General features: G+C 36.6%; 3 protein-coding genes across 5 annotated transcripts; 2 read left to right on the top strand and 1 right to left on the bottom strand.

Moving 5' to 3' along the window:
• Positions 1 to 9,969: 9,969 nt before the first annotated feature.
• Positions 9,970 to 18,951, top strand: LOC149008719 (cellulose synthase A catalytic subunit 2 [UDP-forming]-like). The gene is made up of 14 exons (XM_089161482.1): positions 9,970 to 10,969; positions 11,692 to 11,887; positions 11,982 to 12,199; positions 12,300 to 12,402; positions 12,496 to 12,691; positions 13,985 to 14,251; positions 14,336 to 14,681; positions 15,318 to 15,455; positions 15,828 to 15,953; positions 16,084 to 16,296; positions 16,384 to 16,666; positions 16,751 to 16,947; positions 17,045 to 17,395; positions 17,729 to 18,951. The coding sequence occupies exons 1-14, from the start codon at positions 10,880 to 10,882 to the stop codon at positions 18,314 to 18,316; spliced, it is 3,312 nt and encodes a 1,103-aa protein (XP_089017608.1). The 5' UTR covers positions 9,970 to 10,879; the 3' UTR covers positions 18,317 to 18,951.
• A 97-nt stretch (positions 18,952 to 19,048) lies between these two features.
• On the bottom strand, positions 19,049 to 37,325 carry MAA3 (P-loop containing nucleoside triphosphate hydrolases superfamily protein). Of its 3 annotated transcripts, none has more exons than XM_089161485.1 (21): positions 37,113 to 37,324; positions 36,978 to 37,010; positions 36,746 to 36,887; positions 36,506 to 36,645; positions 33,998 to 34,195; positions 31,933 to 32,124; positions 31,704 to 31,739; positions 30,536 to 30,621; positions 30,226 to 30,276; positions 28,846 to 28,957; positions 28,658 to 28,763; positions 26,213 to 26,310; positions 26,017 to 26,130; positions 25,841 to 25,933; positions 24,327 to 24,380; positions 21,991 to 22,049; positions 21,814 to 21,898; positions 21,464 to 21,694; positions 20,395 to 20,517; positions 20,203 to 20,292; positions 19,049 to 20,126 (listed from the first exon to the last, which is right to left on the bottom strand). In XM_089161485.1, the coding sequence occupies exons 1-21, from the start codon at positions 37,212 to 37,214 to the stop codon at positions 19,917 to 19,919; spliced, it is 2,355 nt and encodes a 784-aa protein (XP_089017611.1). In that variant the 5' UTR covers positions 37,215 to 37,324; the 3' UTR covers positions 19,049 to 19,916. The 3 variants fall into 3 exon arrangements, with proteins under 3 accessions (XP_089017611.1, XP_089017610.1, XP_089017609.1); XM_089161483.1 differs by having other exon boundaries at positions 19,050 to 20,126; positions 21,326 to 21,694; XM_089161484.1 differs by lacking the exon at positions 36,978 to 37,010 and having other exon boundaries at positions 21,326 to 21,694; positions 37,113 to 37,325.
• A 2,129-nt stretch (positions 37,326 to 39,454) lies between these two features.
• Positions 39,455 to 45,348, top strand: LOC149008717 (uncharacterized). The gene is made up of 3 exons (XM_089163477.1): positions 39,455 to 39,644; positions 44,398 to 44,527; positions 44,980 to 45,348. Exons 2-3 carry the CDS (start codon positions 44,405 to 44,407, stop codon positions 45,043 to 45,045), a joined length of 189 nt encoding a protein of 62 aa, XP_089019603.1. The 5' UTR covers positions 39,455 to 39,644; positions 44,398 to 44,404; the 3' UTR covers positions 45,046 to 45,348.
• The last annotated feature ends 16,103 nt before the right edge of the window (positions 45,349 to 61,451 follow it).

Here is a 61,451-nt window from a genome sequence, read left to right as displayed (position 1 = left end):
ACACATCTCCGTAATCATCGATGATTTGTGTTCGTGCGCGCCCCATTGGTCGTGCTAATTATCACAAACTCATTAGTCAATGACATAAATATCATACAAGATAATCATAAACTCATATATAAATATAATAATTTATAAGATGAAATAGTAGATAGTTATCTTACTTGGATCCCCAATCAAACCACTCTGCGATGCAAACATGGATCCGAGGCCCACTTCTTATCTTGCATGTCGCTCAGGCGCGAAATTTGTCGCAAATCTTGTCGACCGTCGCACCAACTCACCTCCACATGATCTCCGCATCATTGCCAAAGCAACGTTATGATTGTAGATGAAGTTGGTTACCTGTCTTGCACTCTCAACGGTGTTGTGGACAATGCTGATTTTTCCAATGTCCTTCAAAGATTAGGTCAATTGAATGTGCAGCACAAGGTGTCCACATAAGGTTATAATCGTGTGAAGCCATCAACACTTCACCGGCCTTCTTATAGTTGGAGCCATTGTCAGGTGACAATTTGCACCACATTCTTCCTACCAACCCGGTCGATCACATCCTGCAGGAGACCCATGATATATCTCGTGGTCTTTCGTATGACCAAGAGCATCCACTCGATTTCAAGAAGACAGCTTCTCCAATCACAAGATACCATGAAGTTGATGATGGACTTTCTCGTCGGGCCGGTCCATCCATCGACATGATGGTGCATCCATAAGTATCCCAAAAGGGTTTCATACTATCAATATACTCCTGCAGCTCTTGCTTCTCCTCTTGAAGGAGGGTGGTCATCAACTCGTAGGGTTGGGACCACTATATCCGTGGCCTCGCCGCCGCAATAGTATCAATCATATTCGTATAGTATGGACCCCGTGGCCGTGTTTGCTCGGGATGTGATTGTAATAAATCCACTTTGACATTGCCTTCTTTACCTTCTTTGCCATACCTTTCCATGCACCGGATATCTTGGGCTGCTTGGCCCCTTTTCTCCCGAATGTATCGGGATCTTGCTCCATGGTCGGGTCCGGACGGCGTGGATAATCGATGGTTGCCGTGGTAGTGGCACCGAACGGTCCGAACCTCGATGTATGAGGGGCCCGCCGACTCGTGATCCGCCAAACATGCCAAATACACCACCCCTCCCCCGTAATCGAAGGTCTAGCCCCCGTAGGCCTAGATGGACCAGCTCCCGTAGCTCTAGCTCGGCCATATCCCGCTCCCCGATGGTGCAATCGTCGCTTCTCGCCATGGCCCGCCGCATATCCCTCTCCTCCCCGATCTCTCGTCCACATCAACAGGATCAACATCCCTATCATCATCCGAATCATCCACATATGATGACGGCCCCCGCACCGCATCATCTAGTGCTCTATTGACTTTCCTTCGATCATCTTTCTTCTTCCCCTTTTGTTTTTGTAAATCCCTCGAGTAACTTGATTACATCCGGATGGGCCTCGTGCATTTAGTCACATCCTTTGAACTCCCAGGGATGTGACCCTTGAACCTACCGATGCCACCCGAGTATATTCTTTTGTGACAAAAATTACACTCGCTTTTATTTTTGTCTCCATCAATAGCCGTACAATATTGCCATGCTGGTCGGGTCCTCCCCTCCTACCGCTCGATCTCTCAGGTTGTCCCCGACCCTCGTCCTTGACCCTGTCCCTGTCCCTCGTCCTCGTCCACCCGGGAAGACCCGCCTCCTCCCTCGACTCCCACCAGCGAGACATGATGATCGTTGCATTCAAATAACATTAACAAATAACAACATCATTATAATTGTTTATACTTTATACACATATAAACAATCATATATGAAATTATGAATATTGCATGTATGATATAATTATAAAAATAGCTGCCCATATCAAAACCGGCGATGAAGCCACATGGGCAACACAACCAACAGTTGAAAAATACTTATATAATTATTCCATAATTTTCAAAACATTTCCCCCCATTTTTCCCTATTTTTTGCATTTTTCATAATTATTGATATTTTTATTAATATCAGGATATTTTTTGAAAAATAAAATAACTTATTTTTCGGTCAAAAAATATTTCGACTCCGTGAGTCCATAGATCGGCTCACGGAGTTCCACATATGTTTTTTCTATCATCATACAACCACTGTATCACTTAAAAAGTAATCATACAAGATAATCAAAATATCATTTTTTACCCACAAAAATAAAAAAATTAAATACTTTGCGGAAAAAAATTCCGACTCCGTGAAATCGTAGATCGTCACATGGTATTCAACATATATTAATTTCAAAATCATCCAACATCATATAGCATGCATTTTGTGAAAATTTACTTGGATAAGAATGGTTACCTATTTGACGAAAAAACTCTCAGATCTGTGCGAAACGGCTACTGATCGACAGAAACAACGTGACTATCCGCAACAAGGAAGCAAGATGTACCCGTGATGTCGAAGATCGGACGAAAATATAGTGAAAAGTGCGAAAAATGAGAGAGAGAGCTCTGAGAAGAGAGAGAAGAGAGAGAAATTAAAAAAATTCGACGAATTCGGCTTCGCCCGATTCGCCCTTTATCGCGAAGTCGGCGATTTCGCCGACTTCTCGCGATGTCGGGCGCTGGGGGTGTCGACGCCCCCAGCGACATGGCGCATATCGGCGGGGGGGCCCCCCCCCGGTGGGCCCCTTCCTCTCCCTTTCTCCAAAGCACCGACACATAACGGTAACTGAGAGAGCCTTGCTTACTACCGTTACACCCTCACTTGCAACTTGCAAGTGGCCATTTTAGTCAAAGTGGGTAACATGAATCCATTTAGAAAATTAGGGTTGGAAAATGCAGACTTTAATTGCCGTGCTCCTCCGCTCTATCTCATGGTTTATTCTTCAACATCGATTATGTAACATAATAAATAATAGAGTCAACTCGAGTTGACTATTTAAGGGGTTAATTTTCTCCTAATTACTTGTTTCAAACCATAACCTCATTGTATAATACTTGTTTATGATCATCAGACGCGAGGGTAAAATAGTAAAAGTGTTATGAGAAAGAGCGTCCGATCGTTGGATGCCCTGCCTATAATGCCTAGCAGCCAATCTTGAATGCAAAAAATCTGCATGCGTTACTGTTTTGGGATCTCATGCATACGACATGCAATATTAAATCGCAATTAATTAATGACTGGTTATTATTAATCCGGACTAGTTAATTAAAGACCATTATAAAATAAAGCAATTAAAAGATGGCGAAGTTAGGCTAATAGGCTTTTAGCTATCTGCTTTGCCAACCCAGCTCATCAAATTTGACGCAGGCCCAATTACAGAATCAACACGATGGTCCAATTATTTGGTGGCCAACAGCTCATCAGTGAAACCTAATAATAGCTAAATATGACCCATTTTCGGACCGGAGTTGAACCAGAATGATGTTAACCGGGTTTGACTCGGCTTTTAATATTAGATTAAATCCATTTTCTAGCTGTATTTTGTTCTCTGTCCTGTCTCCCTCTTTTTTTATAAATTCTAGTTCCTATTTTATGTACATGTTTCGCTCCCCCACCCAATAAAGCAGCCTCCAGCTGTGTCCATCCCCAACTAATAAATGAATAAAAGCTGTTCAACGTAGGCCCCACCATTCACCAAGATCATATCTCTGCGGCCCTTACTCATCTACCCCCATCGGGCATGGCCCACCCAACTCCGATGACCTTATTGATTTATCGTGTCCCACACTATTTCCCACCACCGACACTCCAATTTTTAGTACTAAACTGTTTGATAAAAATATCAATATAATATTTTAATATGAGACGATATATTTCTTAAAATCACCGTGACCGACCGATACGAGACATGAAAGAATCCGTCACTTTGATTATCATGAAGGAAGTAACGACTAGAGAGAGTATTGGGTGGTGTTTGATTGGGAGTTCAATCATTTATCGTGTTGAAATATTATTTAATTTTGCCGTAACGGAACACCAAATAAAACCAGTCCTGTCTTTCTTTGGCATTCGGCATTCCTAATCGTGTTTCGCTTTCCGCCAAATAAAGCAGAACCTCTCCAGCTGTCTCCGGCCCCACTATATATTTTTGTTAACAAAACAATGAATACAAGGTGCCAAGGTAGGTACAGTGCTCCCCCGTACATGATAGACCCCTGACCCCACCCAGTTTCTATTTCTTTCTTTCTATCTAGAGGGTCCCATTTGTCCGTGGGGGCCCGGGTCCCACAGTTATCACGCACCGACACTCAAAGAGAGAGTGTTCCAAAACGCTAGCGCTAAAATCCAGCATTATCATCCCTATGGCGAAAGACATTTACACCCTTGCTTCTGTAGACAAATATCTAAAACTGTCGGCGAGATTGCTGAGTTCCACGTGGAGTGCTATTGCTTGTCTACGTGGCAAGCTTTTCGCATCAAATAGTCCTTTCTTGTACAAAGCATCAATCAATTAAGCACGTGCGCAACAGCAGCAGCAGCAGAGTAAATTACCGCTGTTTTCCTTTTGGTTTTTGGTAAAAAGTTAGTTATTACCAATCATAAGCCACCAGTAAAGCTAATTAATTAATTAACGCGTAGAAATTGAAAACCACTAAACCAGCCAATTAGACAAAAAAGCCCATGAAAAGGAATCAGGACCAGCTCGACCCAAACCTCAAGAGACACGTCTCCTTAACCACAAGGAAGATTCGTTGCTAATAATTAGATCTGACTGGAAGGGAAGACTGATTAATTACTTAATTAATATTTTAATTCTTTAAATTTTTTGGGGGTTGAATTTTTTAACAAATGTGTAAACCAAAAACGTGGATTTGGAAGGTGGCACGAATCTTGAGGGTAGAGTTAGTGTGTGTGTGCGTGTAGAATTGTGTTCGTACAACGCGAACTCGCCAAAGACGCTTTGGCTTTGGGTTTGCTTGGTGGTGAGGGTTTGAGTTTCACGGGTGATGATGGGAAAGATGCACAGCCCATGTGGGAAGACTGAAGAGATACTCTCTTCATCACGGGTTGGACTGAGTGATGCCAACAAACAAACTAAAATACCTTTTTTCTTTTTTATTTATCCTTTTCTTTTCCTTTTGTGATAGACAAGTGGCATGTAAAATCGAACATCAATGTGCTAGTGTTTTTTTTTTTTTTTTTTTTTAATTAATGTAAAATCGAACATCAATATTAAATCGCAATTAATTAATGACTTATATTTAATGGAATCCAAACTTTTGCCAGTGTTTATTTTTTAATCTTAAAATTGTACATTGTTTAGTTTATTTCACTTTCTTGGGGTGAAAAAATTAAGAAACAAGTTTCCTTAAATTGTTTGCTGATGTGGCAACTTAATTTTTTTTTTTGTACAAAGAGTTTTTTAATATATAAGGATATGGATATTACATATGCCGCCGGTAAGAGTTTAACCTATGACCTCTCCACTGAGAAACAGGTTCCTAACCATCCTACTACTCCTCCATTGGCACCAACTTAATTTTTCCATCTCAAACTTTTCAAAACCCCACAAATTATGTTGGACTTTGTTGAAAAATGTGGGACCCACAATTAACATTTTTTCACGCTTTCCTTTAATTTCATTTAATTATCCTTCACCCCACTATACATGGGGCACACATTTTGTTTTTCTTTCTCACCCCACATTTGCAAACAAACGCAACCTCATGTAGAATGGGAATCATCTCAGCTTTCCTACCACAAAAACCACTGGGTCCCACATGTGACAAAATAAGTTTTTTTACCAATGTGACACACTGGCTTTTCTTACCAAAAAAAAGGACACACTGGCTTTTTGTGGTTGAGAAGCTGTAAGAGTGCTCCTCCGACGGAGAGCTTATCCCAACTCTCTCATGTAATCTAAAAGCAATATGTCTTAATCAGTTTGACGCTCATAGCCCTCATTGGTCAACCTAATTTCCATTGTTTCACAGAGCCTCGAGGGGTTGCTCAATTGATAAAAAACCAACACTTATAAGTACGATATCAAGAGTCTCCTCATGACACCTTGTCTTATATTTTGAGTTGTATATAATAACTACTTATTATTGATGTAGTCGATGTTCATATCTGTTTTCCCCCCAAAAATAAATAAATAAATAAATAAATAATCAATGTGATTAAATGCATCTGTCTAAGATGTATATATGTTTTTGCTTGAGCTCCAATCAACCCTGTTAGAAAAGTAAATTACATTGGAAAGTGTATTTACCTCATTTCTCCACTCGTATGACATTAGTGTAATAATCTTTCAACATTGTACTCAATTAAAACTATGCAATCATTATTTAATCTCTTGACAACAAAAAAATAGTAATAATAGTTAGAAATAAAACTATCCAGTCATTATTATTATTATCCTTAAATCAAGGACATGGGTGTGCGTAAATTATCATTAGATCCTTCTTTTATATACGCACCGTCAAGGCTAGAAATAACTAATAATAAAAAATAAATAAAAAATAACACCAAGAAATACTTATAAGTGAAAGTAACACAATAAATTGGGTTTTTTTTCTCTCTTTTTTAATATCTTTTATTATGTTAATATGTCAATAATCTGCAATTCATGTTTTTAATTTATGCATTTTTTATATTATACAGTTTTTTTTTTTGTGGTGTGATTATACATATGCGTATCCAAATATATTTTTAATCATGATTATTTTTTAAAATGATAAAGTTGTTAAGTCCTTCAAATTATTTGGTTTTCATTTTATATTAAATACACTCGAATATATGTCATCTAAACATATAAATTCATCATTCAAAAAGTGTGACATCAATTTTGCTTGTCGCTGTGTCTAAAAATGTTGACAATGCATCACTGCCATCACATACTAAACGTGGACCATTAGAATCCCAAATGTAGCATCAAAGTGAAATCTTCATTTGAGGTTTGTTTCGATAGATTACTTAGTTTAATATAGTTAGTTGTTAACCAATATTAAATAATTATTTTATTAATTTGTTTGATGGTACAACCACTACATAATTTATTTTGTCAAGCAATAATAAAGCAATAAAATGCATTATGCACTGAATTAATTTAGTGCATCCAATGCAATGCAATGAACCCTTGATCCTAAAGTCAGTTAGAATCCTAATTTTATAATTGCACATAGCCAAACAAACAACTATTGGGAAATCTTTAAGCAAAATTATTTCAAAAATTTCCTGAACACATATTTAGAAATTAAAGAAACTTATGAGCACTTCGCTCTTAACCATCATTCACATACAAACCCTAAAAATGTAGACAACATTATTCCACGCAACCATAACAACGCAATAATAAATGCATACATGAACAAATGCAAAATTCATATTTAATCAAAATACTTCGAATGGTCATTATTTTTAGTTAGAGAGTTTCCTAACCCAAAATTATGTCACTTGCACGTAATTCTATTTAATCAACACAAATGAATCGATTATGACTTTGTCTGTCTCTCAATGTAACTATATCTTGTTTAAATGACTCTTTACCAACCCATAAGGCATGAGCTATCCCCTCCTATAATTGTTTAATGAGTTGGTTGAGAGTGATTTAAATTCTTATATTTTACATTTTATAGCTAAAGTTTCAGCTACTTTTGTCACTCTTAATTATTTTTAGAGCAAGTCATCAACTACCACTAATTCTTTTAGTATTAGATTCCATATGTTGTGTCTTATTTAACAACATCATAGAAAAATATTTTGAATTGACATTGCTTACAACCATGACATTGAGTGATTAGCCCATTCTAACTCACCATGGAATATCTATTAGTGTAAAATTATAATTATGGCTAACTAAATTAAAATATGTATTAATTTGACTACTTGGAAATGTGCCCTGAAGATGATTATGTTTGATAACTTTTTAATCGTTTATGGCACTACTGTGAGGATTTTCTTATTTTTTTATTGGTGTTGTTCGGTTAGTAAATGCCAAACATAAAAAAAAAAATTGTCACAATTTGAAGAGAAAGCAACTTTTAATCTATAGATTACAAGATCTCCAGAGTTCAAGAGCATAGACTACGAGATCTCTAGAGTTCTATAATCAAGCTACAACAAATATCTATAAGTTATATTACATGGACGTTAAGCTTGTCTTTAATCCTATAATGAACTAACGGGTTCGATCCCTAATTTCACTACCTTTATCACTTTTACGACACCAAGTAGTTATTCGTGTTTTGTTTATAAAATTCATAATACTCAATGATTCTATAAAAGATTTGAAAAATGCAATCATAGGCGAAAGAAACAAATGATACCATGAGTTGTTCAAAACGTGAAATCATATTATTGTCTCTCATGTCAACAAGAGTAACACAAAAGCAAAGTGTTAGATTAGCCAAATTTAGTAACTAACTCCTTTTTTTTTTGGGTAAAGTAACTCACTTTTGTTGTCTTAACCCATCTTGGAAAAATTTTAAGTAAAATTATCATCTAATTACATTTTCAAAACTTAACAAAATACATTTGATTTGGTGTGACTTTAAACCAAACCCAAAACCCCAAAATTGTATATAGCGTAAATTAGAAGATTTAGAGTGTGATTAATAAATAAACCAAGAAGAGAGACACCACCACTTATTTTTTATTATTATTTTTTATTTTTATTGTGGTTGTAAATTGATTTAAATGCACGTCACTAACGAAGTCTATAAGAAAAATGATTTTGGAAAAAATGCAGAAATGTCCTATCAAGTATTTCAAGTGTTTTACTTTAATAGGAAGCCAACTAAATTTTTCCTTCACGCATTTATATAACAAATTATTTCTCCAGCTTTTTGAAAGCTCAATGATTTTGTTTAATAATTCTCCACGACCAATTTTCTTTTCTGTTTCTGAAAACAAAAATTGGTTTATCTTGATCTATGATTGACAATTTGACTAGGTTTAAAGGTTGAATTAGATCTATAACTTTAATTTTATTGTTTGAGCATAAGTTTACGGGCGAAGATTCTCTTTCTTTAAGGAGTTGACGGACAAAGATCTCATTGTTTACGGGAATAAATCATGTAGAGTTTAAAGTTGAAATTTACGTTAATTGTTAATTGAACAATGGGCATTAATATATGAACCCTCTACAAGGTTACTCCAACTCATTTAGATGTAAGAGATCTAGAATGTTGGTCAATAGAAAACCATTGATATTTGAAATACACCAATTGAATTAGATTGTCTTACAAAAAAAAAAATAAAATAAAATTGAATTAAATTTTGTGTCATTGATTCTAATTACTAAATATTCAAATCTAACTAGTCTTTATCTATTGAGCTTACTTATAATCTAATGAAGTAGAGAAAAATAGTTGGATTAATGAATGAATAAATAAGATAACATAACCCCAAGGGGTGATTTAGTTGGCAAAAAGACTAACGCTTCCACATAGAAGGTCAGAATTCGAATCCCCTCGGGGCTAGGGGCGAAGCCCGCTTATATTAGTTGGCTCCCTGAGGATGTAGTCGCGGTGCGCGCAAGCTGGCCCAGAGGGATGATTTACATTTTCAAATTTTCACAATTTTTTTTTTTTTTTAATAATTTATATGAATCACGATTAATGGTCAATGCATCTGTTTCTGCTGGCATCACTACCTCCACCTAAAAAAACAAAATAAAAGGAGCTTAATAAAATGGTTCGATCATTATTTTCGATGGTTCAGAACGAACCGATATGGTAGACCGGGTTCGTAAAGTTCTCAAGTCAACGGATCAGAAATGGTCCAGTGACAGAGTTACTCCACTGAACCAGTCCTCCCCCTCTTTTCGGTTTTCTGATTATTTAATTTTCCAGCTGAAGGAGTTGATTGATTTCTCACGAGAAATGAGAGAAAACTATGGACGAGAAATTGTGACGTAAGAAAACGAAGAAGGAAAGAACGGAGGAAGCAAAGTGGGTTAGTAATAAAATGCCAAATGTTAATCCTTCCCATGGATCAGAAGACAAGAAAACTCTAATAACCCAACTCTGATGAGATTTATCAACAGCACGCGGAAGAGGATTTTTGGGAAGCATTTGAGCTGTTCTTAGTTGTTACCCATCTTTTGGTATTCAAAAAATTTGATTATATTCTCGTCGTGTTCGTCGGCCGTCTTCATCTCTACTTTCACTTTCAACCCTGATTGCTTCTCTTTCTCTCTCTCTTACCCTATTTTTTCTGAGACGACCGACACAACCACGTATTTAGCCCAGAAATCCACAGATCTTATATTTACCCAAGTACCCTTCTCTCTCTTTCTCTCTCTTTCTCTCTCTCACCCACCAACCAGGGCACAGATATCATCTGCATCTCAGCCACTCGGGTGGGGTCTTACATTTGCAGGAGAAATCGGGGTAGATAGATAGAACCCATAGATAGATAGATCTCTTCATTATCTCTGCACTTGCCCATTTTTTTCTCCTCTTTGATATTCAACGCCGGTTGGGTTATCTCTATCAGTCTCTCTCTCTGCCTCCATTGATCCCTTTTAAAAACTTGTGTCATCTACTTCACGGTTCAAATCACTCTCTCAACTGCTCTTCGATCGTGAGTAGCTTTCGACATCAGCCAGCCAGATCAGATAGAGACTCAAATACCCAATTGTGTAAAACACCAGTTCTTCAAGGAATCAAGACCCAATAAATTATTTTTTTTTGTATTTTATTTGGGGGTTTGTCTATTTTTTCTTCCTCTTCCTCTTCTGGTTGGGTTTGAGTTTATACTATTTATTTGGGGTGGGATTCCTTGTGATGGGTGTGTAAGACTTTAAAGAGTGTCGGCAGGACTGTTGAGACGCAGTTCACGCAGAGAAGCAGTAGAGAAGAAGAAAGGTGGTTGCTTTGTATGGACTGGTGAAATCTCGTTGTTGGGTTGTGATTGATTTCTAGTTTCAAGTCTACATCGGTGGCTGAGGATTGATGGCTGCCATGGATACTGGGGGCCGGCTTGTTGCAGGTTCTCATAACAGAAACGAGTTCGTTGTCATCAATGCTGATGATGCTTCTCGGGTAAGACCCAGAAGATGGAAAAATCCTAGCTTTTACAATCCCCACCTGGGTTCATTGCTTCCGTGTTTGAGTTTTGAGGATACACATTAGTCCATCTTGGTTTTCTGCTCTCTAGCTGGTTTCAGTAAGGAATTCCCAGTGACTTCTCTTGAAAAGCCTCTGTAGATCTTCTTCTCGGGGATACTCATTTCTGAGGCAGTAGACCTAGATCTTTCTCGTCCCAGCTTCCCTTCTGTGGTTTTAATGACAGAATGAGTTTTTAACCTATTTCAGATTTCAGATTCCTGATTTACTTTGTGTCTGTTTTGGTTTTGCTCGAGTCTTGTGATCTTTCTGGAAAATGTCATGTCTTTCCCCATCTTCTGTGATTGCCATTTCCTCCTTCTTAACTGAACTAGAGTTCTACAGATAAAGGAAACTTTTACCGAACTGAGTAACTATTTCGTTTCTAATTTGCTTGGTTGAAATTTGTAACTAGTCATAAGCGTGCATCCTTTCTTGTTCTTAGATATTTTATTTTTATATATTTTTTTTAAAGTTCTTTCAATTTGGTTTGGAATTTGAAGGAGTATGTCATGGTTTTGAAGATTATTCTTTTTCCTTTTTAGGGTGGTTACTCTTGTTTTTTCCTTCTTGTGTTTGCTGGGTTGGGGGCTGTTGCAAGTTATGATTTCAGGCTCATCGAAATTTGCCATTTTTTTTCTTCTTTTGGGCTGTTGCAGGTGAACTCTGTAAAAGAATTGAGTGGGGAGATCTGCCAGATATGTGGGGATGAGATCGAGATCACAGTAGATGGAGAGCCCTTCGTTGCCTGTAATGAATGTGCTTTCCCAGTCTGTCGATCTTGCTATGAGTACGAGAGAAGAGAGGGCAATCAATCTTGCCCTCAATGCAAAACCAGATACAAGCGTCTCAAAGGTGAGGCTTGCTTTACTTTCTTCCGTTCCGCATCTTCTGGAGCACCCCATGCCTGTATCTGGAGATATACTCATCTCTGTGGTGCATTTTGCAGGCAGTCCCAGGGTTGAAGGTGACGAAGAAGAGGAGGATGTCGATGATTTGGATAATGAATTTGACTTCGACCCACAGCATGTTGCAGAGGCAGCACTGTCGGCTCGCCTTAATGTCGGCCGTGGTCCTATGGTTGATGCTTCTGGGAACCCTGTACCACAAAATCTGTATTCTTCATCTCCTAATCCTGAAATCCCTCTGCTAACCTATGGCCAAGAGGTTATTTGACTGAACACAATCTGGTAGACTGTTTTATCATTTTGCCCCCCAATTCTCATTCCTTATCAACTCAAAATGTCTTGTTCGCTTTTGAATTTAGGATGCTGGAATTTCTCCTGATCAACATGCTCTGATAATTCCTCCCTTTATGGGTGGTGGGAAGCAAGTGCATCCAATGCCGTTCTCTGATTCATCCATGTCTTGTAAGTTGGCTGGATCTGTTGGTTAGGATTTGCACTTCTGGCTTATCCTGGTGTTATATGGCTTTTGATTAATTTATTCTACACTTTCTTTAGATGATGCAGTCCACCCCAGAGCAATGGATCCTAAGAAGGACTTAGCAGTATATGGGTATGGAAGTGTTGCATGGAAGGACCGTACGGAGGAGTGGAAGAAAAGGCAGAATGAAAAATTGCAGGTGGTGAAGCACCAAGTGGGAAATGGTGGTCGGAACTATGATGGAGATGATCTTGAAGATCCTGATTTGCCAAAGTAAGCATGTGTTTCAATGATGTTTTTCATTTTCGTTCTTTGAAAAATTAGTTCCTGTGGATTCTTAAGAAGCTTATTGTTCTTTTCCATAGTATAATTTTGCATTATGCAAATTGATTTCCATGGCTTTGAAACTTTCAATGCTTCAAAGTTGTTTCCAAGTAATTTAGGAGATCATTCACATGTTGGGTTATTATTGTTATTACAGCTTATTTGGTTTTAAAACAGTTCTATCCTGGGCTTTTATCTTTTCTATTTAACTGAAAGTTTATTAGTTTCGTTTGAAATCTCCCTTTTCTTTTTTTTTTTTTGAAAAATTATTTAGTGGTTTAGTTCTGGGCCTAGAAAACCTGGTGAACTCTGACTAAGCTAGCCAGTTGGTATTTAACATTAGTTCCTTCTTCTTAATGTACTTCTTCCTGGGCAAGTTATTTATGGAAGCATGAGAGGGGCTGTACTCAGTTGAAAAGAAGAATTTATAGTGGTTATGCTGTATGGTTTCAAGTCAATGGACTGGGTCTCTCTGAAAAACAGTTATCAAGTATTAAAATAACAGCCTTTGCTTGTGTTGATGTTTTTTTAATTACGATCCTCTACACAGTGTGGTTGTTGGATTACCTGAGAGTTATTTGTCTATGGGAGTAAAAGTTATCTGCTTAAGTATCTTGAGAGGAAGGAAAATATCTTTCTGGATGCCTTCTAATCTTGATACGTGACACACAAATGGACTAAAATTTTAAGGTTTACATATCAGGTCTGTAGTCTGTGCTAGGTTTTTGTTACTTCTAGTGTACTCTTAGACCCAGGATGTTTCTAATAATTACAATCCTTTACACAGGGTGGTTATTGGCATGACCCAAGAGTCATTTGTCTGTGTGAGTAGGTAATCTGCTTAAGTATCATAAGAGGAGAATATCTTTCTGGATGCCTTCTCACATTGATATTTGAAATGCATAAGATTTTCGAGTTAATATATCGAGTCTGTAGGCTGTGCTAGTCCATGATCTTGTAACTTGATGTTCTCTATTCGCTCCACGGTGTTGACATTTTGCTCATATTTTGTGCTAATGTAAAATTAATTTACTGGCTTTGCAAGGCTCTTTATCCTGTGCATTAGCCTGAAATTTATATTATACTTTCTGTTGGTTTTATTATTTATTTTTCCATCGTTTTAAGGGTAGCCACACAAGCATCAGCAAAGGATTATTTTTTTACTTTAGACATGGTTTATTACATGTTCTTTATTTTTATGTACTTCGAATTATTCTTTTAATGCCAAAATTTATGTTTCAGAATGGATGAAGGAAGACAGCCTCTTTCAAGAAAGTTACCGATTCCTTCCAGCAAGATCAGTCCATATAGACTCATAATAATGCTCAGGCTTGTGATTCTTGCATGTTTCTTCCAATATAGACTTCTCAACCCGGTCCCTAATGCATATGGTTTGTGGCTGACGTCAGTAATTTGTGAAATATGGTTCGGGCTGTCATGGATTTTAGATCAGTTCCCCAAATGGTCCCCTATTGAGCGGGAGACGTATCTTGATCGGTTGTCGCTGAGGTAGTTGAATTTGCTAATCTTGCTGTATCTATTGCGTCTTTTTCAGTGTATGTGGTCTAACGTCACCTGAAATTGTGTTTTCAGATATGAGAAAGAAGGGAAGCCTTCTGAGCTAGCTCCTGTTGATATATTTGTTAGTACAGTTGATCCTATGAAAGAACCTCCACTTATCACTGCAAATACTGTTCTATCCATTCTTGCTGTGGATTATCCAGTTGACAAAGTTGCATGCTATGTCTCGGATGATGGCGCTGCCATGCTTACTTTTGAAGCACTATCTGAGACATCTGAGTTTGCGAGGATATGGGTTCCATTCTGCAAAAAATATAATATCGAGCCCCGTGCTCCAGAATGGTATTTCTCTCAGAAGATGGATTATCTGAAAAACAAAGTCCATCCTGCATTTGTTAGGGAACGACGTGAAATAAAGGTTTGAGTCCATCACACATGAATGGTTTCTGGTTTTGTCTTCAATATATTTTTCATTGTCTTAGTGTGTTATTGAATAGGAAAACTTAGTTATTTACCATTTTCTGGCTTCTAGAATTATTTGAAGCAATTCAAAATTTATTTCAACTTCCTCCGATGAAAGATGTTGTTATATACTGATCTATTTCTAGAGGTAGCAATTTTGTAACCCATCTAGATCTAGTTCAGTTTTTAGATCAGGTGTATATTGTCTATTAAGTAGGCGATGATGCTTTAATCATTGATGCATGATTGTAATTAATCAAAGGTGATACTTGACTGAACAGGGCACCTTTTTGATCTAGTTCAGTCAGGATTGGGTGTGAGATGAGTGTTAATCTCCAGTGACTAGCATGCAAACGCGTCCCATGTGACCTCTATGTGTTTGTGCCTTGCTAATTTTTTGAGAAACACATGTTACTGATGTCCTTCCTCTTTGCTTTTCCCCTTTTGCCTTTTGCTGATGAATTAGTTGGTGAAAACTTGCATAAGGGGAACTTATGTCTGATTACCCAATTCCTTACACTTTTTAGTTATTTAATTTTGATGGTTGAACTTATCAAAAAAGTTGTCTGATTTCATAATTTGGTGGATTCAGAGGGAATATGAAGAATTCAAGGTTCGGATAAATGGGTTGGTTGCTGTAGCACAGAAAGTTCCTGAAGAGGGTTGGACAATGCAGGATGGAACACCATGGCCGGGGAATGATGTACGGGATCATCCAGGAATGATCCAGGTATGAGGCTATTCTTTCTATAATAGCACAATCTGTCAATTGTAGAAATGTGAAATTAGGCATTTCTAGTTGAATTGAAACTTTTTTTCCCAATATCATTGTTTAAAAAGACCATGGTATAACCTAAGGTGCTTATTCATAAGAATGCTGTCTGGCAGTCTGTCAGATTTTCTTGGGCCTTTGGCTCCTGCGGAAAAAAGGTCCCAAGTGTTATAAAATGCAACAAATAGGTGACTCACAAGTGTCGCATCTATACAATGTCCTTGCAGGAGCTTTTTTGCTCAACACTAAATTGCCAATAAGGATGGAATATAAAATATCTGGGATCAATATGGTTATTGATTTTTATTAATGTAATGATCCCTATGACAGGTATTTCTTGGGCAAGCTGGCCTTCGTGATGTTGAAGGAAATGAATTACCACGGCTGGTTTATGTTTCTCGTGAGAAGCGACCGGGATTCGATCACCACAAAAAAGCTGGGGCTATGAATGCTCTGGTAAAGCTCAACACTTGTATTCAGTAGGCACTACTTGGTTGTTTTCTATTCTCGACTTAACTAACAAATGAACAGTCAATACGTTGCTCAGATTTATAATGGTTTTCTTGGGTTTGGTTGTTTATTGAAGGTGAGGGTCTCAGCAATCATTTCCAATGCTCCTTATCTTCTGAATGTCGACTGTGATCACTATATAAATAACAGCAAGGCACTTAGAGAAGCCATGTGCTTCATGATGGATCCAACAGCAGGAAAGAAAGTCTGCTATGTGCAGTTTCCTCAACGATTCGATGGGATTGATCGCCATGATAGATATTCAAATCGCAATGTCGTATTTTTTGATGTACGTAGCATTTTTCATCAAGGAATCATGTATGCATTTTCCCCCCATCTTGTTCTTACAACTAATGTCTCTTCCGTACAACTTCAGATCAACATGAAAGGACTAGATGGGATCCAGGGACCAATCTATGTCGGAACAGGATGTGTTTTCAGAAGGCAAGCACTGTACGGATTTGATGCCCCTAAAAAGAAGAAAGCTCCTGGCAAGACATGCAACTGCTGGCCTAGATGGTGCTGTTTTTGTTGTGGGTCTAGGAAGAACAGGAAAATGAAGCGAAAGGAGGACAAGAAATCAAAGGAGAAGAAATCAAAGAACAGAGAACCCTCAACACAGATACATGCCCTTGAGAATATCGAAGAGGGGATTGAAGGTAATCACTTGGAATTTTTCAGCTGGTTCTTGCTCTGTATTTTGACATGTACATTAGTATTCTAACTGGTGTTCCCCATGACAGGTGTGGATAGTGAAAAATCATCCCTCATGTCCCAAATAAAGTTTGAAAAAAAATTTGGTCAGTCTCCAGTGTTCGTAGCTTCCACACTTCTAGAAGATGGTGGTGTTCCTGCAGGTGCCAGTTCTGCATCTCTGCTAAAAGAAGCCATACATGTTATTAGTTGCAGTTATGAACACAAGACAGAATGGGGGAAAGAGGTAAGTGGTGAATGTGAGATTGAGGGACCTTTATGAGTTTCCTGTATAGAAATTTTTTTGTTTGCCTTCATCCTCTAAATATTGAAGCTTGAACCAGGTTGGGTGGATATATGGCTCTGTCACAGAGGATATTCTCACAGGGTTCAAGATGCACTGCCATGGGTGGCGCTCTGTGTACTGTATACCCAAAAGGCCAGCATTTAAGGGTTCAGCGCCCATCAATCTCTCAGATCGGCTAAACCAGGTTCTCCGTTGGGCCCTTGGATCTGTAGAGATTTTACTGAGCAAGCATTGTCCAATTTGGTATGCTTATGGGTGCGGTTTGAATTGGCTGGAACGGCTTTCATACATAAACTCGGTTGTTTATCCTTTGACATCAATTCCCCTGATTGCGTACTGTACCTTGCCAGCTGTCTGCCTTCTCACTGGGGACTTCATCATCCCCCAGGTACTCAATTACATTCCCTTCATAATCAGTTTCTCAGTAGGAACTAATTATTTAAGGATTCACTTTATTCTGGAAACGTTTTGATTGTGCCAGTGACAATTCGCACGTCAAAGTATGAGGTATCAGAATTCAAGTAGATATATAGAGCCAATTGATCTTATGTCCTGGAAGTTGGTTTGATTGCTTATGATTTTGCTGTCTGGTCTCTGGTTATTCTGTCCTTTACTGTATTTGGATTGTCATATAGATGTTGCTTTGGCTAAATCTTCTGGGTGTCCATTCCACAAGCAATTCCCTTGTCTGTCTCATGTGAAGTTGCATCTCATTTTGCAGATAACCAACTATGCCAGCATTGTGTTCATGGCTCTCTTCATATCTATAGCTGCAACAGGCATTATTGAGATGCAGTGGGGAGGTGTCACTATAGATGACTGGTGGAGGAATGAGCAGTTTTGGGTGATTGGAGGTGTCTCAGCACATCTCTTTGCTCTCTTCCAGGGGATGCTCAAAGTTTTTGCTGGGGTTGACACAAACTTCACTGTTACTTCCAAAGGAGGTGATGATGGTGAATTTGCAGAGCTGTACCAATTCAAGTGGACATCATTGTTGGTCATGCCCACAACATTGTTGATCATTAACATAATTGGGGTGATTATTGGGATTTCGGATGCCATAGCCAGTGGATCTAGTTCATGGGGCCCACTGTTTGGTAAGCTGTTCTTTGCCTTTTGGGTCATTGTCCATCTATATCCCTTCCTCAAGGGATTAATGGGGAGACAAAACAGGCTGCCAACCATTATCCTGGTCTGGTCTATGATTCTTGCCTCTCTTTTCTCCCTCTTATGGGTGCGGATCAATCCGTTCACCAATAGATCAGGCCTCATATTGGAGGAGTGTGGGTTGAATTGCGACAACAATTAGAAGTTTCGACGATCGATCTTCAATTTTATGGGGAAATGCTGGTGCTGGTGCTGGTGCTGGAGTGGAGGAGTTTTTACTCATTACTGGAAGAAATCCAATCCAATCCATTGCCACCGCAAATGTATGTGCTTTATGTAACCAGACAGGTCAAGTGAAGAAACAAACAACATGTTTCGAGGTGATGTGTAGATAATATGAAGAACTGGGGAGGGGAACGTTCACCTTTGTTATTCTTTACTGGGTTGGGTTTTGGTTGATTCTTTTTTGTACTTGTTCTTATTCTTTTCCTTTTTTCCTCGGGCCAATTTGTGGAGGGTTGATTTGTTTTATTAGTGCCTGTCTATAAGTACCAAGAAAACATTGGTTAATGTTTCAGTTATAATTTATTCCCTTATCAGCAAGGGTTGAATATAGATGAGTCTCCGGATGATTCCCATTTTTGTTCTTCTTACATTTGACTCTGTGTTGTAAGCTACAATGAAAATCTTAATAAAAAACACTAAGTGAGTTTTCATACCGGTAGTGTGTTAGTAACAGAAATTGCAAAGAAAATTAACCTTTGATGCTTGGGAGTATCGCAATCTTGAAACGAACGCAACAGATCCAGCTTTCTTGTTTGCAGGTAAGACTTTATGTTGATTCATGAATGGTTATACACATAGGAAGAAAAATACTTCTGTAACAATAGGAACAAATAAACTGAAAATGGGAGATTATGTTTTGATGCTAAAAAGACAAATACCCATCTGCCTTTTCAAACGAAGCATTTTTCTTTTTCTGACAAATTGATGTTCTCCAAATGACTTCAAAAGAATCAAAACTGCTAAAATACTGGTTCGTTTCAAAAATGAAAAAAAGAAAAAGACATGGCAAGAAGAACCCAGACTGGATTACTCATACACATTTTTGGCTGCTTCTGTTCCAAAAATATAAATAAATACAAGAAACAAAAAACAGAAAAATTATCCTTCAACCCCATAGTAGCAAAATCCTTCAGAAAGAATAATCCATTAAAAAGTGTAACAAACACGCAACTTCTAATGAGCTGCCTAGTAGGGGAACATAACAAAGCACTTATTTGGATGAATCAAATGGATCCTACTTGGTATATAAACATATTTTACAATCCAACTGATCTGATAAAAGAAGCTTTAAAACTACATGATTCCCTCCACTTGGTAAGGGCCACCAATGAAGAATATCAAATCCTGAAGTCAGATAATCTTCTGATATGCATTCATCCAAATGTTCATAGCTCAAATCCTTTCTCAGAAGTATTATCCTCGATGAAGTCGGGAAATTTTCTGAAAAAATACAAAACTGGGGCCCCTACCATTGCCGACATGAAATAAATTAGAGTTTCTTAAGCCACAGTTTGACCACCTTACCTGTATGTGCTTTCCTGTTGGTGCATTAAATGAAGTTACATAAAGGCAGCAAAGCTTGCTGATAGCTGATGTAGTTTTTTCTCTTTAGTACTTACTCCATTTGCCATAACACGTACCACAAATCTCTTACCAACTGTCGTCTCATCCATTTGTGAAGTACTTGGCCAACCACACAAAACACAAAGACAGAAACAACATCATTTCGTATGGAATTAGTCCTCATCAAATCCACCATCCCCATCTCCATAGTCTTCATCCTCCATATTCACTTGCTCACCTTCAGCCAAAGGATTACCATACATAATTGGATTACTTTCCATCTCATCCAGCTGGTTTTCCATTGACTCAACCATAGAATTGGGCTTCTCTTCCATACTTTCCAAGCTGCTGTCACTGAAAAATGAAGCATATGGCTTTGAGACCTACACCAAGAAGTCTTTGTCAACAGATTTTATTGGAAACAAAAACTACAGCAGTTATGAAAGAAGAGGCTTTCACCTTAAAGAGAGAGTTTAGCTTTTCAGCTTTCTCTATGAGGTTGCGCCAATGTTCATCTCCTCGCTTTAATGTTGATGCAGAACCAACCACCTTGAGCCACACCAATTTCTCATTACAAAAGCCATTAAAATTTAAACTAAACGGGATTACAGGTGCTCATGTAAAACAACTTGACCTAAAAGTATGTCCTACCAAAATGGAAGATCTTGCCCTAGTAATGCCAACATTCATTCGTCGGAAGTCAGCCAAGAACCCAATGCCTTTAGTTTCGCTTGACCTAACACATGAAAAGATTGCAACATCCTTCTCCCTGCCCTGAAAAGGAGAATAAAAGGTCATATACCAGTCAAAATCATGTAATGTGAATAACAATGCAAACCAAAGAAACAGCTATAGCATGGTAATGCGAAAGTGATCTTAACTATTTCAATAATTTTTTCTTTCATGAAATTAAAAAATTAGACATACGGTTGCATTTTCCAGATACACTGATGGCAATTGAATGGAGGACCATCCTTAGGACTAACTAAAGGGTCAACTCTTAAGCACGCTCACTGGTATTCAATCCCTTGACGGTGCAAGGGATTTACTTCAGGCGAAGCTAAGAGGGGAAGTTTTTGTAACTCCATGGAGTCTCCCAATGGCACATACATTTTGAAGCCAACTGTGGGAGACTACACAACAGAGAACCAGTGAGAGATGCTAATAGGAAAGCTATAAAAGACTCTACAGTCTACTTCTAACCATGATGAAGAAGTGATGGGAGACAGTTACAAAAGGTTGAGTTTTTTGGGGGAAACCAAGAAGTAATTCTTGTTTTGGTGAGATTCTTCAGGTGCATTTTCCCTGGAATGATTCTCAAGCTGTAATACATTTTGAAAACTGAGAGATTAAACAAGCCTAACTAATGAAACAAAGGAACAGGGAAGCCTCTGCAGTTGTTGAGGAGACAGGAGGAATCAACATCCTATGGGCATTGGCCCCTGAGGTGGGGTGGTTATTCAGTTAAGTTACTTAAGTCTGTTCAGGTAGGAAGGCAACTTCAGGAGGGTTTTGTACCCTTCTCCTTTTCCTTTAATGAGAGAGAGAGAGAGAGAGAGAGAGAGAGAGAGAGAGAGATTGCCTGGAACCCATCAACAGTGTTTATATCCACACATTTATCATACTCAGTCCCCCAAACATCACAAAACCGCTTGCGAAAGAGCTTCATTTGTTGGCTATAAGGGGTTATAATTGCTACACGTGAACTTGATTTGAGCACCTGGTATTTTGTTACCAACTTTTGATACATGAGCAGCACAAAGTCAACCTCATCAACATTAACCCATGAGCCACTCCCACTGGGTTTGGTTTCAATTCCATCTTCTATATCAAAAAAACAAAATGGTGCAAAGCAGCGATACTTATGCCATGCACGTTCAGTCTGGTCTTTGACATCAGGTCCATCTTCCAATGCATCATTATAGAATTCTCTTGAAGGAAAGCTTCTTATCTGTTCAAACAAAAGGGCATGAAAAACCAAGTAAGAAAAATAATTCATCCCTGACGATTAATAAACATAAAACTGTGATTGGTCTTTCCAAACAATTGCTTTGAAAGTTCTGATAGAACCTCAGGATGCATGCGGTATTGAGTTTTCAGCATCTGCACTGGATAGCCAGCCCTCTGGAGTCTCTGGAACATACTCATGCCATATCTTCAAGAGAGAACCAGTTTTAAGCAACATTTAATGCCTCTGAGTTAATTTGAAGAATTGAAAGAATCATTGATCACAAAATGTTGTTTTACCCAAATTCCTTAGCTGTTTCAGAGATTATGGTGGCTGGTAATTGAACTGGATCACCGACCTAAAATTGAACACCAACATTATAAGGACAAAACAACAAATATTTTCTCAGTTCTAATAGAATTATAATGGCAAACAAACAATTAATAAGATTAAAAATTCATTCAATACATCATGGTGCAATAGACGATAGGCAGGCATAACAGTCAGATCACATGGCCTCTGTGCCCAGACACAGGGAGGTTGAAATGACCATCCCACCCCCGTGGGCCCACTTCTGTTGGATGCATGTGCTCCTGTTGGCCCCCGTCACACTGAAGCAGGGCCATGCCACCTGGCAGCCTTCTTTTTCCCCCAGAAATATATTTTCCTAAAAGACAAACAGTAAAACTACTACTACCACATTAGAGAATGATAAGTGCATTCAAAACCTACTAATGGCTGTGCCTTCTGCCTAGTGCATTAGGTGAAGTAGTGATAGACTGGAAGGGACCAACTAAGGGTCAGTTAATCAGGATCTTATATGAACCAGCCAGTTCAAGTAGGCAAAAACTGGATGTAGAATTACTTGAGGGTGATGGTTAATGGTGAGGGATATGTCAGGTTAATGTGGAGTATGTTGGAAGTCAGAACTAAATCAGGTTGTTGATCTGGACTTTTAAGAGGATTCCAAGAAGAACTGAAGCGTAAAAGGATAATTCCTGGAAATCGGCTGAGTGGGTTGGTCTGAAATTTGAATCAATTCTCTCTGAGGGTTAGAGGAAGATTGATCAGAATTTGCAGGTCTAATTGTTAGATTTGACTAGGCAGGTACTTGTTAACAACTCCTTGTCGAACTTCTAGGAAGCAGTTGCATGTTTTCAAACCAGCAGCTTGTTTGAACTTGAAACTTGAATATAATTGGCTATGTGGATGTTAAGGTTTCAATGAAATTCTCGAGCAGCAAAGGGGATTGACTGTGAGGGATAATATACGGGGGCTGTGAGTTTGTTTTGGATGGATTCTACTGGTAAATATGGACCATGGGCAGGTTTTATGTTTCTAAAATGAATAATTGCAAAGGAGGATGGGATTACAATAATTTAGAAGAAGAATCTTGGGAATGGGGATCAATACCTACGGACTGAAGGTTTAATGGCTCATTAGCAAGGATTCTAAGAGAGTGCTAGCAACCAAATCTGAGCATCAGCAGTGTCCGTGCTCTTCAACTTAATGATGCAGAAGATCTAAACAGTAACTTTACACGTGATTACAGCACTTCAACATTCTTTTTTTGTAAATTGCACCCCCCACTTGAATGGCAGTAAAGTTACTGACATATCATGTACTCCCTTTTTAAATTTCCATGAATCTTCAAAATGAAATTTCTGCATATTTTAAAATTTTCATTATTTATTGCTGCTGGAACAACTTCGTCAGCATGGGACCACTAAGATGAGCACCTTGGTGAGTTGACAACCATGGAGACACAAACTGAATGAGAATAATATATTCACAAGATAATGCATACTTCACAATAATCATGAATGATTTAATATAAATTCTTAAGATTGTTTCAAGAGTTTCATGAATTGGCTTACACAAATTTAAAAAAGAATCATCAGTCATACAGTACAACTTGGGAGAGCGACACTAATGCAGAAGGGCCTACACAATGCCAGCATCAGAGGGCTGGGTACTCAAGTAGTCATAAATAATGGCTGTACTACCAACATCGAAAAGGGAAAACTGACTTGAACACATCAAATGTTGTATTATTGTGCATGTGAGTGAAAAGACAGTTATAATCCCTCAAGAAAATGTATTCTCTTGCTGAACATGTAAAGAAATGCACGTACAGGGGAAAAACTGGCAAGAAATGCAGCTAAACAAATGAACACACTCCGACTAACTGCTAACATTTGGTTTCCAACCAATTGGGGTTGGCTATTAAAGCACTGTTGAACTGTTTCAGGATTTCTCAAGGGCCATATCAGCTGTTAAACCAAAATGTATCCATGGCTCTGTTAAACTCTCCAACATTTTTAATCTTCCTTTAGACTCCTCTTGGTCCTTTAACTGCTCCAACTTGCACCATATCTGTTGCCTAACTATAAATATGTATCAAAATGATAATAAACGCTAGATCGAGTAGGCAATTGTAGAAATCTTATGCTCATATCAAATACCCAAGTGTATCTACAAGAAAGAATCAATATCTAGTGAATATCTGCAAACTAAAATTTTGCACCCATAATTTCATCATCTATAGTGCATAAGATGGTTAACAATATTGTACACACAGATACAACCTTAGAAACAATGACCAAGAGCAGGAAAAATAGGCACAAAAACATACCAGGAATACTTGTTTGCATCCACTAGCTAATGGAACAAGAGTGGCTGGTTCCACCTGTTTACATAAATACAAAACCCCACCCCATCCCCAATAAAACAAAAGAAAAAGAATCAATCAAACTTGGGATAAATTAGACTAAGATCAACATTTCAACATTGTTCGACAGAGACTAGGTGCCACCAGCTAATTATATATTGGCATAGAATAATATTTAGAATGCTAAAAGGTAGAGTGGAAAATGGATAAAGGAAAAACGGTTGTGAAGACTATATACATGATTTATTTTCAGATGACTTGCTGCTATTTATATTATATATTGAAAAACAGACCCAGCCATGAGACAGTTCTCGCCTGGAAGTTGGTACTTAAGAGTCACCATTTAAAAAAAAATTGATCACATACACCGCTATCCCCCTCAGCCTGCACTCAAGCCACTAGGTTAAAGTGATCAGAGAGATCTTGGGCTTCCAGTGATTTATTGATTTTAGAAATTATATAATTACTGGAAATATGAATTCAATTAGGTTCACAAACCAATCAAGTCATAAGTTTCCCTAAATTACTCTAACCTACACCCTTCCCGCCTCAAGTGATTTCATCATATGTACAAACAGGTCAGGCATACAGTGTGGAGACTATTAACACATATACCTATTTGTCCCTACCAGAGGAACACCAGTTGTGGAAGCTCACCCGATGGAGAGGTGGTGTAAGGGAAGTTAGAGGAGAGGAAAAAAACTGAGAAGAATTGTATCTTTGAGTGTGCCTTTTTCTTTTTTTTCTTTTTTCTTTTTTTTTTGGGGGGGGGGGGGGGGTTGGAGGGCGGGGAGGAAACACAAATCCACACACTCATGTTAAACCCCCAGCAATTTTCTGTACTCAAATTTGCACATTCACCACAATGTATAATTAGGCGAAATTCAAAAGATTCATGTCAGAATGTATATTCTATCTCAATAGATTTCCAATATCACACCCCCCCTTGCACATTCACCACAATGTATAATTAGGCGAAATTCAAAAGATTCATGTCAGAATGTATATTCTATCTCAATAGATTTCCAATATCACACCCCCCCCCTTCCAACCCTTGTTAGACGAAATTCCAGTTGGACCAATTCTGTCTGGGCTCGGGTTTCCCAAAGCGATCACGCTGGTCAAAACAGTTACGTGCTACAGCATCAGTTGGCTAACAAGTTTCCTCTTCAAATAGAAAAGGTGGGTGGCTAAATATGACTAGATTAACAGAATTCTCTTGGAAGTACCGTACCATCTGTGAGAAATGATAAAATAAAAGCATCCAATTGTTGAATGTGGAACTTGAATATTGAAAAAGAAGGTAAGACAAAAACTCAAGAGCAATTGGCAATTGTTGAACATGGTTTTGCTGCATAAATTTCAATACAAAATCATTCACTCACCGAGGTCAGAAATGTAACTGAAGAATCAACTTAACAAGCAGCAGAAATCTTCACTACCATTTGCAAGGAGTAATAAAATGAACAAGTGCTTACAGCTTGGGCTGCTTCATCTATTACAACAACATCAAACATGCGATTCATCTTGGTGAAAAGAGGTGAACCACTGAAACTAAGGGTGGAGAACACCTGTCAAGCGCAGAAAGTCAGAAACTCACTAGGAAGATTGAAGTGATCTCAAAAATCAATACGCATGTGAGGTCATCACTTACAATGGCTGCTTCGTCGAGAACTGAAGCACGGATGCTGTCCCGGTCCTGTCCCATAGCTCCATGTTTCCGGGTATCAGACATTGATTGGTCCATACCAGCAAGCTTTCGTTTAACCTATAGATCAAAAACATTCATATCAAATAGGATCAACCATAACGCAGCAAAGTTGTGGTTATTGCAATTGCCAAGTACAGACCAGATAATCCATGGAGACTGCCTGAACAGAATGGTGAGGCTTTAGACCAATTCGCACTATTTTAGGGTAATAAGCATGGTCATTTTCATCACGGATACCTGAAAAATAGCTCACAATGTAAATATTTTGTGTAGGTAAAATGGCCACAGTTGAAAATATAAAGGAAGAAACTGAATATCCACCATTGCAGTCAAGGCAGCCAATCAATGACTGATTACAAATGATAAAATCACATATTAAGGTAATTTCAGGTCGACAATTTCAAAAAATTGCCATGGAATGCATGATAATCTGTTAGTGTAGTGTGATACAAAAGAATGCAATGGAATACTTTGATCCAGGAGCTTCTCTTCACAATTGACGATGACCAGCATCCTAGCTTCAAGAGGATGGTCCACAAATCCATCATTTCTGATCTCTTAAAGGCCTTTTGATATTCTCTTGACCCTTTTTGTGCATTAACAATTGAAACAATCACAGATGTAGACAGGCGACTACAGGTAGCCTAAGAATGCAGCAAATGTAATATTACAATGATTTGTATAATTTTCTTATATGCAACACAGAAGCCATACAAATGGAAAATGATGTAGTTATAATAATGATGACCTAATATAAGGGGTGGGCCTTGGCACAATGGTCGGTGGACCACTAATTGTAGCCCGAGGTCAAGGTATCCAAACAGCCTCTCAGCAAAAAGTTGCTGGGGTAAGGCTGCACAGGAGAAGTGCCTCCCTGGACTTTGCTTGTGCTGACCCTTTTTAGTGATGATCTAATATGAGAAACCAACATATAATAAAAAAACCTTAGTACGTAACAAAAGTACATTTATTAGAAGAGTTTTCTACATGCCTCCCCCCCCCCCCCCAAAAAAAAAAGAAAAAAAGAAAAACCCCAACTCAGCGGTGTATTATTTTGCACCTTCCCGAATTTGCAAACCTTACTAAAAGACACCCCAGCAGGTAATGCCATCCCTTGGTTTTTCATGGCTAGGTGGAGATTACCATTTTATCCTCGGCTAATAAATAGATTTGAAATACTAAAAAAAATCCTATTCTAAACCCTATTTCTTCGTCAAATCTTACTCGTAAGAGATGGGTGAAGAGATATCCTCTTCACCCATCTTCTTCAATTCCAAACAACCACCTGCAGTTAACCAGAAAAAGGTCTATGCTTCTTTAGACTACTCACCATCAGAGTCTGATCCCTGAGGCACTAACAAGCCGGGGACTGTTCAGTTTATCAAACACATCGCTCCATTCGTCTCTCCAACTGATTTCAACACTGCAACTTCACGAGCTCAGCAGGTACCAAACAATGGCTTTTGCAGTAGTTTTTCTTCCCGCTGTTCTTTTGACACATACATGGATGGATGCAAGGGTTCATGGTTACCACAAATATGGTGAATTGATGAAAGGAAAAAAGGGTTTTTTTTTTGGGTGTATATGGCTTTGGCTGGGTATAGGACAGAAATGGATTTGGAGGGAAGATCCGTATCGTTTTTAATTAACAGGGTCACAACAGCAGGATTCCAGAAAGTGACCTGACCATATATACCAATGGAATGTCTTTTTCTGTATCTAAAATTTCCCCTCTTCCTGTTTAAGCACCTTGGGTTAACCAACCCCACCGTGAAAGATTGAAAGTTGAAAAAGATAAAATGACTAGGGAAGGGTACTGGTGAATCTCTAAATTTGTGCAGGGTGAGGTGCTTGGTGCTGTGAAAGGGTACTGGCACTCAAGACAACGGTGAGAGGTTGCCGGTGATGGAGGTGGAGGGAGGGTATTATTGTGTGGAAATAAGGAAAAAGGAGTGAAGAGGGCAGAGCACATACAGCTGGAGGTTTATAGTGGCTGGAGGTGAAGGTTCTGGCAGGTGGTTGCCAGAGAAGGGTGAAGGGGGAATCCCTTCACCCACCCCCATGTGAAAGGTTGAACTTTCAAAATAGGTTTGAGGGGCATGTGAGCCATTTTTACACATAAAGGGGCATTTTGTTCGTATTGGATATTTTTTTAAATTTCCAATCATTAATTGGAAACGGTCCTTAATGGTGCTTAATGTTGGGGGGTTTTTTGTAAGTTTGCAAAGTCAGAGAGGTGCACTGTTCTATGCTGCAAAGTCAGGTGGGTGCATGTAAAAAGCTCTTAATAAAAAGAAAGCAACAACTCAGCCTTATCCCAACTAAATAGGGTCTGCTACTCATTAAAAATAAAGCAATAAACGTAAATAAACTTAAAACTTAAAAGTGTCCAAAAATTGACATAAAATAAAGTGTGCAGCCTCAAGACAACAAGGCAATGACTAGGCATCCAAAACAGTCACTTTTTTGCATCAAGCAAGACAGATGGTCACCTTTGATTCAAGGTGTCCAGTGATGCCTTAACATATACAGCAAGATAAATATGAAATGACAATGATGTCATGCTCGACAGAGAAACTCCTACCAGTGTTTAGAAGGCGCAACACAATCTCATCAAGTGCGGAGTTAGATGGAGCACAAACAAGCACACGAACCCGATACTTGCGATTGCACTTAACTATTTCAGGTTTCTGTACAACATAAGAAAGTGAATTTAAAAAAGCAAAGCTTTGAAGCAGTTTTCTGAAATGGAAAACTAGTTAATAATCTTACCAAATCATTGCCACTGGTTGGAAAAAAGCCATCATCACCATCAATTGGCATGATATCATCCCTAGGATTAGTGCCAGTCAACCAAGGAGATGCTTGTATCCAGTGCTTGTACCTAGAAAATACCAGGAGGCACATGACAACAAATTAAAATCCACTTTACTCATAATGAGAACTTGTATGGGTCATAACATTGATATGCAAGAAAGTGAAATCGCCTATACAGAATGTTCTACAATTCTGAAGGACTTGCAGGAGAAACCAATAACAAGAATCACTGAAAAGCAGTGGCACGATTGGGCACTTTACGTTGTACTCAAGTCAATCAGTTGTTCATATATGAACAAGAGCATATATATTAGATGATTTAAAACAATACAAACTTTTCAAACCTCTAATAGATCATTCTAAATACATTTCCATGAATAATAGATGTAAATTGCAAATAGAATTGCTCATTCATAAACAAGTAAATCACAATATGGTATCAATCTTAGACTTTTCTATACCATCCAAAAGAATCTATAATTCATGTTTACGTTATTGCTTAATCTAAAGTATCCTTTCAAAATGGGTTTGCATCTGAAAACAGCCTCTCTGCAAAAGAAGGGGTGAGGCGTGCTCTGGGTATGCCCTTCCAAAAACATCCACTTGATCTGCTTTGTCCCATATGCTAAATGGGTTCAAGCACAGAATGGGATATTTATATGTTGACAAATGAGGTCCAGATATCAGCATACTGGGACAGCATCCATAGAAAAGGTACTGGCATGGGAACAGGCTAAAGTGTAGCAGGCATCTGTTGGCTCAACCCAAACCCCCCCCCCCCTTCCCCTAGAAAAAGAAAAAATCACCGCACACCAGACCCATAATCATATCATGCCAACTGGGTAGCAGAGTCCCTACACCCAAAAAAATTTTACAACAATAATTTATCGAATATAGAAGTCAGATATCCCAGTGACAGCCTATTCACCTAAGCAGTAAGCACTTCAAAAGGCCCTCAAATGCTTGGTTGCCTTGGTGATATGACAAGTTACTAATAGGACAATGGATGACAAGTTCTTGTCAGAGCAGATAGGATATGCTTCCCTTCTCCTTTAGACACATTATGAAATTATTTGAAGTCAATCTAATTTCTATAGAGGAACATATCAACGATGCCATTGATAACTTGATGGATCATTGCTCAGCTCCTTCCATAGTTCAGACATTTTCTGTTCTCTTCTCCCTGGACTAACAGAATTCGTAATATGTTGTTTAGAAAAGTTCAGCATATTAGGAAAGAAGAATCAAGTCTATTCTAGGAATATACAAATCATGTTAAACCAAAGTTAAGCATAATTGAGAGAGAGAGAGAGAGAGAGAGAGACCAATACATACTTTTCCTCGAAGGAGAATTGTGGTCCACATTTCACATTATGTGACACTCCCCTAAACAGATAAAGGGAAAATAAATAAATAAATCAGGCAACAGTTTATAGAAATGAATGGAGTCAAATACAATCTCCCCAACCAACCCCTTCTCCCCCCCCCCCCCCCCAAAAAAAAAAAAAGAAGAGCAAATTGAAAAGGGCAAGGGGGAATTTTTTGTTATCCTTTTCAACAGTCAGTAAACAATAATAAACAAAAAAAGAACATTAAACCCATAAAAAACTATAAGTAGATTACAGAAAAAGCATGCAAAAATTACTTGGATTGCACTCTGGCTGGAGCTGCATGAAGAATGGCACTAAGCAGTCCAAGAATAGTTTGTGTTTTTCCTGTTCCTGGGGGTCCCTACAAGGAAACATTTATCAGGTCCAACACATGACCGCATGCAAGTAATCAGAGAACAAACTCATAGAAACTACAACAGTTGAAACCGCCAAGCATCTTAGTAGGTGACTTCTGCCTGCCTTATTTTTCAAGGAAATTTTTCCATGAATGGGATCATTGTAGTTGTTATCAGCCATATTAAAATAGCCTGTATTTTTCCTGTTCCCGGGTGCCCTTAGGCTCTTTTATCTACCAGCATGCATCTTATTGGTGCTCAAATTCTACAGACCTTTACTCCAAAAAGGTAAGTTTAAGCCAAGCACATCATGTTGTACAAACTCAATTTCAGACAAGATTTTTAATGCTGAGAGAAGGTTTGAGACAAGGTAGACAGCATGATTGAGTCTCATGTGAAAATTCAACAGATGGATAATCACATGGATCCTTATCTAATTAGAAATGCCACATCAAACTTCCAACAATTGATGATGAAAACATGGGGAAATAATCCACCATATGGGGGGCTCATGTTTAGATTGACCAGAAACTTTGACATTCAGACAATCCAAGGGATGATCACCAGGAAGTAGCTCCAGATATGGCTCATCTGGAGAAAAACTTTCCATTGATAAATACATAACATTTCACAAAAGAACAATTATTGACTTAAATTCCTTCACTAGGTTGGATTTCTATCAAGCACGCAAGCTTTCATTGTTTCAATAATTATCCTAATCAGGGAAAAAAACTTCTCTCTACCAGAGATTATCAAATGCTTCTAAATTGAATTAGGTGATGATGTTGGATCCCATTAACAGTAATTGAAAGGCCATGATAAAAGCACAGAGAATTATACTGTGATACCAAAATCAGGAACCCCAACAGCTATAGCAGAACATTGCATTTTTTAATTCATCAGCAATTCAGGTGGTGGAAATCACTCATGTAAAGACAAGAGAAAGATGAATTCCTTTATTTTCAGTATAATAAGAACAATACCCCAGCCAAAAAGAATAATATAATAAGAGCAAGATGGTGCCACAGGAATAAGATGAATCTTATGCATTTCCAAATAGGTTCTTTGAAAGAAGTGAATGCCAAACCTGTATCAAGACAAAGGTTTTGCGTGAAAGACCTGCCTGCAAAAGAATGACTCTCTTACAAAGGATTTGATGAAATACTCGGTAAAGAAAAAGAGAAAGGGATTGGAGTGAAAAAAGCAATGGGAATTTTTCAATATCCAAGAATGAGATAAAAGTATACAAGTGTACTATCTAATTGCATATTAACTTTTTTGCATTTAAGAATATACATGAATAGTTATAAACTTACATTTATGGCCTCCATCTGCGACGTGTTGTGGTTAGTTTCAAGAAATTCCATTAAAGGGCGTGGAACTTTCCAGGCCCGATCCTCTGACTTAGCATCCCTTTCCACAGCCGACAATATCAGATCCTTGAAAGGCAGAGAGCCAATTGACCATATAGCTACATATTCACGAAGAATAGTCGATAAACTACAAATCTGCACATATTGCATTAGTTGTAGGGTATCAACATTACAGTAGCACATTGTAGACATAATGAGTTGAAAGGCACGGGCATAAAGCAATTCACCATCACATATTTTACAGAGAAAAAGAAGCTGCTACTTGCTTGGACAGGATACAAAATTTGTCTTGACTAATAATCAAGGTGAAGGAATGGAATAACACGAAACAGGACATGATACCATGGAACTGAATCCTATATATAATGGCATCCCATTCACCAAATTAATAAATAAATAAATAAAGAGAGAAAGAAAGAAGAAGAAGAAGAAGTTCAACTCAGCCAGGAACCATTGCCAAACTAACCAAAAGCAAACCCAAATAAAGAAATTATTTCCCTATCCTCAACATTCCCACACAAAACAAGAAGTTCCATCTATGAACTATCCCCAAATCTCCTTGCTCGCAAAACATAGAGAAGTTTGAATGACATCAGGTTGGATTGTTGATCTCTGGAGGTTTCTATACTGATCCTTGAATCTTATCTGTCATTACAACAGATGCTCTCCATTATTTTGCTCCTAGAATTCATATAATGCTCTTTGGATAAAACTTCTATCAGAATGCCAAACAAATTTCTGGTTCCTGTGGTCCTCAAATCCATAGTTTAAAAGCTGAAACACAGTGAACCAGAGAGGGGCCCATTTCTGGCTTTCCCTATTTAATTGGCCAATTATGAGAAAGCTGAAATTAAATAGTGAACCATGAGGTGTCCAGTCAGAAGCACAATTCTCGTTTAGGATCTTGATCTGGACCTCTGGTATGTCTTTTGAAACAACACTTGGATCTTCTATTTTTGCTGGAAAATCTTTGTTTATTCATCAGCCAGTGGAAAATTCCTTGCAGACTTTTCACATGGTAATTTCTATATATATATATAACAGTAGAATGTTTGGAAAATGGAAATTCTGCAAAGGTGAAACTTTGTCAAGGAAACTGGGAAAATAAGAACTATAAGGGCAATGAAAAAGTCAAGTACAACAACAAGTGAGGGATTCTTGACTTTCCATGGTAAGGAGGTGAACTATGTAGTGTGTACAAGCCACAAGTCAAACACAACTATAAAAACTAACCAAAGCAAAATGGGAATAAATAAACAAATGAATGAAAATAACAGGATAAAAAGAGTCAATTAGCTAGTCTCCATTTAGTAGACTCCTTTTAAATCTCTTGTTTTTTAACTATCTTAGTCAACCACTTATGGTGAGGATAAGGTTAATGTTGTTGTTGTAATCTTGATGTTTTTAAGTTGAAGCCAGGAGACAGCTTCTCTGCTAAGAGGGGGCAAAATCTTGATGATGTTAGGCTCACCTGTGGTTACAGCTTCTCTGCTCAAGAAAGGCCATGGCTGCGGGATCATAATTCCCTAGACCCTGCAGTGGGAGCCTTGTGCAACAGGTATCCCTTTAACCTTTCATGGTGTTTACATAGATGCGAAAAATAAAAGCAAAATTACTTGTTTAAAAATGGAAAAGGTGGACTGCAAATGAGTCCTAGTCATTTACACCAATTGTGCAGCAGTGATAGGCTGCATTATCATTACAAAAGAGAAGATACAGTCAAAATCCTCGGTTGGAGTGGACGCATATAAAAACATGAAATCAACCAGTGACAACAGGAAAAACATCCTCTACTTCTCATTTTGGCACATATTTCCTACTTTTTCATTACTTCAAATACAGAATTTGTGGTCACTCAAATATATAGTGTGGTTTTATTATTCTTTCAATGTACAAATATAGAGAAGAGAGTTCAGTGCAGATAAAAGTTACCATGATAAAACCAATGCTAGAAAAGGGAATATTTATTACTCTAGCAAAACATAATTATTTCCAGAACATAAACTACCTTGATCACCGACACGCGCTTCGGTGGTTGGTTAACAACAGTACGCATACTAGACAACCTCACACTAGGTTTGATTTCATCTATATTGGACGCCTCAATCTCTCCAGCAAGAAACATGCGAAGAGAAAATTCTGTAGCTACATGATTTTCGACTAGTGCAAAAGCATACGTAGTAGGGAGAGTCGCCCCCTCTTGAACCTACAAAAAGGTCACTTTGAAATTTTAGAGCTCTAGTACAAAATTAAAAAACTTAATCAAACATCAAATGGGGCATTAAGTTAAATGTGACTGCTACATTGATGTAATGAAACAAACATGAAAGGAAAGTCGATACATTTACAACCAGTTATATAAACGGTTTCCAAGTGCAGCAGCACAGGGCAGCTAATACTCCTGATTAATTCTTTTATCATATTTGGATAAAATATTTCCTTCTAAAATTGGAAGGGATTTCAAAGTAATACAACCAGAGAAATGAGCATCATGCTCAACAAACACCAGCCATAAATGTTAAATATTATGAAGATCCCACTAGACCCTTACAAACAATTCAAGGAGAAGAAATTAAAAGGAATATATCATAAAATACAGGCAAAACAAAATGGCAATGCAGCTATAAAAAGCACACAAGAATTGCAATGCAGACGAATCATATATGGCTTCTCGTAGTATACAGTATCAAACTAGAAAATAGAGCATGGAAGATCTAATTATCTCCAGATAAGCAGGTCTGATTATCGAATGTTCCTAGAGGATAAAGAGCAACTTATGGCCAGATTTCCTCCACTGTAGTTCATGTGGGAAGAGACACTTGAATGTAAAATCCAGCTCAGAATATGATTTACAGTAAATAGGAGGACCTACTTGTTTGACAGAGGAAGCTAAGCTTCTCACTGCAAGGTAGTTGGAGGATCAAACACCAACCAACCTTGATCAAAGACAATGGATTCTTCATGCAGGTAGGAGGGCACCAATGACAAAAGCTTTTCACCAGCGGAAATTCATGTTCAGTGCTCAAGCGCTCAATTTTTTGTATCACGTTATGGACCAATGAACCAATTGGCTCAGTTGGTCTAGTTTAAGTAAAGGTCAAGTCCTGTGAAACAATTGATTTGTTTCCTTGAGAATGTCTACTTTCAATGTAGTTAGATTCTAATTTTATAATTAGCAGCTAAACAAGGATTAGAAGCGCACATCAGTTTAGAAACTGATTGTGTTCTGTAACCCTGGAAAGGGACAAGATTGGAAGATTCCAGTTATGGGACTATCTAGATTTGACTTCTGCGATTCTCTCTTTATTATAATAATACAAAACAACCCAAAAGGCTCCTAAGCTTGTTTTGCTTCTGCTGAAGTGTTTCCCTTGGTGTAACTAGTATTTAGGAGCTGGTGAGTGGGAAGCCCAGGAGGTCAGTTTTGTAGCTGTTCTTCATCTTCTTCAAGATGTCAAGCCTCAAGAAGATCCATTCTCATCAACCTTGATATCCTGCTGCTGCCCTGGTTTCTATGCATTTTATGTTCTTGTAATTCCTTTAATCCCTTCTTCTGACCAATCCAGCCATCACTTCTATCCCATCTTTTGGGCAAAACTCCCCCCCCCCCCGATTTTTATCTACCCAGCAGATTGACTGCTCAACAGTTTCCCCAAAATGTTTCAAATCCTAACTCCTTAACCTATTACGAAATCAGCATGGGGTAATATTTGGTACAGATGTGAATTTGGTTAAACCTTTGAGCCCCCTACTGTCTTAGATATTTTCCGTCACCTTAAACCTAACCCTAGCCCTCTTCCTTAACCTACCAACCATTCCAGCCAGCCCTAACCCTGTCAAGCTTGACCATTCCCTTTATTCCGAATTCTGTTTCGGGACTGAGTGAACCTCCAATTCTGTTCTGCATTAACTCCCTTACGGATTAAAAATAAAATAGAACAATATCTAACCTAATCCTGCCAAACTAAAATACTGAAATAGATTGTCTGACTAATCCCATATGCATAGCCTCTACCAAGATTCAAGGCCATTACAATGAGAACATATGGGATCAAAGACCCAATATATAGATGCATAAACCAACCCAAAGCTTCTTTCTAAGAAAATAAGCCCATTTACACGATTCATCTTCATCACTAACTTCTTCCAACCTGATTGAAAGAGTCCACGTCCTTGAGAGCCGATATGAACAAAAATTTATAAATGGGAAACAATTTTTGTCAGGCTAATTAAATATGGAAACTTGGAACTGATTCACCAGGAATTTTAGTAAACAACTACAAACCATTATAGAAACATCACCAATTGGTGTTACTTGTTTTCACCAGTTCTCAATTGTAACATATTGCACTTCTATGGAACTACATGTCTGTGATCACTCCCCTATTCTCATAAGGGAACAAGAACTTCAAATAGAAGTGACACATTTCATAGACAAGCTAATAAATTTTCTCTAAAATGAAGCCAATTGAAAAGTCGAAGCAATAAGATCAGGTACAAGGGAACAGAATCGAACCATTATCTCCTCTTTCGACAGCAGTACAAGATCATTATCCGACAGCTTTGGATCTTCGCTAGCACCATATACTAGCACCGGTTTATGAAACCCATCAGCCTCACTGCACTTAGAAATGATACCCTTGTGCCCTTCTGTCACTGTGTAGAGAAAGGGAAAACAAACACTAACTAAGCTTCTATCTGGTTTCGCTTCGAAGTTATTAATCAAGCACAAATAAAGGCCACAAAAATAAAATACCCTCTTCTTCCTCTTTCTGCTGAATAATCTGGGCTTTCACTTCTTCGAATAGAAGCGATTCGAATGTCCCAATATAATCGTTAACGTCTTCATAAGTATACTTTACTTCTTTCAAACCCGGTGCTTCTCCATCAAGCTTTCTCTGAGCAATAAGAATAAAATAAGCAAATCAGGGTTACGACAACAACTAATATCTCAATATAATAGTTAATGCCTTCCAAGTATCTTTTACTTTCTTCACACGAGCCTCTCCATTAAGATTTTTCTGATCAATAAGAATTAAATAAACAAGTAAGGATTACAAGAAAAACTAGAAGAAAAACGAAGTATACAGGACCGATAAGTTTGAGAAAGAGAAGAACATTACCTGAGATTCTGAGAGGAGACGCAAGTAATCCCAACTAAGAACTACTTTGCGAAAACGATTGAGATGGGGCTCAAACTGAGCTCTATTCTTCTCCGAACCCATTCTCAGATCACAGAGAAGAGCCGAAGTAGTTAACGAGAGCTCAAGCAAAGCGCGGGGAATGGATTTTATGAAAGTAAGGGTTTTAGCCTTTAGGTTGAAGTGGGTACTTTAGGGATTTTAATTTGCAGCAGCCTCTGCCGGCCGCTGGGCGTTGGCTGCTGCCAAGGGTATTGATCGTGCCACGTGATTATTAAACGGTTGAAAATCACTTTGGAGTGTACTTTAAAAAATATATTTATTTTTACATTTAATAATTGTTTTTTTATAAATTTACCGAATAAGGCTTTCAATGTACCGATCCCAAACCCTCATTTTTTTATTTTTTTTTGTAATTCAAATTCATTCAACCAAAGAATCACAAACATCCGAGTTACAAAGCTTGGATAACCAAGAAGTGGACCTTGGCCATGAACTCTGCTTCGGCACAGAGACAGTCATCATAGCCAGGAGTCAAGAACAGCTGGTAGTCTCCCTTGGAGAAAAAACAAACACACAATCTAAGAATTTAAAAGCCAATAAATTGATGTCCTTAACCACATTGTGAATGGATATAGGAACCTTTGCTATACCATTGACGAAGTTGGCTAAGGGTTAGCAATCCACCTCCGCTCTCACCCACCAAAAGCCTTCCTTCACCTAGACATTGAAGAAGTCCTTCTCTTAATGCCATGGCCTCACCTTCAATCACCCCCATTTCCTTTTACTAGTTAGATAGGATGGAGAAAGAACTTGCAGACCTTTTCCGCAAAAGCTCATAGCTGAACCCATTTTAATGGAAGAAAGAAAAACGAGTTTGATTTCAACAGAACACAAATCTTTGGGCTCCGAAGCTGTTTACGGGATGAAAATGGTTCACTTATTGGATGAATTCAATAAAGGATTTCTTCATATCATCTCTCTTATTTAAATTTTCATATTAAAACGAACCTGATGTTTGATTTGAAACTAGCCTTTAGCGGTTATTCACCTGGAACTAGCCTTTAGCATGAGAAGTAAAGAATCCCTTTGAGATTCATGCAACAGATATCTTCACCTTCACATCTGCAACACATCGACCACGAATACTTAATTTCAGCTGAAATGCATCAAGAATGCATTGGTAGATGCTACCAAATGTCCAATTTGTTTCAGTAGATTGAAGGACTTATTTTGTAAATTTATAAAAAATTAAATATTGAATATATAATATATATATATATATATATATATATATATATATTTATTTATTTATTTATTTTTTTAAATTTACAAGTACACTCTTATAGATTGATTCTCAAAAATTGGATCATATTGTACTAATGTGGTACGATCAATACCAGCAGCCAATGGATTGATGGAAAAGAGTCGTAAAATCTTAAAGCCTGGCCACACAATATCAACACGTGTAATTTAAAATAACCGAAGTAAGTTTGGTTTCACATTTTCTGGAATCAATTAAAGGAATCATGATTTCAATAAAAAAACCAATTGGTTCAATGTTGACTCGAAATCAAGGTGATTTCATGGAATCACCTGGAATCCACATTTTAGGCTAAAACCTAATTCCATTGACGTGGTTTCTAAATATAGTCACCCAAAATTAATCTTAGTATAAATATGAGTGACTTCATTTGGAGAGGCAAAAGACAACACTTTCACATAAGAGATCAGAATTCGAATCTCTTCAAAATCAGGGGTTTAGGTATCAATTATATAAGGGCCAAAAGCTGAGATCTCAAATATTTAGAGATTTCAAATTTATAGATTTCAAATATATGGAGTTATAATTTAAAAATTAGATGTTTGGTTGTGGAAGAAATTTGTGATTCACAAAAACTATTTGATCGCGTGTTTTTGATGCATGTATCTTTTTGAAATTCGGTTCACCCTTACCCATCTCGTTCCGTTTGGTAAAGGTGAATCTCGTTCTGTTGGCCGTGGTTGATCGTTGAATCTCTGGTTCACAATGGGAGATTTTCGTTGGTGGTGAATCTCAGATTCATGAAATCTGAGATTCACATTTTACCTACGTGAATCGGGTTTTGGGTGGGTGCCGAGTTTCATCCATACTATCAAAGCGTTAAAGATTTGAACCATATTCTTATTTTTGGTTTGTTTTTCATTCTCGTTTTTTGCCTCTCTGGTTGCGGTTGAATCTCATTTTTGAAATCTTTTTTTTTTTTTTTTTTTTGGGGTTTGTTTACACACCGCCCTAAAACTTCCTTTTTTGTTGTGGGGGTCGGGGACGGGGGGGGGAAAACCCCCTTTTAAAAAAAAAAAGAAAAACCCATTATCGTGAAACTGTATCTCTAGGGTTCCGCTTGTCTCGTAGAGCAGACTCCTCTTCCGTTCCATCGCCCGAGCTTCATTGCTGGTTCGTTGAGCTACATCGCCTTGTTGAGCTACGATTTTGCTTCACACCCATATCTGCAAAAGAGATTCATAAAAAAGGTAACTTATTTCCGATGGTTCTTTGACTCTCCTGTATGCTTTCACTGCAATGGTTCCAGGTCTCTCTCACTTCTCATTGTTTCTGTAAATTTTATCTTCTCAAAGTATCAGATCCGTGGAAGCAGATGTATCAGCAATGGAGTTGGTTTTTTAGTATCCTCTGCTTTTTTTCTGGGTGCGATACTTAGTCTTCTCTCACTTCTTGTAATCCCTATGCCATCTGAAGATGAACCAAATCACAGAATTACCAAATGTAACGTTTTCTGATCAAGATAAATACCAATTTCGAGGATGGCGCCTCCAAGAGAAACAGAGAAGAATTTGAGAGAAAAATGTTTGATAGATATCATTTGTTCCCTGAATTACAGTATTTATAATTGCCCTTTGAAACCCTACAATTCGTATTCACTCAACTCTCCTGATTCTCCATCCAAACCCTAACGGTTACTGTCATTCCGCTTTTCAAACGTAGTCCTGCAACTTCGTCGGACGTCTCCGCTCTCGGCGTGCTCTGTCTGCCAAAGTAGGGGCGTTGTTCTGGCTGAGGATGTCATCCTCTGTTGCTGGTCTTTTTTTCTTCCTCATTTTTACGAATCTTGTAATGCTAGTGCTTCATCATTTTGATCGTTCGGGAAGAATTATTTACCCTCCATTCCCACCCGATTGGCTTCAGTTCATCTGTTCTGCATTCCAGTACTTTCTCCTTTTCTTGTACATCAACATGTTTCTGAGTTTTTAATTTCTCTTTTGATATGTAATGGCAGAACAGTTTCTTAGTTTCTTTCTTGTGTTCTTTAATCCACAGCATTGAATTGATGTTTGTAAGGTTCATGGTTTGAAGGACTGAAATTTGGATCACCAAATTTGGCTTCAGTATTGAAATGGATTCTAGTAGGTCTTAACTGAAAGAATCTAGGTTTGATTATAGGTAGTTCGCTGAAAATAGGACTGGATGTAACTCTGCATTTTAGCTATCAAATCTAGCTGTTGCAAGTGTTGCTTCTGCTTCCAAGGATATTTTTACTTGCTTTTCCCCATAGCAAATGCATCTTAAGTAATTAAGACTATACTGTCGTCCTTTGCCTGGTGCATTTGGTGTGCTTCGCTTCCGGATTCGCTCCCCATAGCAAATGCATCTTAAGTAATTAAGACTATTACTTGTACTTGATCTTCTTTTGAAACCTGTGTTTGCATGAAATTTGGTGGACCTCTATAAACTTATTGTGAAGTTTTAAAATTTTTAATTGAATGAAACTTTCTGTTACAAGATAGGAAATTCTCGAGTCCGTTGGTTTCTGAAAATTAATTTGCAAATTGTTTGTTATTGGAATTGATAGGCCCAACTGATATTTCCCTGTAGAGATGGCTTATTTAAATGGTTTTGTTTTGTGAAATAAATTTGCATGACCAAAGTGCAATTTTTGGTATGTGCAAAGGGGCATACACAGATTTTCTTAATTTTTGTTGGTTGTGGGTAGTTTTGGTGTATTGATATATCCTTGTTGGTCCATTGCCTGCTGGAATTAGTGTAATCTTGATCCCTTGCTACATTACCTTCACTTTACATGAGAGATGAGGGAAGTATGCTTTTTCTCCAACATAGGAGTTAGAAACACCATTTACCCCTTGAAACTTCAGGTGATTTACTTCTAGGATACCTTTGGTTCATTTTCTCGCAAACATTATCAATTGGCTTGAAGCCTGACTGAGTTATCACTTGGATGCTTAGACTTACGAATCAGGAAGCTGATGACCTGGCCAATCAAATGTGGTTAACCTGGCTGAATTATCATTTGTGCTACTTTATCTTTTGCTTCTTTTATGTTCTTGGGGGTGATTCTAGTATCCATTTCCTTGTTTAAGGCAGTATCACTGATTTTTTTCCCTTCTTTCTTCTAATGGTAAAAGGCCAAAATTGGAAAGCAGACGTAGGGGGTGATGTACACAAAGATGACAAAACTGAATCTCGCATTACTTTGTCCAGTTGAATGTGGTGCTATACACAAAATTTTTCTATCCCCTCTAGCCTTGGCTAACAAATGTGCCAATTGAAATGGGTGATCCTGGCTTACAAGAGAATCTGATATCCCCTTAGTTGCATAGCCACCTTTGCCCAACTAATCAGATGTGCCTCCGTTCTTTGGTAATCCTTTATTCTATTAAACGAGATCAGTTCATTCCTCTGATGAGAAAATCTTGAGCCCTTGGATCAATAATTGAATTTCTGTAGTGTTAGAATCAAAGAAGGCCATAATGATATTACCAATGTGACCTCTGAATGCACCTGAAATCCCTGCTGGTTTTGTTTCGAAATTCAACTTCACCAATAATTTATGAAGTGATCCAGTCTGCAACCACCCTTGCTTTGACTGGACAAGATTCTTCCCATGATACTCTGACAATATTATCAAAGGGAACTTTTCTAAACTTTCTTGGTGGTCCAATAAACTATCCTGATTATGATGACCTCAAAAACCTTTTTTGCCTATATCCTCCTCTGTAGATACCTTGTTGAATTTTCCTTGCATGTGCTTTACATACTTCCTTAGCAAATCACAATAAATGCGACTAGTATGTTACTGTGACATATTCCAAATTCTTTCTGCAGAGTTGAAAGATTTGAGCTTGGAAGGTCATTTTGGGCATTTTGTCTCCACATGTTGCATAATGCATATAGTCACTTTCTGAAGATAAATTTCCTTTATTAGAATCTTTCGCTTTAGTGGAGATGAGCTCTTCCAAATTAGTTTACATGGAAATGAGGTTTTACAGAAAATCTATTGTTCCATTCCTGTTCCTCCTCTGGTGGAGGAACAGAGGCTCTAAAGAAGGTTCTAGTGTCGAAGTGCCCCCTGTGATTTATGGACTGGGCCTGATTATACTTACAATTTTTGTCAAGAAATATCCCTGTGAGCAAACATGCTGCGATTAGGCCTTGTTCCTAGTGAAGCTCAAATAAAGCTGAATGGAGATTAAAAATACTTGCGGTTGGTATGGCTGCCTTCTGTGTAGATGGCCAGGAGTCTGAGTTTGAGTTGGATGTTTTGTGTTCCATCCTTTATTTCTTTCCTATCTTGCTTCTGTCTCTTCTAGTATCTGTGTAGCTGACCCATTTAGCTGGGATATGCCTATGATGATGTTGTTGTTTTTACAAAGATCTCCATAAGAAATCGAGAAGGTTGACCAATGCCCAAGCTCCACAGTCCACATCCCTTAGTCTCTTCATAAGCCAGATTCCATACAATGCCTCATTCTGAGAAACACACTCTTTAGTAGTTATCCTTCCTCTCTCAATTAGGGCATACAACTTGGGAAGTCCATTTTGCAATGGTCCAAGGGACAGTGTCTTCCTTCCATAGGTCCTGCATTCTACCTGCTAAGATGCAGCACAGGGATTTTATTGTTCTATTGTACCTTATGTTGTTAATAACCATGATTGGGGGAGTTTCCTTCTGTGGTATTTATCTCCTTAGGTTGCATTGTCACTTCGCAATCAGTACTAGGCTTGAATCTATCATTGTTTCAGCAATTGTTTCCTTTCTACTCAATTTGCATGTTCTGGTGTCAGATCCTGAGTTGCTCCATGTTATTAAATCTGTAATGGAATCTGTTATTGTCCTTAATCATTGTTTTACGGGTTGGGATTCCAAGACATGTGGAGTGCAGCCACCAGAGCTATTCCTTCCTGTGAAATCCTTTTTGATATTAAGTAAAGTGTTAGACTTTCTCATACTGATGAAGATTGAACTATTTGTATGATGAATCATACCTAAACTAATCCATCCATTTGCTGCTAAGACTACTGCTGCTGCTGAATGCTCTCAATTTGCTACTAATGTTTCTGAGTTCGGATCATTGAAGTAGAAATCAATTTATGTTGATAAAAGGACTAATTTTCCTAGTTCCAAGATGTGCTGAAGATTTGACTCAATCTGTCCCCCCCCCCCCGGTCTGTTGTGGTTCTTATGTTTTCTCTCTGTGGACTGCTTTCTTTGGGGTTCTGAGTATCTGATCTATCATGGTTGCACTGGTTATATCAATTGGAGATATTTTTTTGGGTATTGATTTGGTTGAAGATAGTCATGGTTGCTTCTGATTCTTTTGATTGCAGTGACTTTTACCTCAACTAAACTATTGAGTTGTTACATATATTTCACGGGTATATGGTTGTCAAATCCTCTTTGGTACTCTATAACAATTACAATTAGTTGCTGACCATTACACAGAGTGATATTGGATATGATTTTTTCTTCTATGAGTTTTCTTGTTAATTAATAATCTTCTTCTTCATCTTGTCCAATGTCATTCATATTTGCTTGTTGACTGTGTACCATGTGGTGGATCCTTTTTCTGTTGACTTATCAAAAGAATATTAATATTATGACCATTACACAGAATATTAATATTATGACAATTACAATTAGTTGGTATATTTCTTATAATTTTTTTCGAACTCTTGTATCTTTGTTGCGGCATTGAATAGGTCTAGTTGTACTGTTATGTGTTATTTGAATATTAGTAATCTCAAGATTTCTTTTGAAGCTCTCATAAGAACTTCGTTTTGTCATCTCCTATCTGACTACCATTTGGAAGACAGGGCAATTTAGAGTTTTTAGATGGCAAACTATCAGAGCCTCCTGTAGGAAATTGTAAATCTGGACCATTATATTGATCAGGGTAGTTACATGCAATGCGTTGTTGACTCTTTTCGACCTTCGTAATTTGTTTCTTAGCCCTGATATTGGTATTGCAGGTTAAAGATGCCCCATAGAACACGGCCTATGACTGCTCTCTTGGTGTTTATGGGAGTAAATGTTGTTTTGGTATCAACAATTACTCCAGTGTATGACTTTGTTTGCTTCCTACCATACTGGGAAAGAAGGGTATTACTTTTATACCAATACTTCATTTGACTTTGAGAATTATGTTTTTAGTGTAAATGATATTTCATGCTTTCATGTCATTTAATGCATCTTTTGTGCTTCCTTCAATTCACTAGGAAGGAAGCTTGTATTTTCTTAGTTCTTTTAACATTTTGTCAGTCCATACTCAGTGCTGTCCTTTTCCCCATTTTTAAAACTATTTGTAAAGACGACTTTAGTCAATGAACAGCTTGATGGGAGCGTGAAACCAACACGAAAGCAGATGCTAAAACAAATGAAAGCTTGTGATGTGGGGAAAAAAAAACTTGCTTATAATTGGCTTCCTTACTTTCCTAATAGCTCTGAACAATGGAATGCGCAGATGTCTTCCTTTGTAGGTTTATTTATTCAGATGCAACCTTCAGTATTCTGTGTACTTCTCATACTCATTTGGCTGTTATTGGATGTCTTAGAGAGAACGTCGTCGGAGGGAACGCGAAGCTTCTTTAACAAGTGTCCCTGAATCTGCAAGAATGTAAAGTAGCCTTAACAAATAGCTCTGAATCTGTTTATTTCATGTAAACTTTCGGGTTACAGATATCGGTGACTCATTGTTGTGTTGTGAAGTTGTGATATTCTATTTTCTTGGAAGGGGAAAGCAAATAAGAACTGAAAAAGATATTCTATTTGTTTAGGTTCAGGTCCTTATGATAGGTTAGAATTTAGACAAGTTTGATTCAATCCAGTGTCTTTTGACGATCACACTAGTCTAGGAAATGTATTATCATGTTAATATGGTATGGTAAAGATGTAGATTCCAATTTTTTTCAAATGTTTCATTTTTTAAATTTTTTTTTTGATAAATATAACACAAATTAATGATCATTTTAAATATGACTTTTTTTTTTTTTTAAAAAAAAAAATCTATTTTTTTAGATGGTGTAATTTCAATATTGATAATATAATTAATGATCTTAATCACAATAAGATTGAGCCAAGTCGCCATCCATCATTCACGTAATGCATGATTTGCTTTCACTGGAAAAACAAAATGCCCTGTGCTGTAAACATAAGTCAAAAAAAAACCCTCATAACAAAACTTTTAAACCCAACCAAAACAACAAAAAATCAACCCCAAGAAATCCTCTCTTCTGATCGTGATCAACCTTTTTGTGTGTTTTGAATGGCGAAATCACTATTACCAGTGAAGGGCTTGAAAGATCCAGGTATTAAGGCAGCTCAATATCTTGTTCAGCTGATCGGGGAAGAAGACAACGACGAAATGAGTTCAAGCAACAAATAAGAGATGATTAATAAAGAGAGACCAATTTTCCAGAAAATGAAAAGACGTTATCGATCCCTTAGCTTCCATTTACCCAGAAACAAAGCCTTTGGAAGTCAACTATTCCAAGAAGACTAGATTCTAGATTAAGATCGACGTTAAATATGAAACCCAACTTGGAATTTGGGTTTTTGATTTGTTCATTGTCAAAACCCAATTCAAATTTCGTTTCTAACTGTGTTATTGTACATATAACAGATTGCAAAGAAGAAATAGGTTTTGGAGAATTTTGTTGCTTCTTCTTGTTGTTTATCTCTGGCTTGTTACAGTTTGTCTCTCCCCTCTTTTCATTACTGTTACAATTGTGGTGTTTGAACTGTTCATGAAACCTAAAAATAAGATTTATTTTCTAAATTTTTTTTTTTTTTGGTTTTCTAATCATTCTGAGTGTTTTTTTTTTCTTTCTTTTTTTCATCCTTGGAATCAATTTTCATCTTTGGCTTGGAATCTATAATATTGAGAAAGAGAGTTGAAAGAAAACCTTAGAATTGAGATTCTATGATTAATGAAGGATCTTAGAAAAATTAAAAGTAAAGGATCGATTATATAATTAAGGGAGGAACCTCAACTTCAAAATAAAATAAAGAGTCCATGAAGAATGTTTTAGGGCCTATTTGGTTACATAAATCCAAAGATTTTAAATTTATGGATTCATGAATCTGAGAATTATACCCGTTTGGTTGTAAAAGTCTCTAGATTCATGAAATCTAGTGATTCATCTTTTTACACTAAACACGTGAATCTATAGATTTATGGGTAAAGGGTGAAATCCATAGATTTAAAAAAAGCTATATATTTGCACATTCAAAAAAATTACATCGATCAAATAGTTTTTTAGGATGAATTCACAGATTTCATTCCACAACCAAACATCTAATTTTATAAATTATAACTCCATAAATTTGAAATCTTCAGACTCATGTAATCAAACAGGCCTTATATGCTCATCAAAAACTAAAGAGATATTTAACATATGTTGGGATTTTTTAGTTATCATTCCTTCAAAGTCAAATCCATCGTCTTCTTATACATCATTCTAATAAATGGTGACATAATGCATGACATGAAAATTTTAACTGAAGACCTTTTATACAAAATATTCCAGAAATAATCTCTCTTTTTTTCATGTAATCTTAAGATTAGCTTTAAGTTTTCTTGCCATTTTTATTAGTTATTTCCTCTCCTTCTGTTCGTATGGATTCATCTAGATAATACTATCTTTAGTGCTCAACCATCATCTTAAGTTTTCTATTTAAAAAAAAAAAAAACCATCATCCTAGGGTTCACAGCCCTCTTAGAGCTTGACATGTATGTTCCAAGCAATGTATCTTTCTAATATCTATTTTTCATGAATACATAAAATTTTGTCCACGTGAAAAAAGAAGACAAATTTCTTGACTATACCATGAAAAAAAGAACCTACTACCTGAGTAATAAAGATCTTAATTACAGGCTCTCGTATGTTCCTCAATACCTTTCTAATGTCTTCTAATGCATCCATCTTAGTGCCTTCTTCAAAGGATGGTCGTTTTAAAAAATCCGATATGAGATCTCTATTTGATCCTAACCACCCAAGTATCCGTAGAATATTTATTTGCTGCTACACGCATATCTATCACTCTTGGATCGCAGCAAATGGGTTTCTTTAGATACAATGCTTATAATCCATCATGGATGTAAATACAAAGGATGAGAGGAAATGGTCTATTGCCTCATGGCTCATGCATTTGTGATTGCAGCTTATGAGTTGTTCTTGCTGATGAAGAAGCAGTAGCAAATGGGTGAAGAGAATCAGAAGCAAACCAAAAGTGACCGTTGAACAAGAAAAAAATATGTAAATTATAAAAATATATATATATATATTTCATAAATATATTATATTTTAGTGTACCTTCCTTAAAACGGAAAACTCCGAGTATAAAAGTATTAGAGAACCGTCGAAAACCCAGAAACCCCCCAGAAACCATCGAAATGAATAAGTCTTCTGCCTTAAAGGGCATCAATTAATTGATCTTCTCCGAGAGTTTAGTTTGGGTTTTAATGGAGGAATTTGTATTTGGAAGAGAAGAAATCGAGGAAAGCTGGACTGGCTCAGACATGGAAGCGGCTCAGAATCTGATCCAGCTTAGTGGAGAAGAAGAAGAAACAGAAGAAAACGAAAGCAATAGCAACTGCAACAACTACGGAAGAAGCGTGAGGAGATCACCAGTAGAAGAGGAAGAGAAACAGGTTGATCAGAAACCAGTCAGCGATGTCTCTTCAGGTATTAGTGGTAGCAGAAGAAGACGATATCGGTCGATCGATTCCATTTATCGATCGACTAAACCCTTATCTTGCCCATCAGTTGTTATCGATCGGAAGAAGAACAAGATGAAGAAGAAAAGATGATATCTTTGAAGAGTAAACCTAATTTGGCTTTGAGATGATTCATAACTCATTTCGTGGACCCAAAACAGTTCTTTAATTTGGGTGCTTTGTGTTTTGGGGTTTTGGTTGTTGTGTTTGTACATATATATATAAATATACACTGATACGTCGTCGAAGCTTATCATGTATTAATGGAGAAAATTTTCTTTGCTGTTTACGTGGATCTCTATATCATTCGCGTTCTTTCCTTTTCCATAATCTTAGTAATCAGGGTTTCCCCTCAGTCGAAGCTAGTTCATCGAAATTTAAGATTCAATTTTGTTAGGTTTGTTCGTCTGGGTTATCAAGATTAGACTGGTTTTGTCACTTTGAAATATAAATTAACTCGATCTTCAGTCTTAAGCCTTCGAGATAGAAGCAGCTAGCCATGCATGCAATTCCATTCCATACAAAAATTTAATAGGGTTTATACACCAATTTGATGTCTTATGTCCTCGATCGGCTAAAAGAAAAGTTGATCCACTAAGCGATGGAAGAAAGATTTAAAGCAGGGATATAAATCTTCAAGAGTATCTAAATTTCACAGTAAGAGCTCCCAACCAAAAACTTTGATACATAAAATGTCCAAATTTTGATCAAAATTTGTCTTTTCATTTTATTCTTCCACAACAAGACGATAATGAAACTCCTTGTTAATTAAAAGGTATTGACACAAGCTTTCCACTATCATCACACACTTCACAAATTTCTATTTCAAATCACCACCAGAAAAAAAAATGCAATAAGTCCTACAAACTGTGGAGTGATGCATGTTACTGATGCTAAGAAGAAAGGAATGAGTAGAAAGGAATGAGTAGAAGAAGAGGGAAACAAAATTTGGGCCTCGGAAGACCTACTCCATTTCTTCATTTTCTTTTTATTTGTTTTTGTATTTTTCTCATATAGATACACTAAGATCATTATATATACTGACTACTAGAGACATTTTTTGCAGTGTTTAGGTGAATCTTCTGTCTCTCACATTTGCCTTATGGTTTCTTTTACCATCTTTGCAACCTGGGATGTTCTTTCAGTTCAAAAATTCAGATCAAAATCAATTTTTTTTTCAGAAATTTAGGATCTAAATTTTATTAGATTTATCTATTTCATTCAGGACTTGCATTGAACATTTTGGTTTTTGTAACTTTGATATATAAATTAACACGATCTCATCATAACTAACCATGCATGCAAATTCATTTTAGTTTTATTATATACTTCCATATTATTCCAATATTTTTAATGCCTTCAGAAAAATAATTGATATAAATAGGGAGACTGTGGTACCTTCAATGTGCTTTATCATGGTAGGAGAAGGAAGGGAAGCACATTCAATTTTTATCTAAGAGTAAAGCACCTTTCTAGAAATGATTATCTATAGATACCTTTCAAAGTCGTCCAAGATTATATATGAACTGTTTAAGTCTTTAGTAATCTTCTCGTACATATGCATACCATATAAATGACTGAAGAACCTTACACCTTAGTTCTTTCCATGATTAGAGTAATTTTCTTTTTAATTCCAACCTTTTTCCTTTGATTTATACATGTTGTGTTTAACATTTGTAACACTAAAAACCAGTATTTTGCAAAGCATTCTCCGTGGCACTTCCATGTATCCCAAATACTTGGTTAAGTCTCGGAAATTAAGATGAAGTTGAAAAGGGAGCTAGGAAGCAGAAAAAGAGATTGCTAGAGATTATCAGATCAATGAATGCAGAGAATTGAGAAGTAATATTGGTTAACTACCCTTCATGATCGATGGCAAGAATATTTTGCAAGCCCCTTGTCTTTATTTGAGAAATTAAGGATTCTACAGATTGTTCAGTTGTTGAATGGTCAGAAAAGTTAACAGGGTTCTTCGTTATTTCACCTTTTAGTCCTTGTGATATCTATGTATTGACTCTAACCATAGAATAATTAAGGTGCATGGAAGTTGTTCTCAGTGTTCATCAAGACTACTTATTGTATCTTCCTATAGAAACGTTAATTTATTTAAAAGAGAAAGAGCTCGTCAAACTGCCATTAATGCTTCTGCAAACATTGCACAGTGATTTCAACATATCCATCTGCAAACCAGAAAATCATATATGCGGCCATTGTTCTCTCTGACAATTCTCCAAAGCTGGCCAGCTTATTGTTCCAAAATTAATCAGCTAGCTAGACATATGTATATATGAGACATCCACATTAATTTTAGTTCAACCCTGTTCAAGTGTCTCCCATTTAAATGGAAGCTTCGGAAAGGCGATAAACAAAACAATCTGAAACTGCATGGTGAATATGAGTCGATTGCTGCCGGAAAAACAGATGTTTCTTATTACTGGAAACATCACTTTTTGGTTCAATTACACGACACTTATAAGAAACTAAATCACTTTTTTGTTTGTCAGGAAGAAACTAAATTTATTCAAATTAGGAAGCAGAAAATTGCCTCACTAACTAACGTCAACAGTAGAGGAAATTAAGAGGAAGAAACAAATTAAATGATCATAATGATAATGACATATAATATAAGGATTGATTCAGAATGACTTCTGATCGAATACTTTTTTTCCCCTCTCTCTAGAGTAATGTGATTAGATGTGTTTTATTCACTGGTTTTTCTTTATGCCCCTCTTTTAGAAAAGTTTTTCTATTTTCATTCTTTTTTATATCTTTTTCATTTTTTCTCTAATGAGTTCTCATAAAAGAGTGATATATTAAACCCAATATATATATATATAAAAGAAAGAAAGAAATTAAAAAAAAAAGAAGATCTAATAGCATTTAATGGATTCCTATGAAAAAACAAAAATGAGTAATTTACATTAAAAAAAGAAAGAAATACATACAAGTATAAATAATTGAAACTAATGAAGGGGATATATTAAATCAGGTTTAATGGATTTTGTCAAGGAATGATAGAATAAAAAATAAATAAAGAAATCAAAATATAAATAATTGAAAATAATGAAGAGGATATATTAAACCCAAAAAAGAAGTATATCAACTCAGGTTAAATGGATTTTGACAAGGGATGGTAGAATAAAAAATAAATAAATATATCTAATATCATTTAATGGATTTCTATGAAAAAAAATTATATTAAAAAAAAAAAGCAAAAGTATAAATTAAATGAGAATAACGAAGGGGAGGTAAAAGATTGCATTTTTGGGGCAATCCTATATGAAATCTTTGGGAGGGGAGAAACAATAAATAGCGAGTAAATACATATGAAATTGAAATTTTCACAAACTGGTGGTGTGGAGTTGCATAACTCCAAAGTCAACTATACCAAGAAGAATAGATTCTAGTTTAAGATCCACGTTAAATATGAAAGCCAATTTGGAATTTGGGTTTTTTATTTGTTCAATGTCAAAACCCATTTCAAGTTTCGTTTCTAACTGTAATTGTACATATAAACAGATTGCGAAAAAGAAATAGGTGTTGGAGAATTTTGTTGCTCGTTGTTGTTTTTTATTTTTGTCAAGTTTTTACAGTTTGTCTCTCCCCTCTTTTCATTACTGTTACAATTATGGTGTTGGAACTGTTCATGAAACCTAAAAATAGATTGATTTTCCAAATTTTGTTTTTTTGGTTTTCTAATCATTCTGGGTGTTTTTCATCCTCAGAATCAATTTTGATCAAATTTGAGCCAATGGAAATTAATCAAGTAAAAGATTATCTTTGGCTTGGAATCTATAGCATTGAGAAATAGAGTTGAAAGAAAACCTTAGACTTGAGATTCTATGATTATTAAAGGATCTTAGAAAAATAAAAGTGAAGGACTATATAATTAAGGGAGGAACTTCAACTTCAAAACAAAATAAAGAGAGTCAATGAAGAATGTTTTATATGATCATCAGAAAACTAAAGATATATTGTAGGAGTGTTGGGATTTGTTGGTGATCTTCCTTCAAAGTCAAATCCATTGGCTTCTTATGGAATGTCATACATCATTGTAATAAATGGTGACATAATGCATGACATGAAAATTTTAATTAAAGACCTTTTACATAAAATATTATAGAAATGCTCTCTCTCTCTCTCTCTTTTTTTCATGTAATCTTAACATTAGCTTTAAGTTTTCTCGCCATTTTTATTAGTTATTTCCTCTCCTTTTGATCATATGGGTTCATCTAGATAATACTATCTTTAGTGCTCAATCATCAATATCCTAGGGTTTTCTAGAAAAAAAAGAAAAAAAAAACCATCACCCTAGGGTTTACAACCCTCTTAGACCTTGATATGTATATCCCAAGCAATGTATCTTTCTAATATCTATTTATCATGAATACACAAAAATTTGTCCAAGTGAAAAAAGAAGACAAATTTCTTGACTATACCAAGAAAAAAAAAACCTATGTTGTTCCATTAGCTGAGATTGTGTATGTTGTCATTGTTGGCAACTAAAATACAATATGTTTTAAGAGTATATGACTTGTATTGAAGTGAAAGTCTCATAGAAGGCTTTGAACATTTGTTATATTTTTTAGAAGGTGATTAAAACTATTACAATAGTTTTGAGTATTTGTGAGAAGATTTAAGTGTTTTGGGTGAAACGAAGATTCCTTAGAATTGTGGATTTCACAGGTCACTGCACAAGGGTCATGTTGGATGAATTTTTGAATAGTCATCCAGTTGTTTCCTGAGTTCAACATAAATTGAAAAAACGTAGTTCATGAAGTCTTCTTTCCAACGTATTTATCGGATTGTGATTCCAGCATTAAACAAGGAAGTTATGAGATTTCTCATGAAAGTGTGCGATATGGAAGCAAATCTGGACATTGTAGAAATAATATGAAATTTGGCTACTGTGATATAATCTACTTTCAGGAGTTTAAAAATAAATTTTAAGAGTTTGGGGGTCTTTGTGAAATAAGTTTTACATCTCAAGGAGAAAAGTGTAATTTTAAAAGACTAAATGATACAATCTAATAGTCATTAGAAGAACATGGATGAAGATCCAATTTTGAGGGTTGAGATTGATGCGCTTGGTTTTCAAGTGTCCAAGACGAAAAAGATTCCATTTTGTGCCTTTTGGTTGGTTGGGAATATGAACATGTGGTGCACTGCAAAGTATAATGATCAACATGATCCTGTGTATTTCAGATTAAAGTTAAGATTAAAAAATAATTCCATTTGAAATAATCTGGTGAATGATACTCTAATCTTCATCACTTAAAGGATCTAACGGCTCAAATCTCAACCGCCTTTTTTAAGTGGATATCCAACAGTTATGTAATTAGATTCTCTTTGGGACTCATCTAGAAGATAAAATTCAACGATTCCTGTGCATCAATGTTCATTCTCTTTAAAAGCTCGAATTTGAGCAAATCAAATATGGGTTTTTGAATATTTTGGCTTGTGGAAACTAAGAAAAACAATGAGGAGAAATCAAGAAGCAAGATGGGTGTGGAGAACAAGCTCAGATGCGTATTTTGGTGAAAAAGTTGAAGAAGAATGTGAGTAATCTATTGTAATCTTCCTCAATTAAAAAGTTTCACCTTTCAAGTAATTGCTTGTTAGGGTTGAGTTGTTTGAGGTTGTGGCATTATACTTTTGTGGGTGCAAGATTTCATATTGGAGTGGGTGCTCCATGTTTTGAATTGATTGATAGTGGGTGCTCTCTGATTGTAGTAATCAAAATTTTAGTTGGAAAGTATTGAGTAAATACAAAACTCTATTTATGACATTATTCCGTGGATGTAGGCAATTTGGCTGAATCACATAAATTTGGTGTCTTGCGTTTCTAGTTTATTTTTCATTGCATATATTTGAGTGCTTTGATTGCAGAGTGGTGGTGCATTGTCTAGTAAACCCAACCACATTATAGTGTGTGGTGGACGTGCCATTGTGTAATTGATAACTACATGATTAGCTTGACCAATTTTTTATTGAGCTTAAAAAAACATCACATCAAAAAGAAATTTAAAAGACATTGATTTACCCCCTCTTAGTGTCAACCTGGGAATAACAACCTACTACCTAAGTAATAAATATCTTACAGGCTTCCGTATGTTCCTTAATACCTTCCTGATGTCTTCTAATGTCTTTGTCCCCCTCGTATCCGTAGAACATTTATTTGCTGCTACACGCGTATCTATCACTCTTGGATCGTGGCAAATGGGTTTCTTTAGATACAATGGTTGTAAATCTTGTCCTCCCTTATAATCCATGTTGGATGTAAATACAGAGGATGAGAGGAAATGGTCTATTGCCTCATGGCTCGTGCATTTGTGATTGCAGCTTATGAGTTGTTCTTGCTGATGAAGAAGCAGCATTTGCAAATGAGTGAAGAGAAGAAGCAAACCAAAAGCAAGCCAAAAGTGACCGTTGAAAAAGAAAAAAAATGTATATTATTAAAAATATACATAATTTTATTTCATAAACATATTATATTTTAGTGTCTACCGACTTTAACCCTTCTTAAAACGGAAAACTCCAACTATTAGAGAACCGTCGAAAACCCAGAAAACCCCAAAAACCATCGAAATGAACAAGTCTTCTGCCTTTTTTTTTTTTTTTTTTTTGGAGAAAACAAGTCTTCTGCCTTTAAAGGCATCAATTAATCGATCTTCTCAGAGTGTTTAATTTGGGTTTTAATGGAGGAATTTGTATTTGGAAGAGAAGAAATCGAGGAAAGCTGGACTGGCTCAGACATGGAGGCGGCTCAGAATCTGATCCAGCTTAGTGGAGGAGAAGAAGAAACAGAAGAAAACGAAAGCAATAGTAACTGCAACTACTACGGAAGCGTGAGGAGATCACCAGTAGAAGAGGAGGAGAAACAGGTTGATCAGAAACCAGTCAGCGATGTCTCTTCAGGTATTAATGGTAGCAGAAGAAGACGATATCGGTCGATCGATTCCATTTATCGATCGACTAAACCCTTATCATGCCCATCAGTTATAATCGACCGGAAGAAGAACAAGAAGAAGAATAAAAGATGATTTTTTTTAAGAGGAAACCTAATTTGGCTTTGAGATGATTCATAACTCATTTCGTGGACCCAAATCAGTTCTTTAATTTGAGTTCTTTGTGTTTTGGGGTTATGGTTGTTGTGTTTGTACATATATGTATACACTGATACGTCGAAGCTTATCATGTATTAATGGAGAAATTTTCTTTGCTGTTTAGGTTAATCTCTATATCATTCGCGTTCTTTTCTTTTCCATAATCTTAGTAATCAGGGTTTCCTCTCAGTTGAAGCTAGTTCATCGAAATTTAAGATTCAATTTTTAGGTTTGTTCGTCTGGGTTATCAACATTAGACTGGTTTTTGTCACTTTGAAATATAAATTAACTCGATCTTTCAGTCTTAAGCCTTCGAGATAGGAGCAACCATGCATGCAATTTCATTCCATACAAAAATTTAATAGGGTTCATACACCAATTTGATGTCTTATATCCTCTGGTAAAAGAAAAGTTGATCCGCTAAGTGATGGAAGAAAGATTAAAAGAAGATTATCTAAATTTCACAGTAAGAGCTCCCACCCAAAAACTGTGATACAGAAAATGTCTTAATTTATCAAAAAAATTTCTTTTCATTTTATTCTTCCCCAACAAGACAATAATGAAACTCCTTGTTAAAAGGTATTGACCCAAGCTTTCCACTATCATCACACACTTCACAAATTTCTATTTCAAATCACCACCAGAAAAAAAATGCAGAAGTCCTACTAACTGTGGAGTGAACAAAATTTGGGTCTCGGAAGACCCACTCCATTAATTTCTTAATTTTCTTTTTATTTGTTTCTGTATTTTTCTCATATAGATACACTAAGGTTATTATATATGCTACCTACTAGAGAAATTTTTGAAGTGTTTGGGTGAATCTCCTGTCTCTCACATTTGTCTTGTTTCTTTTTACCATCTTTGCAACCTGGGATGTTCTCTTATTTTAAAAGTGTAGATCAAAATCAAATTTTCAGAAATTTAGGATCTAAAATTTTTAAGATTTATCTGTTTCGTTCAGGGCTTGCCTTGATCGTATTGGTTTTTGTAACTTTGATATATAAATTAATACGATCTCGTGATAAATAACCATACATGCAATTCATTTTAGTTTTATTATATTATACTTCCATATTATTCAAGTATTTTTAATGCTTTACAGAAAAATAATTGATATAAAGAGGGAGACTGTGGTACCCAACTCACCAATGGAGGAAGGACCTTCAATGTGCTTCATCATGGCAGGAGAAAAAAGTGGAAGAACATTCAATTTTTATCTAAGAGTAAAGCACCTTTCCAAAAATGATTATCTACAGATACCTTTCAAAGTCATCCAAGATTATATATGAACCTAATAAGTCTTTAGTAATCTTCTGGTATATATGTATGACATATAAATGACTGAGGAACCATGGACCTGTGCTCTTTACTCTATTCTTAGAGACACCTTAGTTCTTTCCATGTTTAGGGTAACAAAATTTAGAGTAATTTTCTTCTTAATTCCAAACTTTTTTTATTTTTATTTATACATGTTGTTTTTAACATTTCTAACACTAAAAATCAGTATTTTGCAAAGCATTTTCCCCAGCACTTCCATGTATCCCAAATACTTGGGGGTTAAGTCTCGAAAAGATGAAGTAGAAAAGGGAGCTAGGAAGCAGAAAAAGAGATTGCTAGAGATTATCATATCAATGAACGCAGAGAATTGAGAAGTAATATTGGTTGACTACCCTTCATTATCGACGGCAAGAATATTTTGCAAGCCCCCTTTGTCTTTATCCAAGAAATTAAGGATTCTACAGATTGTTAGGTTGTTGAATGGTTAGAAAAGTTAGTAGGGTTCTTCGTTATTTCACCTTTAAGTCCTTGTGATCTATGTATTGACTCTAACCATGGAAGGTGCATGGAAGTTGTTCTCAGTGTTCATTAGGACTACTTATTGTATCTTCCTCTGCATGTTGATTGAGCTTCAACCTTGAGGGCAGGCATGCTTAAGCTTTGTGTGTTAATTGTTGTCGCATTGCCGCCTTGCGGCTATGGCCTCCCACCTAACAGGACCTGGTTTTTTTTTATGAAAAGAGAAAATCCACTAAGCTACTTAAGGGCCTGTTTGGTTACTTGAGTCTCTAGAGTTCATAAATTTAGAGATTTCAAATCTACAGACTTCAAATCTCTAGAGTCATGATTCGTAAAATTAACTGTTTGGTTAGTTTGAATTTTTGGAATGAAATTTCTAGATTTATCCTAAAAAAATATTTATTGAATTATGGTTCAAATCTTTCGCTTGATAGTTGGGTGAAATCTCGGTTTCCCTCTACCCATATCTCGATTCCGTTTTAGTGTAATGTGAATCTCTGTTTCTGATCTGAGATTCCACACCAACGGTAAATCTCCCATTTGTGATCCGTTTGAAATCTCGGTTCGCGTCCGCCCTAACACAATTACATGGATCTGTCTGTGATACACAAGATCATATAAGACTAGTAGACGCTTTTATAACTAGATTAATAAACCATTGTTGAAATTAGCACGGGAGAAGGAAATATGCAATAGTTAGAATTTTGTGTTGTCCTCACAACATTCACTAAAATAGTTATTAGATATTAAGGCCAAGCCCTAGTTGTAGGCTTCGATAACAGATATGGCAGAACCAGGTGATTGCTTTAAATCTCTTGATTTTCAGTTTTTTTTTTTTTTTTTGCCTTGTCAATGCAAGCTTGCTTTATTAAAAACAAGTGATTTTAACATCATTAAGACTCAAGGAAGAGTAGTTGGATCATTTCTGGGAAATCTTTGACCTAATTATTCAAGTGGGCTTCAGTTCTTAGGCAACATCAGGAAGTTTCTTGGCCATTATCTCTTTATTGTTGAGTTCAGTATTCAGTTTCTGTTCCAAAAAGCAATCCTGATCTAATTCAGTAGGACCCTACACTTCAATCTCGAACCAAGAAAATTGACCCACATTTTTCTTAGTCTAAATTTCATACTTACTCCATTTTCAATGTTGAGGAGAGAAAAGACGCGGCTTTGAAGGTTTGAGAAGTGAGAACTGAAATCTTTCTGTTGCCCAAAAAACGAAAAAGAGACCTGGAATCTTTTCTTCTCCATGCAAACCGTACTCTATATAGATTATAAAAAGAAAAATATCTGTAAAAGTGTTTTGATTTTTCACACCGTTATAGAAAAAAGGAGAAAAAAACTTTTGGTTGTTCACACCTTTGATGGATACTTCGGAAGAAAATGAAAAAACGTTTGTTCGAACAACTGGTTTTCAAGATTTTAAAATGCATTCTACAAGCTGAGGTTATTGTTCATTTTTTTTCAAATCACACCCAGGGAAGGTAAAAGTCACCAATGACTTTTAATTTGGAGGTTTATTTCAGGGAAGGTAAGAGTCATCAATGACTTTAATTTAGAGGTTTACTTCTATTCATTAATGGTCAAAAATTTATTCCAAAATCTTCAAAGAAGATAGTTGAAGGCTTCTTAGTCAACATTGTATTATTATCTTCTCAATTCTGACCACACCTAAAGAAAACCTTCAATTTTTTTTATGAGATATTTCATCAATTTTTCTAGGCTGCGTTTGTTTGCTGGAATAAAGGTGGGGTGGAAAAATTCTTGAAAAAATGTGTAGATTTTTTATTTTTTTCTTAAATTCCAAAATGCTAGATTGTTTGGATGCTTAGAGTGGGAAAGTGAGAGACAAGTTTTCTTGATTCAAGGATATTTGTCTGGTGATGTGGCAGTCCAATTTTCCCACCCCAAAGTCATTTTAAAACTCCACATATTTTGTGGGACTTTGTGGAAAAGTTGGAAAAAGTAAAAAGTAAGACCCACTACTATCATTTTTTCACAATACTCCTTTTCTTTTCTTCTTTTTCACCCCACTACACATGGGACCCACATATTTTTTTTTTCCACTCCACTTTTGCAAACAAACACAGCCCTAGTGAACTACTTGTACAGAAAATTAAATACATGGAAGAAAAAAAATAAGGCACTTCTACATGTTAATTACCCGAAATTCACTACAACTCCTCGGTACACATGAGAAATGGATGTAGATAGAAATTTCTTATTATTTCATTTACATTTTCAAATTTTTTTTTTTTTTAATAGATTTCCTTGGAGAATCAAAGGGTTGACTATCGTAGAAACAATCCAACGGTGAATATAGCATTGAACCTATCCTTTTTAAATTAGAACCGAAGCACGTCAAAACCTTTCAGCCGTTTAAGACACGCACACGCACACGCAATGACGCAACACGCAACGCGCAGCAAAGGGCAAAACCGCGAAACCAGCCCTTTCTCTTCTCATCTTCTTCGAGCTTTCCTAAATCATTTTCATGCGTAACCTTTCCTCCATCTCTTTCTATCTCGTTTCCCTCTTGTCGCGTCTCCCTCCCTTCAAAAGCAGCAAAAACCAAAGTGTTTCCTGTAAGTTGGAGAGGAAGAACGTACATATATATATATATAGTAGGTATCAGCTATCGATCTTCTATCTTATTACATCTTAGTATCCTTGATCATTGTTGTGCTTTAATGGCAGGACAACAATCTCTCCGACGAACACAGAAGATTTTGAGATTGAGCTCGAAAGACTCAGATATGAATGCATCTCAGCGACCCATCAACCTAAATGGAGATCAAAGCAACAGCAGCTGTGCAGGCAGTACTACTACAAGAAGGTCGCCGACCAGCGAGAAGACCATATCTCCAGAATGATAGAAGCGATATTCGGTAAAGAAGTTCCTGCAGAAGAACAAGTTATCTGCCAGAGGAAAAGGCGGTTCCAGTCCATTGCTTATATTTACATGACCACCAAGCCTGTAAATACAGTCCAATATTCTTCCAAGAAGATGAGATTTTGAATGAAATTTTCCTGTTTGGATTTTGGCAGATGGAATTGAGATGCAGGTGTTTTGAGATTCTTGAGTACTGAGGCTTATTTGAGATTCTGTAACTTCTGTTCTCCAGTTGTTTAAGAGATGTTGGTCTACTCTCATAAATCTATTATTCCTGTATTTTTTCATCCTTGCTAGTAATTTCATAGTGTCATCTGAGATCTTAATTAATCATCAATCTAAGCAGGCTATTAATGGAAGATCTTTTGCATCAAACTGTTCATGAGCATAAGCCAATACAATGTTCGAGACTGTATATATACAATGGGGTAATAACCCAACCATGATCCCCAACTATGACATAAATTTCTTAGGTGATAAACCAATATTAACAAAACAATGGAGGTGGTAGAATGTCAATTGAACTCTCATATAACCTGTTATATTGTGGCTCAAATTCTTATACCCAACTTTGAAGATGAATATATACTGGTATATTTTGATGGGTGACCTATAAATGATTTGATTTGAGAGAGTTGTGACCCAACCTAATGGATCAACCCTTTTACCTGATTAAAATCTCGTATATATGTACATGTGTTTGGCTATTAGGTCATTGTGAGATTTGAGATTTTTACCTAAAGGTTTTAAGTGAAATATTCTAACAATTGGTTGAGAAGATATCTCTCTATTTTATTCTTCTTCTACATAGCAAAACTTTGTCTTCTTCATCTGTAGATCTATGTAACATAATGTGTTGGTGTGTGAATCAAATTAAATATTTATGTATTTTTCATTTTATTTTTATTACTATTCTTGATTTCTTAGTGTTCAGTAATTTTAACATACTCAGATTAAAACAAAACAAAACTGACCCATGCATATCGGATGATTGGATCCTTCAAGAATTTTTTGTTTGTTTAAACCCCAAAAGAAATTCTTATTTGGATAGCTAACTGAGTATTTCTAATAATCCATGGCTTTCTAAATTTCTCCCATTCTCTTGGCGGACCTTCTAGTTTGAGCAACATTGCAGCCTTGATACCATGATTTAAACTAATACTCTTGACAAAAATTTGCGTTCATACGTAGATGGTCTTTTCATATCTCTGATGCTACTGTTTATGGATGTTATGGAGAATATATTTGGCACAAAGCAATTAATTAAAATTTTCCTTTTACAGGTAGAAAGCAGAAACTAAGCAATTCGCTTGCTTTACTCAATGGGTAGAATCTTGTAACAGGAAAGTTTAGAACTAACAGGTATAATGTATTCTTATATCAATAGAAAAGGAATTAGTAAAGGGTTTGCAAAGAGTTCTCTCTTCGTAGGTGCTTCTAAAATTTAAAAATGATAGCTTTTAGTGGATAGAGTTGGTGAAATAATTCTGATTTCTGATTTCTGAAACTTTG

Source organism: Hakea prostrata, chromosome 7 (assembly GCF_041222555.1).
Source record: "Hakea prostrata isolate BN-2017 chromosome 7, UWA_Hpros_2, whole genome shotgun sequence".
NCBI lineage: Eukaryota > Viridiplantae > Streptophyta > Magnoliopsida > Proteales > Proteaceae > Hakea > Hakea prostrata.
The sequence above is the reverse complement of the archived record's forward strand: the minus strand, read 5'-3'. Positions and strand labels throughout refer to the sequence as shown.

What these genes read in the sequence shown, in the direction of transcription:
- MAA3 (XM_089161483.1), bottom strand. Translation starts at nt 37,214, where the DNA reads ATGGGTTCGGAGAAGAATAGAGCTCAGTTTGAGCCCCATCTCAATCGT. An exon ending in TGTCGAAAGAGGAGATAATG is followed by an intron (nt 34,196 to 36,505) that starts GTTCGATTCTGT and finishes ACCTTTTTGTAG; the next exon opens with GTTCAAGAGGGGGCGACTCT. An exon ending in GAAACAGCTAAGGAATTTGG is followed by an intron (nt 21,899 to 21,990) that starts GTAAAACAACAT and finishes TCTCTCTTGAAG; the next exon opens with ATATGGCATGAGTATGTTCC.
- LOC149008717 (XM_089163477.1), top strand. Translation starts at nt 44,405, where the DNA reads ATGCCCCATAGAACACGGCCTATGACTGCTCTCTTGGTGTTTATGGGA. An exon ending in TACCATACTGGGAAAGAAGG is followed by an intron (nt 44,528 to 44,979) that starts GTATTACTTTTA and finishes TGGATGTCTTAG; the next exon opens with AGAGAACGTCGTCGGAGGGA.
- LOC149008719 (XM_089161482.1), top strand. Translation starts at nt 10,880, where the DNA reads ATGGCTGCCATGGATACTGGGGGCCGGCTTGTTGCAGGTTCTCATAAC. An exon ending in ATGCTGATGATGCTTCTCGG is followed by an intron (nt 10,970 to 11,691) that starts GTAAGACCCAGA and finishes GGGCTGTTGCAG; the next exon opens with GTGAACTCTGTAAAAGAATT. An exon ending in TGCTAACCTATGGCCAAGAG is followed by an intron (nt 12,200 to 12,299) that starts GTTATTTGACTG and finishes TTTTGAATTTAG; the next exon opens with GATGCTGGAATTTCTCCTGA.